The following is a 57,402-nucleotide window of genomic DNA, read 5'->3' on the forward strand; positions in this document are numbered from 1 at the left end:
GCGTAGGAGCTAGAGCTCTAGATGCATGGCATATGTGTGCATGCGTCCGGTCCGCCTCCCTTTGCATCTTATGCTTGGCATCCACTGCTCGTCCGTCCGATCTGAGACAGTAATGACCGATCAACGTTGGGAGCTCCCCTCTGAATCTCTCATCTACAGAAAACAGGGGCCATTGCTAGCTAGCTAGGGCCGCACGCACATGGGTTTGGATCCCAGAGAGATCAGGGATGACGAACAAACAGCTGGCCCATGATCCAAGAAGCAATGGGTGCAACACTCATGGCGAATTGGTGGCGATCAACAGCGCAAGATATCATGGAGGAGCTTGCCGTCAGAACCAAATTGCACTCGATCGCCGTAAACAAGTGGGCTGATCTTCAGTTCCGCGCACGAGCTTTGTGGTTTAGAGAGGATCGGAGATAAGATAAGTGACATCTACCTCATGGGAACCTAACATCTATAGTTGTGCGGGACGTGTTGTGTCGTTAACGCACTCAGTAAACAGAACTCTGCAAAATTGTCATCTACTGCAGATCGAGAGAGCCATACATGTGGTTTTAGAGGGTCAAATTACCGGTACTAATTGGCAGCCATCGCAGTATATATGCTCCGGAGTCCAGCTGGTTCCTAGTACGGTCCTTTTATGGCACTAAGAATCGCGTGCGTTTCTACGTGAACCGATCAATAGGCCTTAGTAGCGTGTATATTCATCATCAAGGACCTAAAAATACTGCTAGAGCTAGAGGAAGATGCATGACCGGCGAGGGACTGAGCACACTCGTACCAGTCGTACCGGGAGGACATAAAAGCACTTGTATGTTGCACAGTCAACTCGATCGATCACCGCTCGTTCAACTCTATGTGAGCACGTCGTCGTCGTCGAGATGGTGCCTCGGCATGAGCAACGGAGTCCCTCGTGCATGTGTTCTCTTCGATTGCCATTGGCGCGTCGCTTATTCCCACGCGTAAGACTGTCTCCAACAAGAAACTCATATGGGCACCCAAAACCTAAAATGGGTAGCAAGAGACATAAAATCAGCCTCCAACAGAATATCTATATGAGAGACCTATTTTGAGTTGCCTGAGATGCACAACTCAAATATGAGCATCCTCTCTCCTGGAACCCCATTTGTGTAAAAGATTCTTTTTTGATCTTGTTGTTGAAGAAGATGTCGAATATGTATCGAACCTTTTACATGTAGCGCTATCAAAATACGAATAGATCTTGTATTTTAGATGTTGTTGTTGAAGATAGCGTAAACGGTGCCTTATCTTCGCCGCACGCAGCCCCATCGAACGACGCCACGCACTTGCATTATTCCCGCGCTAATGAGACTTGGAATAAAGTAGCTTATGTGTTGACTAAACTCGTGCTCCGCCACATTTCGCTCGTCTTACGGGGGCCTTCCGGCCGGGCGTTCGTTTTCGATTGCTTCAACTCACTGTTCATCGCCGACAAGCTGGAGGCTAATTTCCCAAAATATATAAAAAAAGGCGTTCATGGGCCAGCTGGAAAACCAAGAAGGCTACTAGTGGGCTCTGGTTAGATTCTGTCGCTGGAACCAAATTCAAGCCCGCTTTGCGGATGAAGCGGGCTTAGTCCTCCACTTACGGCCGCAAGCCTGCAAACCCCGCTAGAGGTCAAAGAGGCAAGCGGGCCAAAACAGAACGGGATTTTATGTGTCCCGTTTTCTTTCGGTTTTGAATGGTCCCGTTCTTGTCGAGATTTGTGTTATTGGGCTGTTTTCTGATATCGTTTTGGCCCATTTATTTGGGCTGGCACGTCATGTTCTGTTTCAAATAAGCTTTTTTTTCAGAAATGTTTTTTTTCGGGCGCTTCGGACAGGCGATAGCTATTGCTCGGACAGTCGGACTGGAGGACGGGAGGAGACGGAGTTGTTCCTTGTGCAGTTGTGCCAGTGGAGAGAGACGACATATGTGTGCAGACTGTGTTGCCGGCTAACTGCAGTGCCTGAATCATTGAATAGATTAATATCTTGTGTTGCTCTGTCAGGTGTTTTGCTCTAGGTTATATGTTGCTTTGATTTCCACTATAATGTCCATAATAATCGCGTAGGTTACGTGAGGGGTTGGGGAATGGTGCTTTCATTCCGTTTCAGCTTTCAGTTTCAGAGATCTAGTTATTGTAGAGAGATTAAGGTTCAGAATACAGGTCCAGTCCTAAATTGCTGTTCATGTGTTAAAAATGTTTCAGTATTTTAGTTTTATGGCTCAGTATTCGGTTTTGAGATCCCTTCGGTATTCAGTGTAGTACAGAGACACCTGTGTTCTTAAGTGACCAGTGTTCATTGTCGATTTTCATGTTGAGAGGCAGCTGCTAGCTATTTCATGCCACTTCATATCTAGGGTTGCAAATGTAAGTTTTTTTTAATTGTGCATCTTCTCTCTCATCCTCTTTGTTGGGGCAGCACTAAATATTTTACTCCATCTCTCTTGCAGCTTAGCCGCCCCTCCCACTAACAAGTCACGACACAGACGCCCCCGGCCTTCCTCCCGTGCATCAAAGTGTTATAAAGGGAAAGGAAAACAAAACAAAAACAATCAGAGACTCTACGTTGAGATTGAGTGCAACAACCTCCTTCCATATTCGATTTTTTGAATCCTAATATTAAAATTTACCGGTGGATCTATTTCTTCTCTATCCTACATTTTTCGACATCCACATACTGTTGGATTACATGGGTTCGGCAATAATTAGTCTAGCAATTAATTAAAAAAAATCTAAAGGCACACAATAAGTGCTAAGTGAAACTAGTACAACATGAAACACTCATTAGGAAGGTGCTAAACTTCTTCTAAAAAACCTAGAAAGGTGCTCAACTTAAGTAGAGAGCTAGTTAGTGCTCCTATAGACAAGTTGATAAGGAGAGTAAGGGGACCACACATGCGCACCACCATGCCTGGCCTCAGCTAAAAGTGATGTGCTGGGCCACCTTTGGGAGCTTAGCACAACCATCACAAGGTGTAAAAGCAACGATCAGCGAGGGCACAACGGTTAAATGGGTGGACGTAAAAGGTAAAATTAGTAAAACGTGTGGGCCTAACACTGCCAGCAAGCCAGGCACGTATTTACACTTCTACCCCTCCTAGGACATGTCTAGGTTCATCCCAAAGGGTTGCGCCTCCTCTCCTTCCTGCAGAAGCCAACACTCCACCTTATTCCTCATCACTCTCTCCATTAAGTTCTTGATCTTGAGCTGCTCTCTACGATCTTCGGCCTGAGCTCCTTGCACGCACAAGGGCTTGGCTGAGCAGGCCTCCGAAGCTTCGTCCGTCTGTGTACCTGAATGGGTAGGCGTCCGATCCGGTAGATGCTTTCTTCCCTGAGCGAAAAGTGGGACTACATTGCATACCTATGCCTGCATCGAGTCTAGATCGACTACTTTGCATGCCATCATGACCAGGTCTCATGATGGTAACAATGTTCCCCTGCCTCCGGCTTGGGTTCCACTCATGGGTATAATTTGAACTCATCTCTAGTGCCTTCTGTTATGTGGATTATGGATGTGTTGGTAGGATATGCTATATCCTCGTGCAGTAGTAGATCTTATACGATGAATGGACTGCTCATGCTCATTTATGTCATGTTGTATGCTTGGTCTTGTTTCTGGATTAAAGTACGCTGTAAAACGACTAAATATTCAACAAATACAACCATCCTAGTTTGATGAGCTCTAGGCCATGTGTGATGCCCTTGTCCCGTTCTCTCGTCCCCCTCTTGAGCCCCTATTGATTCCTGCTTTCTAGTTAACCCATTGATTTGTGACATCTCCGGCTCTGCTATGCCTAACTAGACTCCACCTGGGCGATAGCGACCAATACAGCCTTGCCACCTTTGCTAGGTTAGCTTGTCACTAATGAACCTCTCTCTAAGATTGGCGTGTCCCTAAGAAAACCCTAACCTCAAACTTCAAAACCCTAATCCTTAATCCCAAACTTTAGCCTCACCGAAGTTGCAGAAGACGCCAGAGAAGAGGAAGAGATGGAATAGAAATGTTCATGTGTAGTACAAGGGCGGATCCAGTATAGGTGTCTAGGTATTTCTGGAAATACCCAACAAATTTGCCAAACCATTATGCATCTATATACAAAGTATACAAATATAAATGTTAGTTGAAATTTATTTTTTACCATTTTCTTGCTATTCGCATATGAAACAGTGTAGCTTATCGTCTTAATCTCAACACACTACACCAAAACTTCCTTTAAGCCAATATAATCTGTTATTCGCCAATCGGTCAACTAGGATCTTCCTCCGTCCCTCAATCACACATGGGTGCATGCATGGGCACCGTGTGCATCTATCACCCCTTATCTACATCTAATCCTCAAGTATCATTCAAATCTTAATCCACACTTGAACCTAAAGTTGACAACCACAATAACATGCATACGAACACAGACGCGATGGTATGACATGCAGCTAGCCCAACTTTAAATCCTAGATCCACCACTGGCAGGGGCGGATCTACATGGTATGCCAGGTATGCACCGGCATACCCTGCAGTCTGGCCCATCTACATCGACCTATTTGTGAAAATATCCTGACGCCTCACCGGCCTCCATCCGTGCCTCATGAGTCACGATGATCCCATGCGCCGCACTGCAGCAGACCCACACCGCTTCGCCTGCCCTGCCTCGCGATTTGCGAGTTGCGATCCCATCCAAGCCATCAAGTGCCGCACCCGTGCCTACTATCCTCGTCGTCTGGTCGTCAGCGTGGTAACAAAGCCAATAGCCTAGCACCCACCGACAACCTCAGATTTGGCCATGCCGGCAGCAGAGGCGGAGTTCGATCAAAGTCACACCAAGCTTTACAATACAAAGGCTAATTGGTGTTAATTGGGTTTAGATCGGGATTTGGGTAGAAGAACTACTTAATTGACAACTAGACCAAGAAGCTGAAATAATTCTACTCCTAGTACTCCGACAAGCATATGCTTGCAAATCTGATAGGTAACAGCTTTGCATTTTCTTGATTTGATCTTATTACTTTTCTAAGAAATTTTCCTAATTAATTACCTACATTATTTTGTGTATATCATGGAGACCAGCGAGATTACTTATCATTATTTGTGTATATCACCAAACATCAGTATCATATATTCATATCATGTATGTTTTATAATCGTAGCAGACTGCATCATGTGTATATGAACTATGATTCTTTCGTCCCGATCGCATAGGATTTACATTGCTTTTTTTTAGAATTGTTTACTTATATATGAAGAGAAGCGAAGACATTTCTTCTATTTTTTATAATGGAGAAACAATCATATTTGATATCTGTTAGAAAGCGTCGGCTTAAAAAATTAGACAAATAGTATGATTCTATGGATTTACATTGCTTTTTTTTAGAATTGTTTACTTACATATGAAGAGAAGCGAAGACATTGCTTCTATTTTTAATAATCGAGACAATCATATTTGATATCTCTTAGAAAGAGTCGGCTTAAAAAGTTAGACAAATAGCATTCTAAGTTTTTTATTCTCTTTCACGTCTCATTTTAAATCATCAGCATGGTGTTAAACTATTTAAATTGTAATATGTGGAAGCTTCCAACTTAACCTTTAAATTTAAGACTTATCATATTATTTAGTGAATGTATATTGAGTTATGCTGCAAATTTTGTGATCTTTTATCGAATTGGTAAATGAGTTTACCGAACTGTATATGAAAAATTTTGTGTGGCATACCCTTAAGTAAAATCTTAGATCTGTCTCTCCACCTGTGTGGTAGGCAATGGAAGAAATTTTCACCCGGTAGTTTAGGAAGAAATCATATGACTGAAAACCACGAACATAATTACGCCGTTAGCATAACATCAAACATCAACGCGTACCAGCACCGGCCATCGTGACAGTGACTCGCAGTGAGCACTCGGACCGGTCAGCACTCAGCACTTTGCAAGCTAAAACTCGCAAAGCCATCAGCACGGGCGAGTTCTTCACATGCTCGAACTCGGTGATGGTGAAAGCTACCCAGGTCAACGCCGCATGCGTCCCCACAGGAGCGTTGAAAAAGGCAAATTCCCTATGCAATTTCCCAAACGAGAATCAATACTACTGTGTACGAGTAAGAATAACATGACTAAAGGAGGAAGGAATAAAGCAAAAAAAAGGCGAAAAGTAAACGGTGATGTCGGCGTTCGACGAGCACTACGATCAACCGATGATCCACAGGGAAATATGGAATCCTTGTGTGTCCGCACCCCAAAAAAAGGTCAACTCGATAGAATAACAGTCGGCACCACCCCTCTTGCCCACCACAAAAATCTGGCTAAATAATGCAGGGCAGGAGGGAATAATCGATGGTTATTCTTGCTTTGCGATTCAAACAGTTGTTTATCGATCCTTGTGTACGAGTTTCCCGCGAGAACTTGCAGATTTAATAGTATATCGTTGACATCAGGTATGTTGTTTAGTTTATAGTGGATCTAAAGTGCACGAACGACTGGACGAGGTAAGTTGCATAGGTAACTTCCAACGATACCATGCTGATACGTGGTACATGCACATGACCCATCTTCCGTCCCAAAATAAGTGTTTATTTTGTACTTCGAGGAATCAACCAATAAAAAGTTTGATAAACTTTATAAAAAAAATAGTATCAACATTTATTTCTCTAAATAGATTTACTATAAAATTATATGTCATGATTAATCTAATAATATGTATTTTGTTCCATAAACATTATTACTTTTGTGTATATATTTAGTCAAATATAAATATGTTTGACTCCTCGAAATGCGTTATGAGCACTTATTTTGGGACGGAGCAGACAGCTAGCAGATCTCTCGGTTTCGTCTGATGATACAACTACACTAATCCACCCCTAGATTTGGAAAAAATAAAACTCAGAGGGTGCGGAGATAGATCCTAGTAGGCAGCTGTAGCCCATGGCCCCATTGATAGAGGGAAGCCTGAAGCCAACGAAAGATTCAGAAGGCAATGTCAAACAATGTGAGCAGTGACACGCATAAACAGATCAGATGTTCAGATCGGTCAGGTGAACAATTAAACAATGAACTGAAAATTTGCAGGGACACCAGACACCGCCAGCACGCCGGATACCCTCATCCAAACTGCGGGCTGCAGGGTGCGCACATCTCTAGGGCTGGAACATGGCAGTGTTTCAGAGATCTGAATAAACAAAAGCGTTAAGAGCAAGTATAATAGCAGGCTGTAAGCCGACTAAATGCTGAGGTGGAGGAGAGAGAGGAGGAGATAGAGGAGAAGTGGGCTGTAAGCTTACAGCCGGCTTGGGCACAAGAACCAAAAAAGTCTGTGAGAAAGACAAGTGGGCCATGTATTAACTGTAAAGAGCTAACCACTGTACGAGTGGGCTGAGAGAAGGCTAAAAAAAACCTTACAGCCAGCAAGCCGATCGTATTATTAGCCTTGCTCTAACAGAGGGGAGCTAGCGCGCCAATTGCTATGCCTGGCTTTCTTGGCTTTGTTAATCCCAACGTTGCCCAGGTCAACTTGTTGAGCCTCCCCACTCGTCCAATAATCCATCCCCATGAAGGCAACTTTGCGAATAGACGCCTGGACTTGTGCTTATTTATGGTAAACAGCCCCCTGATGGTTGACTTTCCAACAAGATTGGAACAAGGTTACCCGATCATTGGTTAACCGCCACAGATGGCACCGGCAAACAGTGTTAGCAGTACTTTGGACAGCGACTGCTGGACTATGATTCAAAGCAATGACTTGACTATATGCTTGCATTTACGTGAAATTGCAGTTTTAATGGGAAATACTAATAGCGAAAGGCATCAATTTCCTAACCTATTGTGTTAAAGATATACATGAACAATTAAAATTAAAAGCAATTCGTGAAGAAACCATTCCTACCTAGAAGTTGGAAGGTGTTCTTCGACTTTTAGCTGCAGGAACGGAGCTAGAACAAATTGGAGCGGGTGTCAAGGATTCATAAATTTGTATATTGGGAATGCATGTATGGTGAACTTTTAATTTGTGTTTTGGTGTGGGTGTGCTCACACCACCCAGACTTTACATAGATCCGCTTGAGTTTAGGTCTGACCCCTCTTGCAAAACAACTACAATGCCATATGTTTGATTTTCTTCGTAGACGTATTCATCGAACTATCTAGATTGCGATGCAAGTCAAACTTTTCATAAAGACAAGAAGTCAGGGTATGCATCCTTCACACATTTTCATTACCTCTGTTTTGCCGCTAAGTCAGCCTTTATAGGAGAACGAAGAACTAGTAGACCTTAATTCGCAGTGTCCTAAGGGTCTAAACCGGAAGAGCACCACAGCGATGTGACGCATGTGAACACCACCAAGACGAGAGCGAATCCAGCACTCCGCCTTTAAACTAATCCACGACAACCGCCCGCGCTACCGCAACGCGCGCTCACCGTCCTCCTCTCCTCCCCGCAGTATAAAAGCTTCCTTCCGCTTCACATCTTCTCGTCAAACCCGATCCGTGGACAATGGCGAGCGCGCCGGGCGAGGTGCCGTCCCACTTCCTCTGCCCCATCTCACTGCAGCTCATGCGGGAACCCGTCACGCTGCCCACCGGCATCTCCTACGACCGCGCCGCTATCACCCGCTGGCTGGCCGCGCCCGCGCCCGTCGGCGGCCGCACCTGCCCGGTCACGCGCGTGCCGCTCCCGCCGCAGCCCCAGCTGACGCCCAACCACACCCTCCGCCGCCTCATCCACGCCTGGCTCGCGTCCCTCTCACCCGAGGCGGAGGTCGACGACGACGTGGCCGCGCTGCGGGGGCCCGTGCCGGGCTCCGAGGTGGCCGCGCTGCTGTCCGACGCCGCCGCGGCGCAGGTTGAGGCGCTCAAGAGGCTGCGGGAGCTGGTGGCCGAGTGCGAGGACAACCGGGCGGTTCTCGAGTCCCAGGACAGGGTGTTCGACACCTTGTCTCGCGTCGTCAGCAGTGCCGATGCGTGCTCGACGGCGCGCGAGGAGGCCGTCGGGGTCCTCGCGTCGCTCCGGATTCCGGAGCCGGAGCTGGCCGGCGTCGTGGCCAGGCACAGCAACCTCGGGGAGGCACTCACGGCCGTCCTCCGCTCGTCGAACCTGAAGTCGCGCGCGAACGCCGCTCTGCTCGTTAGGTCCCTCTCGGAAGCGGCCTGGCCGACCTGGGTCATCGGGCTGAGCCAGGAGCTTCTCGCCGAGGTTGTCCGCGTGGTCCGCGACCGTGTCTCGACGCAGGCGACCAAGGCAGCGCTGCACGCCCTCGCGGCGCTCTGCCCCTACGGCCGGACCCGCGTCAAGATCGTGGGCGCGGGCGCGGTGCCGGCGATCGTGGACCTCCTGCTCGACGACCCCGAGAGGCGTGTCAACGAGATCGCGCTCGTGGCGCTGGACCGGCTGTGCACGTGCGCCGAGGGTCGCGCTGAGCTGGTCGCGCACGCGGCGGGGCTGGCCGTGGTGGGCAAGAAGGTGCTGCGGGTGTCGGAGGCCGCGAGCGAGCGGGCGGTGCGCGTACTGCGCTCCGTGGCGCGCCACGCAGCGACGCCAGCCGTGCTGCAGGAGATGGCGCAGTCCGGCGTCGTGGCCAAGCTCTGCGCGGCGCTGCGGTCAGAGCAGTGCGGGGTGAGGACCAAGGAGAGGGCGCATGAGGTGCTCAAGCTGCACTCCAGGACCTGGAGGAACTCGCCCTGCCTATCTCCAAAAATTTTGGAGCTCTACCCTTCGTGATGATGGGGCTTCTTTTTCCTGTTGAATCATTCTTTCAAATTAGGCATCAGATTGTGCCTGCGGAAGAGGGACACATCTGAGCTGAATTCTTTTTGCTTGGTTACCGAATTAGGCCCCCTTTGGCAGGGCTTTTGCCACGGCTCCTCGAGCGGCTTCGGGCGAAGCCCTGCCAAACGGTGACAGGCAAAACGGCCTGCGGCAAGAAGCCGGCAAAAGCCCCGCAAAACCCGGTGACTCAGTTCCTCCCCACGCGAGAAGCCAAAAATACTGGCTTATTCCGGCTCGAGCTCGTCACTTTCCATCCCTGTCCCCGGCTCCCCGACGCCGCGCGCCGACGGCCGCCTCCCAGCGCTGTGAGCTTACCGATCTCAATGGGGATGGCGCCGGATATCTGGTTGTTGTCGAGCTCGAGGTCGGTGAGGTTGGTGCAGCGCGTGAGCTCGGCCGGGATCGGGCCGGACACCTTGTTCATGCTGAGGTGAAGCTCCTGCAGCGACGTCAGGTTCCTGAGTGACGCCGGGATGTGGCCACCGGCACGGCGACGCGTCGGACTCCCTCCAGTCCCCCAGCGTCTCCGCGCCTCCCCGCAGCGTGCGCTTCCACGCCAGCAGCGCCGCGCCCTGCGCGTCCACGGCCAGCGCGCCGCCCACGCACGCCATGACAAGCGCGCACCGCAGCAGCAGCAGCAGCGGCGCCGCGCACGCGCCCCGCCACCTCCCCGCCGGCCTTGAGCTCCGCCCCGCCGGCCTCCTGCTACGCCCGAGAGAGAGAGAGAGAGAGAGAGAGAGAGAGATGGATGGAGGGAGTGGGTGCCGGTAAGGAGTGAGGCCGTTCGGATAAGGAGAAGAAAAGAAGGGAGAAGGAAAGAAAAAGAAAGAAAAATGAAGAGAAAAATGAAGAGAAAAAAGAAAAAAGAAAAAAAGAGGGTATTTTGGACATTTCACATCTTCTTTACACTAGGAGAAGCCGTTTTGCCAAACGTTTTCGTACAAAATAAGCCAGAGTCAGAAAAAGCTGCTTTTCCATACGAGCCAGAGCCAGAGCTGTTTTTTCACGAGCCGGAGCCATGCCAAACGGGCCTTTAGTGTAGGATGATGTAATATTCTTGATCATCTGTTCAGTTCAGCGCACCTGATTTGTGCCAAGATGTTGAGATGGAGAATACGTTTCGTATTCACTGAACGAAGAATCAAGTGCTGATAAAATCAAAGAAAGGAGTCGCAGGATGAAAATGGAAAAGCCAAATCATACTCGAGCATTTCATGCGCGATCCATGCTCCATTTTCCATGGACCTGATTTGCATCAAGACCTGCGTTGAGGTGGACTTCTCCACTTCCGACATAATCGCTTTGTTTAACTAGGATGCAAGTTCCATTTGTTTGGGTCATTTGGTTAACATACAACTTGATAAAATGAACTAAAATGGTGTAGGGAGAATTAAACTATATTAGCTAACTCAGAAAAAGCATTAGTAGATAAGCACGTAAGCTATTAATTGATGATTGCTATGACCGGGTGCTAAAGCTAATTAGGCTACACATGCTGTCATGTTCGGCTTACCTTATATCCGGCTTGTTCGGCTTCTTTTCTCAGCCGGAACAATGTTTTTCTCTCACAACATTTCAGCCAAAACAGTGTTTTCAGTCACTTTCGACCAAGTTTCAGCAAGCCGAACGGGTTGCAAATCCCATTAATATTCGTAAGCCAATGTACTGAATTTGAACTAAATGTTTTTCATTGGAGATAGAAATAGCTGGTCAAAGATGAAAACGAAATTGCTGCTACTACCAAAAATGATAAACACACACATACAAAAAGAAAAGAATCAGGTACTCATGTCGTACTAACGCTGAAATGATGAATTTATATGTATAATATGTTATTAAGATAGATTTAGCTATTAGATCTTTTTTATCACACAAAACATGTATTCGGATTTCTAGTATATAGGAGGTATGTGTTGTTTTCCTCAAGTTCGTTCAGGTATTGTTTCTGAAAATAATTACAAGGATCCAAGTATTGCAATCTCCAATTGATTTATCAGGTAACACTACTACATAAAACTTTACCAAGGTAGGCAAAAGCGCTTAACCAAGGCGGGCAAGCCAACGACCTCGGTCCAAAGGTCACGATTAATCATGGCCTTAACCAAGGCGGTTGGCCAACCGCCTCGGTTAACGCTATTAACGGAGGCGGTTGAATTAAGTAGCTCGCCTTGTTTAATAATTTAACGCTATTAACGGAGGCGGTTCAGTTCAAATTGCATGCCTTGCTATAATGTCCATAGCTCTAGTTTGTTTTCATTTGTGTTACCATTGGAGGAACCAAACAGCACATAAATATAATCTAGCCTCGTTCGCTGGTCTGAAACTTGGCTCAAACTGGCTGAAAACACTGTTCCGGCTGAATTGTTGTGAGAGAAAAACACTGTTCCGGCTGAAAAAAGAAGCCGAACAAGTCGAATATGGGGTAAGCCGAACAGGCCCTCTGTGTTATTGGATCATGGCACTTTACGAGGTTGTGTTCTCTTCTGTATCTTCTGTTTACTCATAGTATGTTGCAAAATGATGATTTAAATATACGATCAATAAAATACTAGGGGGGGTGTCAAATAAAATACTAATAACTCCAAATATGCAACAAGAGCTATATATTATATATTTAAAAAACATGGTACTGATTTCATAATTTTCTTATTTAAAATAAATTGGTTATAATTTTTTATAAAAATATTTTTATTATTTTTAAGAAAATACAAAACAACTAACTAGATGGCCAAATTTACCTTGTATTAACAGTTCAATGGTCAAAGTTTTATAGTTTACGGTTATGAGACAAAAATAAACTCGAACATTAGTTAGATGTTCAAAAATAGATTCTCTCTGAAGAGTAGCCAGAGTCCCTGTAAAAAAAGGAAATATATTTAGACACAGTGGGACTGTCATTTAGCAGAAGATTACAGAAGGAATACACACGGCAGATGGCGCACCGGGAACAAGGGAAAAACTGAACAGGGGATGAAACCAAAAGCCGGCATTTAGCGAGTCACTGTAATAAATATAATGGCAGAAGCTAACAGTCTCTCTGTGGAACTGACATTTAGCAGAAGATTACAGCAGGAATGGACACACACCCTGTTTGTTTCGACTGAATTAGCTTATAAGCCATGGCTGAAAGTACTGCTGGCTGGTTTAGTGTGAGAGAAAAATATTATTCGTTGGCTGATAAACCAAGGTTTATAAGCCAAATACAGGCTGACACTGGGACACCGGGAACAAGGGAAACAGAACAAGGGACGAAACCAGAAGCCGGCATTATGTGTGTCTGTATATTCCGATTCAGAAGTCATAACATCACTCTTTTCTTGTTCCGAATGCTTCGGATGTAGGATGTTATCTCATGGCTGAGCCAAACAAGACTTCAATAAGACTTTTTAGTTTGGTCATGAAGCAAGCTTGCAGAGAACGAAAGATTGTCACTTGAGTCTCGAATGGGGAAGCCAGCTTCCGTTGCTGTGCCCTTCTTCCTCCCCTGTGTCCCTCTGCTGTGTATCCGCTCCGCCGTCGTGTCGGCGATCACAGCCAGGACGGACGACGGCACGGAGCGGTGGGGCTACGTTGAGGTCCGACCGAGTACGTAACTGATACACCATGCTCTTCGCTAGCTGCTTCGTGAGTAAATTTTCGGTTCTCTCATCAGCATTTTATTGATGATGCTTTCTAGAGGCGCACCTGTTCTGGTGGTACTACAAGAGCCCCGAGAGGCAGAGGGCGAGCACCTCGCCGAAGAAAGCCATGGCCGACCGTCCTCTGGCTGCAGGGTGGCCCGGTACGTAGCTCGTGACTGGTCAGCTGCAGCCAGTCTCTCCGGCGAGAACTGTGTAGCGATAGCTTGAGAAATTCAGGATTCAGAGCCACGCTTCACTAGCTTGAGTGCGCGCGCGCGCGTGACGTGCGTCGTTTCAGGGTGTGTCAGGGATTGGTGCCGGGAACTTCGTGGAGATCGGGCCGCTGGACGCCGACATGAAACCCCGAAACTCGACGTGGCTCCAGAAGGCCGACCTCATCTTCGCGGTCAGAAGAAAGATTCCATCACTTGCCTCCTCCCTCTTCTCTGCTCCTTGGAGCATCTTCTTCCATGTCTCTGTTTCTCCCTTGCAAGAGTGCTGCCGCCGCCTTCAGGTACTTACTTGAGCCGATTTGCTATGCTTCTGGCACTAGCAGGACAACCCGGTGGGCGTGGGGGCGTGGGGTACAGCTCCGTCGAGCACGACGGCCTGCTCGTGACGACCGACTGGCTGGCGCGGCTTACATGATGACGGTGCTCAAGGCGCTGGTGGAGGAGGTGCCCACCTTGCAGAGCAGCCCGCTGTTCCTTAGTCGCCGAGTCCTCCGGCGGCAAATACGCCGCGACGCTGGGCGTGTCCGTCGCCCGAGGTATCAGCGCCTCCGAGATCAACCTCACGCTCGGAGGTAAAGATCTCGATCATTCTGTCAGTCAGCCAGTAACGAAGCAAGCATGAATTTTCTCGGGTAAGTCCAATTTACACCCTCTAACTCTCGCCAAAGTCTGGATTTCAACCTCGAACTTTAAAACCGGATAACTTTGGCTCTAAAACTCTCGAAACTGTTCAACTTTCAAGCTTCTGGGGCGGTTCCGTTGTATGAACAGTAACTTTTGATATTTTTGGGAGGCGTCGAAATTTTATATTATTTTTTAAGCATCTTAGCGTCTTCAAATAAAAAAACTCAAAACTACAAAGTTGTAGATCTCATTGAGAGCTACAACTTTGATATAAAAAGTATTTTCATTTAACTCTATACAAATAATATATTAGTGCTCTAATGCGGCAAGCGTTAGTAGACGATTATTATAGTGCTGAAATTTTATATTATTTTTTCGAGCATCTTAGTGTCCTCAAATGAAAAAAATTAAAACTATAAAGTTATTTTGTCGCATGATGAGACTCAAATTTCAAAAAATAGAAAACCCTTCAATACGATGTTGGATGAAGATAATTTTTATATGCAAATGGTAGACCTTCAAAAAATAGAAAACCCTTCGATACGATGTCAGATGAAGATAATTTTTATATATAAATTGTAGACCTCGATGAGATCTACAACTTTATAGTTTTATTTTTTTTTCATTTAAGGACAGTAAGATGCTCGAAAAAATAATATAAAATTTCAGCACCATAATAATCGCCTACTAGCGATTGCCGCATTAGAGCACTAATATATTATTTGTATGGAGTTAAATGAAAATACTTTTTATACCAAAGTTGTAGTAGTTTTGAGTTTTTTCATTTGAGAACGTTAAGATGCTTAAAAAATAATATAAAATTTCGGCGCCTCCAAAAAATATCAAAAGTTACTGTTCATACACCAAAACCGCCCAGAAGGTTGAAAGTTGAATGGTTTCAAGAGTTGGAGGGCCAAAGTTATCCGGTTTTGAAGTTCGAGGTTGAAATCCAGACTTTGACGAGAGTTGCAAGGTGTAAATTGGACTTTACCCAATTTTCTCTGGGGTACGCATCACCCCGACCCTTCACCTTGATCGCACGCGGGGCAGGATCCCTGTAGTCGTCGCGCTATCTGATGTGATGTCACCCTTTTGTTTGTGCTCCGCCTCGGCCCCACGTCGCGGCAGGACGTTACTCGCCTGCCGGATCTGTCCCTGTTGCCAGGTCGATTTTTCACTCGTAAGTAAATAACCCGTGTACTGTCGGCCTATTCGGCTGGGATTATTATCTCGTAAGCGATCGTAAATTTCTAGTCAGAACAATAATTTTCTCTCACATCAAATCAGCCAACGGTACTTCTTCACGATCCAGCGACGAACAGCCAAACGAACAGCCTCTTTGGCGACAAGCTCAGGCAAGAAGCATACCTGGGCTTGCGGCTCGCTGCAGTTCGTGAGCCTGTACGGCTGCGGCGTCGCCTATACCATCACCACCGCCACTAGCATAAGGTAGCCGCCGCTGGCCGGTAACAAAATTATTCCATTTGTGCGGTCGTTCGCGCGATGGAAATTGTGAGTGAACGGTCTTGACCACGTACTGTGCGTCTCGACTGCTGGGGCTGCTTTTGCACGTATGATGTCAGCGCTGATATAGGCGAAATAAAACGAAATATTTATTTTAAATTGCTATAACTTCTCAACGATATATTCGTTTTTAATTTCGTCTGCACCGGTGTATTCTGTGTGACGAGGCGAATAAAATTAGACCCACTTACATATATTTTAGAGAATTTGTTTCTAATAATAATTTATGTATATTTAATTATAAAACATATAACTTATAGTTTATGCACACAAGTTGTATTGAATAACTTATAACTTACAAATTATCCACACAAGTTGTATTGAAAATAACTTATGTATACAAGATGTATAGAATAACTTATGTATGCAAGTTGTGTTTGATAACTTTTGTACATAAGTTATGTTTTATAATTTTTGTGTTTATAAGTTTTGGTATAAGTTATTAGTTAATTCCTTCCTTTGTGTGTTAATAACTTTTGTGTTTGCAGTTTTGGCACAAGTTATAAGTTAATTCGTTTATTTGTGTTTAATAGCTTTCTATACATAAGTTGTGTTTCATAACTTTTGAGGTTTTAAGTTTTTCACATAAGTTATATGTTATAACTTTTATTGCATAAGTTATATGGTTTAAATTATATGGTGTAAGTTAATATACATAAATTGGTAGTAGAATTTTTTTTCTTTAAAATATATGCAAGTGTGGTCTAGTTTTGTTCGCCTCGTCGTATAGAACACATCGGTGCAGACGGAATTAAAAACGCATACACCGTTCAGAATTTATAGTATTTTAAAATAAGGTGGGGTTTAAATCCAGAGAGTAAAGTTTAGGGATGTCACATCGGGGTGTCACATGGGAGTGTTCGGATAGTAATAATAAAATAAATTACAGAAGTTCTCAGTAATCCACGAAATGAATTTATTAAGCCTAATTAATCCGTCATTAGCACATATTTACTGTAGCTTCACATGGTCAAACACATGGACTAATTAGGTTTTAAAAATTCGTCTCGCAAATTAGTCGTAATCTGTACAGTTAGTTATTTTTTTAGTCAATATTTAATACTCCATACATGTATGTAAACATCTGATGCGATAGGGAGTAAACTTTAGAGGGCAGAACTAAATAATGCCTAAATATTTTCTTTTTTGGATGACGTCAGCCGTCCTAAAAAAAGCGCGCATGGAGGTGGAGGCGCTGTGCGGGGGAGGCGCTGTGCGTGCGCGCAGTTGTCTGGCGTTAGGCTAAGTGGTTGTGGAAAGAGGTGAATTTTTTTTTAAATAAGGTTTGTCTGAAAATTGTTCGCTTCATATGTTATGAGTGGGCATTCGCCATCTAGTGAGGCTGGAATTTTCCCCCTACTGTTCCGTCGTCCACTCCTCTCAGCTCTTACTGTTATGCGACAGGCGTCGTCCTCGGCGACAGCTGGATCTCGCCGGAAGATTTCACTGTGAGGCGACTCTCCCAAGGAACAAAAAAAGGAGTTCCAAATCTGCATCACCGATCGATTTTGTGCATGTTTCATTCGTTCCCTTGTGTGTGTGTGTGTTTTTGGGTGATGCAGCTCTCGTACGGCCGGCTTCTCCGAGACATCTCGAGGCTGGACAGCGCCGGCGCCAACGAAGCAAACAGGTAATCCTATCCAGCATCTACTAGCTGATTACTATCCCTTGGGTCGGCGATGTTGTCACGGCGGTGCCGTACGTGGCAGGAGAGCGGAGGCGGTGAAGGAGCTGATCGCAGCAGTGAAGTGGGCCGCCGCCCACGCGGCGTTTAACGATCTGTACATCTGGCTCGACAACAGCAGCAGCCATGTGGTAATTAAATACTGTTGCTTCGTTCGAGTAAGTTTTCACAACTCAAATCAGTTGCCTGGCTTTCTCGCGCACTTGCAGTATCTGTACAATTTCTTGCTCGATACTTCAATGGACTCAACGGCTGCGGCTCCGTCGGCGGCGGCGAAGCCATCGCCAACGATTGGTGTCCAGCTGACGGGGTACTCGAAGCACCTCTCCACGTCGGGCTCCAACCGAAGGAAATATACCTCAGAAACGTAGATCAGGGGATAAACATCTTACTTAGATATATAAACTGATTCCTCTAGTTCGTCCTGGCGTAGCTACGCCGCAGCCACGTGGACGCCGGTGTCGTGGGAACTCAGTGCGGTGCAGTCCAGCGTGGTGGTGGCGATGTAGAGGCGACGGTGACGTGAGGTGCCACGGTCCGGTGGTGACGGCGAAGTCAGTGAGTCTTTCCGTCGCTGGCAACACTCTCTTTAGATCGGGTTAGGTTTCGTTGTTGGTGGGTCACGGCGGCTCCGATCAACCTCGTAGTTAGAGTCCTGATCCCCACCTCTCTTTATAGTGCTGTGCGACAGGGGCCCACCAACCATATTAGGGTTGGGCGCCCCTGATCAGGGCGCAGATCCAAGAGCCTAATAGGCCATGGTGGAGATCAACTAACATTCTCCCCCTTGATCTCACTACCATCTTTCAATTTCATATAATTTACTTTTGTTCATTCCATTACAGATTAGCGCATAGATCATGTTTCATCGTCACGGTCAATTGCCGATAGATTTAACAGCTACAACACACCACTCTGTTCTGAAATATATACTTAACTTTGGATATTCTTTTGTCCAGGAATTATAGTCTTTCCCTTAAACCCATGCCGGCTACATGTTCTTTGAACACGTTGGGTGGTAAGCGTTTTATAAGTGGATCCGCGAGCATCTTTTCGGTACTTATATACTCAAGACTTATGACATGATCCCGGACTTTATCTTTCGCAACATAATACTTTTATATAAATGTGTTTGTCAGCACCACTTGACTTATTGTTGTGAGCATACTGTACTGCCGGATTATTATTGCAGTATAACTTAAGTGGTCTATAGATGTCGTCAACCACCTTCAAACCGGGTATGAACTTCTTTAGCCAGTTCACCAGCCCCGTTGCCTCATAACACGCTAAAAACTCGACATACATTGTAGACGATGTAGTGACGGTTTGCTTTGAGTTTTTTCATGAAATAGCTCTCTCTGCGAGAGTGAATACATATCCAAACGTGGATTTTATATCATCTCCCGCATAATCAGAATCTAAATATTCCACTATATGGAGTGAATATGATTTTCTATCATCTCCCGCATAATCATGAGGCTTTTTGTTCCATACAAATAATGCAAGACTTTCTTTAATAATTTCCAGTGTTCTGTTTTAGGATTGCTCTGGAATCTGCCAAGTAACCCGGTAACAAATGCCAAGTCAGGGCGCGTACATACTTGAGCATATTGCAAGCTTCCGACAGCTGAAGCATATGGAACCGTTTTCATTTGATCGATCTCATACTAATTTCTGGGGCATTGAAAAACCCCATATCTGTCGCCCTTGACTATTGGAGCAGGTGAGATACTACATTTGTGCATACTGAATTTTTTTAAGATCTTTTTTCATCCATACTCTTTATAGAAAATGGACCACAGATGTCTGTGTGAATAATCTGTAAAATTCCTACGTTTCGTTTGACATCTTTCTTAATTTTCTTTATATATTTTCCTTTTATGCATTCTCTGCATTGTTCTAAAACTGAGAGCTCTAATGGAGGAAGAATATCATTCTTAACTAGTTTTTCTATTCTCTTCCTCGAAATATGGCCTAAATGACAGTGCCATAATTTCGACGACGCATCGTGGGCTCTCTTTTATTTTATGTTTACATCCGTAGACGAGGATACATTCTTATTGTCGCACGCAACGTTCCCATCATCGCATACAACATTCACATCATCACGTAGTGATAACAAATAGTATGTGCTCTCTTATGCCACCATTTCTAGAGTACCTCTCTGTCACCAGCTGCTTTATCAGCTGGGTAGCATATGTCTTTAAAGAGCCAGTGAACTGACTCTTTATTCTATCGAGGTACTCGATGACCGTATCATACTCTAAGATTGAGCCCACAATTGCAGGCTCAATCGTGTTCTTTATCACAGCCAAACATTTTTTGTTGGCATTGACCCACTTCCTATGCTCAAGGTCATAGGATATCTTTTGTGATTCAAAATCCCTCTCTCTAGTTGCCCAAGCGACATCAGCCTTGTTTGTCTCTATCACCGGTGCCACAGGTTCAGTGGAACACAGTGAGGTGACTACCCAGTCCACTTCAGCCAAGATGAAGGCCATGTCAATCTTTTTCTTTCACTCCGATCACCTTTGAGAGTGGGGATCTCTTTGAGACAACCTATCAAATTGTATCCGCCTTAAAACATAATTCATTTTGAGTAAGAACATAAACATAATAATAACAATTGCATGTTTTAGTTCTAACGTTGGTCAAAATTAAAACATACAATTATTCTCTACACTAATTCTACATTACCGTTAGGCAGAAATAGAATTAATGCACGAAATCATTAAAATTATGATATTGTTATTAATAACGTTGGTCAGAAAATAACAACATCATAATTATATCAAAATCTCTTTTTTTCCAATTAAATATCACGTTGGTTTAAAATAACTGGAGAATAAACAATTTCTTTAGCAGTGGAAACATGAAAGATTCATTATCTATTTTTCAGAAGCATTAAACTTTTCTCGAATATTCTCTGAAAAATTATCCCGTTGGTTCAAATTTTAACAGAGATATTAAACTAGACAAAATTCATCGAAATCTGCTTCTGAAAATTAAATAAAACAAAAACAAAAAACGTTACTGTGCAATTTAGACCGAAATTCTTATCGCGCTGTGCACTATCGCGGCCCAGCTGTGAAAATCGGCCCACTCCTGTTCGGCTCTCGCGCGCGCTGCTCCTTCCCAGGCCGCAACCTGGGCCTGGGCCGGCAAAGCCGCACGCCGCGCGCGCCCGTCTGGGCCGAATGTTGGCCCGTTCTCTGTGAGTCGTTCATCTGCATCGGACGGTCGAGCGCGCGCATCGGTCGAACAAAACCCCGGCGCGGCGGCCTCCCCGAAACCCTATCTCATTTCGACTCCCTCCATCTCTTCTCTCAGCGCAGCGACGGAAGAGAGAAGAAGCAGCGCAGCAGCCATGGCGGCCGGAGGAAGTGGCGGCGCCGCCACGCACCCCTTCGCCGGTGCATGCGTCGACCCGAGGGTGAGCGCACCGCCGTCGAAGGGCTGCGCTGCGGTGCCCTTGACACCCGAGCCCGAGGCGGAGCCACGCAGTGGCGTGACCTGCCCGGTCGGCGCCTCTGGTTCTTCCCGCGCGCCGACCATGGAGATGACCGACGGCGAAGACAGGACGGCCGTGCCCTAGGTAGGAAGGCCCTTCTCTACTGTCCCCTTTCTCTTTCTAGGGTTAGTGTTTCTTTTCCTGATTCGATTCGTTCGATTCGGTTCATCTCTTTCATTTGATTTCTTTTCTTTTCTATTTGTACCGAATCACTCTCTTCCCCTTCCTCGTCGCGAGTTAAGGTTAGGGTTTCGTTAGGGTTCGGATTAACCCGATTCGGTTTTTCTCTCGGTTTTGATTCGAGATCGACGAGATAAGCCCCTTCCCCTCTTCCCCTTCTTCTCTTTTGGATCTTCTTTCTTTTCTTTTCGGAATTGAACCGATTTGGGGTTAGGGTTAGGGTTAGGGTTAGAGTTACTGTTTTTCTTCCCCGACGGGTTAGGGTTCGGTTGAAGTCTCTGCATCTCGATTTCTTTTCCGATTAGGGTTAGAGTTTCAATCCGAAACGGATTGAACCCTCTGTTCCTCTTCTATTTCTTTTCAATTCTCTACCCCATACTAGATCTGCACACTGGCAACCTGGCTCTGGTACCATTGAAGGAAACAGAGTACCTGAGAAACGTAGATCAGGGGATAAACATCTTACTTAGATATAGAAACTGATTCCTCTAGTTCACCCTGGCATAGTTGACGCGAGGTGCCGTGGTCCGGTGGTGACGGCGAAGTCAGTGGATCTTTCCGTCGCTGGCAGCACTCTCTTTAGATCAGGTTAGGTTTCGCTGTTGGTGGGTCACGGCGGCTCCGGTCAACCTCGTAGTTAGAGTCCTGATCCCCACCTCTCTCTATAATGCTGTACGACAGAGACCCACCAACCATATTAGAGTTGGACGTCCTCGATTAAGACGTAGATCCTAGGGCCCAGTGGAGATCAACTTACACCAACAACACCGTCGAGGGCATCCTTAACGGCGTCGTCAAGGAGAGGCTCAAGATAATCCCCAAGGACCTCAAGTGAGCTGGCCACCATTTCGCTGAGCTCGCCTCGGAATCAGACGTCGCTGTGGCAGTGACGAATCTTCCGTTCCTGATCCTGACGAGAAACTCTTCCAACCGCAGGTGGCGGGCAGTCAACTACGCGGTCCATCTCGCACTCGTCAATGATTTCATGAAGCCCAGGATCGACGAGGCAAGCACACGTTGTCTCTGAAATCCGGTCCGGTCAGCATTCAGGTGACATGCTTGATGCTCCTGTCTGACTAAAATGTAATGTGCCTGCTGATGCTACAGATCGACGAGCTGCTGTCTCTTGGCGTGAATGTCACGGTGTACAACGGACAGGTGATGGCCGCTCAGCTTCTCTGCTTCTTTCTACTCCGCAGTGCTTGGTTCTATATAGTACAAATTCAGTGTTTCCTTCAAGCACTAAGTTCAGTAACATTTTCTTCATCCGAATCAGCTCGACGTGATCTGTTCGGTGATCGGCGCGGAAGCTTGGGTGGAGAAGCTCAAGTGAGAGAGTTTGTTTTCTCCCTTCCGGATGCCATCATTCAGAGTTTCAGACAGTGTCTCTGAATCCCTCGCTTATCATTTGTTTTCAGATGGGATGGGCTGAGGAGCTTCTTGAGCTTGCCAAGGCTGCCGCTGTATTTTGGCCCAACAAAAGCCACCAAGGCCTTTGTCAGATCCTACAGGAACTTGCACTTCTACTGGATTCTTGGAGCTGGGCATTTAGTAAGTAATACTAGCTATTTTGTTACAAAATCCACTAAATTTAGGATGTCAAAGATCTGTAATCAGGTGCCAAATTATTTTTTCTTGCGCCCCTGTGTCCTGCAGGTTCCCGTTGACCAACAATGCATTGCACTCGGTATGATTGGTAGCATAACTCAATCTCCAGCTTCATAAACGACCAGAAGGCGGAATTATATACTTCAAAAGTGTAAAAAGCAAACCTATGAATTATGCAATACCATCTGAGTAACTCCCCTGTGTTTTTAGTTTGAATGAGGCCTATGGCTGCATTCATCACGTGTTAGGGTTGATTGGGATGAAAAATTAGTTCCCAACAAATGTAAAATGTGGGGTGAATACAGGTGCAACCAAACAAGATCTGAAAAAGAATTATTTTCAGACATCATACATTCCCCTCCATCTTGTAATACAGTGCATTTCAAAAAATTTAATAAGACAACTTAAGTGCCGAATGGCCCAAGAAAAAGGTGAATTGGATTCAAAATTTAAAACAACATCCTTGGCCTATTCAAGATTATAACCCTCTTTGCACCTTGGCACCTAAGTTTTCTACAAAAGCACACTAGATAGTCCTTAGGGCCAAAAGTTGTCAAGACTCGGTTAAACTCCACTTCACTTATGAATACCCATTTCCGCTTTGGAATGGCAAGTTTCAAACCATAAATACCAAGCCTCCTCAACAGGAACTCCATCGAGGAAGGTCACCAAATCCTCCACTGGAACATCTAAATGATGGTAAACATCAAGAGTGGCCGGCGTTCAAACGTGGATGCAGAAACTGAGAGACTATGATCATGGTGGTCATCAAAAAGTTTGAGTGGAGCTTATGGAATCGAATTGAAGCTTAGTCCTATTTCTTTTCCAAACTTGTAGTCCTTTGTCTTAGAAGGGCTGAACTTTGTTGCTTTTCTTCCTCTCTCTTGGTTGTAAGAGCTTAAGCCTCATGGCCTTAGTTTGTACTCAACTCTCAGGCCTGTGTACCATCTCCGGATGGTAGAGGCTGAAACCTACTTCCATTATTAAAAAAAAAAGAGGTGGTTAGCTGTTGGAAAAAAGATGCATATGCAGGCATTCCTGGATGATCCGCTGGCCTCCACTGCCGAGGATCATGTCGCCGGGGGTTGTTGAATTGAAAGGGCCAGTTCTGTCCCCACTCCCAAGTAATGCGCGACATCGCTATTGGATCATATTGGCCGCCCTGATTGGCCGGGATCGTCAGCTGTGACAAAATGGATCCGTGTAATCCATGACCCAGCCTGACTGATTGATTGGTTCTATTTTTATTTTTATATATGCACTGCTTGAGTGCTTTGCTTGACTTATTTGTCTAGCAGCCTGCCAGCCTAGTTGGATAGGAGAATTTTACGTCCTCAAACTGAAAAGTCTTCATATCTGCACGCCTGCATACCAACAAAAACTTCACCTATCTCCTCATCAGTCTCCTACAAACAACTCTGCTTTCCATTGTTGAACTCAAAGCCTGAAGGATGGGGGACGCCAACGGCAGCAGTATGCACGTCGTGCTGCTGCCATGGCTGGCCTTCGGCCACATCCTCCCCTTCACGGAGCTCGCCAAGCGCATAGCTCGGCAGGGCCACCGGGTCACCCTCTTCTCCACGCCAAGAAACACCCGGCGGTTAATCCGCATCCCTCCAGAACTCGCGGGGCAAATCCGCGTCGTTGACATCGCCCTGCCCCGCGTGGAGCGCCTGCCGGAGGACGCCGAGGCGAGCATAGACCTCCCATCCGACGACCTCCGCCCGTACCTCCGCGTAGCATACGACGCCGCCTTCTCCGACAAGCTCTCGGCTATCCTGCAAGAGTCCGGACCGGAGCGGCCGGACTGGGTGGTCATCGACTACGCCGCGTACTGGGCGCCCGCGGCCGCGGCGAGGCACGGCGTGCCGTGCGCGTTCCTGAGCCTGTTCGGCGCCGCGGCGCTCAGTTTCTATGGCCCCCCGGAGGGGCTCATGGGACAAGGCAAGTACGCCAGGACGAAGCCGGAGGACCTCACCGTGGTGCCCGACTACGTGCCGTTCCCGACCACCGTCGCGCACCGCGGCTTCGAGGCGCGCGAGCTGTTCAAGCCAGGCTTGGTCCCGGACGATTCCGGCGTGTCGGAGGGCCACCGGTTCGGCGTGTCCATCGGAGAAAGCCAGGTCGTAGGCATCCGGAGCAGAACTGAGCTTGAGTCGGAGTGGCTGCAGGTGCTTGACAAGCTCTACCAGAAGCCGGTGATCCCGGTCGGCCTGTTCCCTCCGACGCCCACACAAGACATCGCTGGCCACGTGGCGTCTTTGCGGTGGCTGGACAGACAGGCTCGGGGCTCCGTCGTGTACGCGGCCTTCGGCAGCGAGGCGAAGCTGACGAGCGCACAGCTCCAAACAATCGCGCTAGGTCTGGAGGCTTCCGGCCTGCCGTTCATCTGGGCGTTCAAGCCGCCAGCCGACGGCGACGCCGAACCGGGACAAGGCACAGGCGGGTTGCCGGAAGGCTTCGAGGAGCGTGTCAATGGCCGGGGATTGGTCTGCCGCGGCTGGGTGCCTCAACCCAGGCTGTTGGCCCATGAATCGGTTGGTGGGTTTCTGACCCACGCCGGCTGGAACTCCATCTCCGAAGGCCTCTCGCGGGGCGTCAGGATGGTGCTGCTGCCGCTGATGTTCGATCAGGGCCTCAACGCCAGGCTTCTTGTGGAGAAGAAGATCGGCATTGAGGTGGAGAGGGACGAAGACGACGGCACGTTCGCGCCCAAAGACATCGCGGATGCTCTGAGGACGGCCATGGTGGAGAACCAAGGCGGGACTAGGGTCAAGGAACTGGCCGAGGTGTTTGGAAATGATGAGGCGAATGATCAGTGCCTGCGAGATTTCCTCCGGTATCTGTCCGAATACAGCAGGCAGCATCAAGGGTAGTTCCATTCCATTTCGAGGCTAGTAATGTTGGTGCAGAAAAGGGCAAAGAAATGGAAGCGAGTCATGCTATCAAAAAAGAGGGAATTGCTATTAAACAATATTCAACCTTAATAAAATATAAAATTTCCATTTACTTATTTACAATTTACTATATACTCATAAATATCAATATTATTTCTGTTATTTAAAACAAATTTTGTACTAGTGTCCCACGACGAGAAGACATATGAAGTCAACAAAAATAAAGAAAAATAAAGAAAACAAAAATTTCGAAAGAAATTGTGAACAAAAAAATGGCCCAGAAGAAGGCCCCTGCGGGTGCCTTCTTTTTTTACGCCGTCGCTGCATAACGTGCATTCCCATTCCGTCCGCTGCATCCCCCTGCTCGGCTACTCGTGCGTTCTGTCTGCCTCTCTCGCTCCCCGACGACTGGTGGGCGGCCGCTGCCTCCGCCCTAAGCCAGGTGCTGAGGCTTTAGTTGGTCTCTTCGCCGGCGACGAGCACCCACCAGGTACTCCCACCCCTTCAAGCTGAGCACCGAAACCCTAACCTGAAGCTATTTAGCTATTTGACAAGCCTCCTAACTTCGAAATTTTTGCAAAAATTATTGGGTGTACATGTGTACACCCATGCCCCTTTACTGGATCCGCCCCTGTTAGCTATCATGGTTTTATTTGAATATGGTATGGGGATTTTTCATTATGGGCTGTTCATGGTTCATGTTCTAACTTGTACCTTAATTTATCTGCAGCTTGAAGGGGCTGGCAAGATGATCAGTGTGGGGAAGGCGAAGCAGTATGCCAACGTCCTTGACAAGCCCCTCAGCCGTGGCAGGCAGGAGGTATGTGCTGTCTCTGCCTTGAACCATCGGATCTGTGCGCGCACTGCCTCCCTAGATTAGTCCTCGAGATGTCGATCTTTTTTTGCCATGTATCTCATCGCGCTGGGATGGCGATCCCTTCTAGTTCCTTGCTCCCACATAGGCTCCTCTAATAGGAAGGCAATAGGGGTGTAGCCTGTAATCTGTAGGCAAGTATTGCAGCCTGCGGGAGCAGTGGCGTGAGATGTAGTTGCATTTTCACGGACGTGTTTGATGGAATACTGTTGATCAGTTTTACTCAAGCAGTGGCAAGGTAGCTGACCCGCAGAGCCTGACTTATGTGAGAGACGCAAGAGATCTGTTAATTATGTGAATAGCATTAATTGTTGGGCCAGTCATAGATTTGTTACCTGAGAGATCTAGTTTAGAAATTGATCTGTATATCCCTCCTGCCATCCCAGCTTTTGAGTTTTTGACAATTGCCCAGAGAGTTCTTTCTTGCCGAAAGTCTGAAGCATTTGTTAGTTGCAGAAAAAAGGGGTCATGAAGCAGTTCTATCATCTCATTCTAGGTGCATAAACAATGCCAAGGTGTGACCTGTCAGGTGGAAGAATGTTAGCAACACCTTTTTTTTCATTTTTCTGATATAAAAGAAGTTTCCGCATCTATATAGCCAGGGTACGGGGTTGTTGTTATCATCGTACTCCAGAAACAATAATTTGTACAAGTTTTGATTGGCGCGTTGGATTTACACCGTGGCTCCTGGTCCTTGGCATCAAATTTATTATTCCTTCCCATCCATCTGAGGTTGTTTCACTTTCCACCAGAAGCTGATCTATCTTAATTGTCTCCTTTGGTGATGTTACTCCCCTTTTTGGCTGTGGAACATAGATTGGAGGTGTTGGTTGGTTCGTGTTTCATCTACTGCTCGATTTCTGCGGCATATGCCAGTAGAGGCTTCATGTGTTCTTTGATCTTCTTCCTCCAGTTTGCCATTCGTTGTATTACTTGTATAGATCAGAATTGGGCCCCATTGCAGTGGAAATATAGCTGGCTCGGCATACCAAATTGTCATGTGCTTAGTTTGGGGTTCGGCTAGGGCTGAGACGTAACCGTGTGGGTGAGATACATGCGAGGCGGCTGCTAGGTGCGGCCACTGGGAGAAGGGGGCGCGGGGACATGAGAAGGCTGAGGGGAATTACCCAAACTCAGCTTAACCTGATTATTCTCTCTGTATTTGTAGGGGCAACAAAATTGACTCCTTGATTCTTTATAGATAGAATCCATTCTAATTACAACTCAATCTGTCAAACCTAAACTTTATGATGCTGGGCCTGAGTAGTTCCACCCTTCTATTTCAACCAGCAACCTTAGATTTTTTCCTTTTTGTGGGAATATATTTTGCCGGCCATGACATTTTTTGTAGTATAAGGTTTACTGGTGATGGTCTTATTAACGGCCAGGCATTAAATGATTATTTCTTTATGGTGACGTTAATTAGTTCCTGGCAAATTTTGCAATGGAGAGGTCAAAGATATGATAAGCTTTTCTGATATGATTGGTGATCTCTAGGTTTTCTAGGAAGTTTGCTTTCTATCATGGTCTTTTTCTTTACCATACAGGCTTATTGAGTATTTTGCCTTTTGTAGGTCAGTTTGAGTGCATTTGCATTCTTGTTCTCTGAGTTGGTTCAGTACAACCAGACTCAAGTTGACAATATTACTGAGCTGGAACGGAGGTATCTCTATTGTGTATTTATACTTGTCTGATATTGTTTGATGAATTTGTATTTAAGTTGATTGATTATTTTCTATCATGTGCCTTTGTTTATCTTGCCTTGATTGATATGGGGATTGGGGACATGGGGTATAGCTCTTATTGAACATGCCAATGTTTTTGAGGCGCCGCGCCCCTTCACAGCGCCTAGGCGTTTGTGGCGGATGCCTAGGCGACGCCATACACACATTGTAAGGCGTTGTAAGCTAGAATTTTATATACTAGTGGAGCACATATATATTGGACTGTAAATCACCCTTCTAGTAGTTCAAAGCATCAGTTCAGTGCTATAGAAAATTGATGATAATTCTTCCAATAGTTCAAAGCATCAGTTCAGTGCTAAAGAGAACAATTGCATTAGTTCAATGCTAAAGAGAACAGCTGCATCAGTTCAGTGCTAAAGAAACAGCTATAACAATATCCAGGTTCAGAGCAGAGCAGAGGAGGCAGAGCAGAGAGTATATAATATTCAGACTTCAGAGCAGCAGTACAAGCAGAGCAGACAACAGAGCACGAGATTTGGAAAAGGGCCCGACGGAAGACAAGCAGAGCAGACAGCAGACAAGCAGAGAGCAGAGTGGAGGCGGGGGGCATACCAGGCGGAAGGGCCCGACGGAGGCGCAGTCAAGCGGAGCAGGGGCGGAAGGGCCCGATAGGCTCCACGGCAAGGGCGGACGGCCAAGCGGAAGGGCCCAACAGGCTCCATGGCTGGGGCGGACGACCAAGCGGAGATGCAGCGCCGGCTCCGCGGCAGGGGCGGCCGGCCGGTGGACACGAGCAGAGTCCGCGCCCAGTGGAGGTCGAGGTACGTCCGCCGCCTTCTCTCTTCCCCTCTCCTCGCCCGCACTCGCGGTGAATGACACTCGCGCTAGATTTCCCACGCGAAGAAGCTACCTGGGCGCCCTTCCCCAACGACCGGCATCCGGCATCCGTGGCGCGGTTGTAGGCGTCCGCCCGACGCCGTTTGCGCCTAGGCGACGCCTAACCCTATGAGGCGGACGCCATACACGCTGAGGTCGTGGCGACCCCGACGCCCAGGCCCTCGACCACGCCTTGTCGCCTAGGCGACGACTAGGCGACGCCTCAAAAACATTGGAACATGCTACTAACTTATACCCAGATCAGATAAACTCTTTCAGTAAATTGATTTATAAATTCATCTGGGCTACACCTGTTTGTTTTATTTCATGCACAGGCTGGAGGATGTTGGTTATGCGGTTGGTGTAAGGGTGCTTGAACTACTCTGTCACAGGGAGAAGGTTTGTTACCTGTTTGTTTGCTTGGTTATATAACGATCATTATAAAATACTGTAACAATTATGATGCTCCATTTTTTCAAATAATATTTTATAGTCATATTTCCTTTTACAAAAATAATTTTGCTTGGACAATTCTTTCTAGCTCAAAAATCCGATATATATCATATATGAGTATCCAAGCACTGGATTCAGCATAAAACATAGCTATGGATTTTCTTGGACTAATCAAATAATACCAAATGTAGGGTCACTGGCTCATTGCATCAGCTCTTTGTTTTTTATTGAACTTTATAGAATAAAAGGTTCATTTGGTATAATATGTGCAATGATTTCAAGTACTCTACATTTTTTTAAAAGAAAACGTGATCTCCATGTTATTATATATATTCTTCTCGTTTTGAGGTAGTCATGTCTGGAAGATAATTAGATTGTTACTTCAGGGAAATAGACGAGAGACACGACTTCTGGGTATTTTATCATTCATCCACAGTACTGTTTGGAAAGTGTTGTTTGGAAAGGTATTATGTTCTGCCTGTGACTGTCTTTTCTGATTCATATCCATTCTCGCAGTTGGGTGATTACAATTTGTATTCATAAACTACCAATGATTCCTAGATTGTAAAAGTACAATGTCATGAACTAGATGACTGATGGACCCCCAAACTCAAGTGGCACGTGCTGCCCTGATGGCAGCTACACCACATCAAGAAGTCTATTGACTAAGTAAACTTTTTTAGTTTGTGCTTCTTTTTTATGACAATATTGAACTTACGTAGAGGCAATAAGCCTAAAAGCTGGAACTGTTCAAGAACATACCTATTTGTTCTGAGCTGTCACGTGGGCAACACATGTTCATATACTACAAAACATGTCAAAATCTCCTTGTACGGTCGTAGATGACAGCTTATCCCTCGCTTTATAACTTGTCCTGAGCTGTAGTGATGGCAATGTCTGTAGCCAATTGTAGCCTCTGCTTGGTGCTTATACCACTTTGTGCAACCACTCATTGTGCCTCACTCCTTTGAAATATGCCCAATATCTGGTTCCCTTTCTAAATACCATGGTTTCAAAAGCGTTAGTAATATTCATTTAGTTACCTGCCCGGTGGTGGCTATATGGCTTAACCGGACTGATCCTGCTGTTTAACCAGTGATCATATATTGACAATTAATCTTTATTAGGGAGGCCATTTTGGAACACTGCCAGGCATGCTCATTAGTACAAGCATCTTTAGGATAAGACTGAATTATTATGTTTAATAGGATATCTTGAATAATGCTTATAGTGCAGTAGCATGCAATGAGTACTCTTGGACTCATGTTAGAAGTTAATATGGGTGGTTGCATGTTTTCTAAACACCTGCAGGATAATAGTTTTACAGGGTTGATATTTCTCTCATGTCAGTTTGCTTAGGTTTGGTCTCCACATGTAAACCAACTTCTTATGGCTGTGTTACATAAGAATTTATACCTCTTAATAAGTTAATATGGTTGACAGTAAATGTTAACCTGTGATATTCTTGTTATCACTGGACTTTGTTCACACGATTGTTTGTTAATTCTCGTAGTTGCTTTATGTGCCAGGTGGCTGACTCACTTGAGAAGGGAACAGAACATGAGGATGAATACATGATCAGTGAAAAGGAGCTTCTTGTTAACCGGTTTGTGAACTTTTCTGGAGTTCATAATGCATTTTCTTTTTCTACAAGTCTAAAGTTCGTTACTCTTTCTGTTTGAACAGTTTCATTTCCGTGCCAAAAGACATGGGAGCATTCAACTGTGGAGCTTTTGTTGCGGGAATTGTAAAGGTGGAAATCCAGTACTAGTGACCACTGACCTTATCATTTTATTGGAGCAATATATCAATATTACTTTGTAACTTTTTGCAGGGTGTATTAGATAATGCTGGCTTTCCTGCCATAGTTACTGCACATTTTGTGCCAATTGAAGGTCAGCAAAGGCCAAGGACGACAATCCTGATAAAGTTTGCTGAAGAGGTAGAAGATTTATGTTCTTTTACATCCTGGATCAGAAAAATGAATAGAAAATTATAGTATTGCTAATTTAGGAATTTAAATTATCTCTGTTGTTCTTATTGGTGACAATAATTATACAAATACCATGCATTATCATGAACTATGCTGTAAGTCAACCACTTGTCATGTCACTAACTTGAATTCAGGCCACAATCTAATATAGTAGAGTTAACAAAAAAAAATGCATAGAAACTTTTCATCCAATTAGACATAATTTAGAAGTCTAACATATTTTTTTCTTCTCTGTCAGGCATGTAGGCTTCTATATTAAACTTTGACTTAGTTAACTCAAAATTATCATCTGTCTACAATAAGCTAATCTGTGTTATACCTCCCTTGCTAAAGACGTTTGATTTCAACAGTAAAGAAGCATTCCATGCATACTTATTTGTCAATGGTCCAGAAATTTTATCACATGCATTTTGTAACTGCATCTGTTCGTTTGACTATACTATTGAATAAGCTGATTTAAATATATTATTTTCAGGTTTTACACAGAGAAGCAAGACTGGGCTGAGGTTTATGTATGTACACAGAACCTTTGACTAGCCTATTTGTAAGGTGAATCGTTACTGGATAGTTTGGTGATTCATTGTATTTGATTTATGTATTAGAAGCGTAGCGTTTGGAGGTGTAACTTACTTTTTTTTTCATGAGAATCAATTGCAAAAGCGATCTCAAACATGGCCAAAGTTAAGAGGCTAAGCTGATTATGGGTGCATCCCTGCATACGTTTGTTGTTTTCAAAATTGATTTTGAACCACAACTTTTATAAAGATAGCATGAGTCTATACTTAAATCCACTAGCATGTATTCAGGTCTGTGCAACGTAGTTTGTTTGTGTTTGGTTGTCCATAAAAATTCTTATGTAGGTTTGCATAATGCTCAAAGCAGACTTGACGTTGTTGTCAAAAAAAAAAAAGCAGACTTGACGTAACGTTAACTGTTACTTCCAATTTGGTAGACAATATATAAATTTGCACAAGCCGATAAGACAAAATAATATATTTTCACCGTTCTTACCCATATTAACAATTTGAGACCTCTACTAGTCTAGTATGGAGGTGATTGCATACAATATACTGTAAGTAATGAAACATAACTATGAAACATCAGTTGGACTGTGCAAGACAACCAAGCACCAGAACAATACGTTTATACTAACTTAAATTATGCTTAAACAACTTTGTCAAGCATATCTAAATGGCATGGTCATCATCAGCATTCTCCTTAAACAACTTCTCTTTGGTGTTCTTCTGCCTCGGTTTCCAAACGGCAATAAGACCAGGTTGTTTTGCGTAGTTTGGAACTAGTATATGGCGCCCATGATCAGATCAGCATGGGTCAATGATCATCCGATGACTGAGCATGTGTTGGCCTCTAGTGCTATTTACGGGTACATTAATCCGTCAGCATTTTACTTTTCAGTTCAGCAGCACTCGTGAATAGCACAGAAAGTAAAATACTTTCCACCCCACGTCTCAAGCAAGCGCAAAACAATGGGCTGAAAACAGGGTGCGGGTCCAAAAAGAAAACCATGTGCAGAAAGTGGGGTTCTCTGCTGAGCAGGGAACTACTCGTAGTTCAATTCGAACCTATTAGTACTAATTTTAAACTGTTGGCCCTGGTGAATTAAAACATGTATGAAGTCTGAAATCATGCCCTTGTTTAGTTCTCCAAAAATACACTATGTAAAAAAAAGATTCCTCGTCACATCAAACTTGTGGTACATGCATGGAGTATTAAATATAGATGAAATCAAAAACTAATTGCACAGTTTGCTTTAACTTTGCGATACGAATCTTTTAAGCCTAATTAGTCAATGTTTGGACAATAATTCACAAATACAAACGAAATGCTACAGTAGAAAATCGTGTAATGCAAACTTTGCCGAACTAAACGCGCCCCATGTAAAAGTGATGAACCTGGAGCGGTGCAGAGCTTTTTAGCTTTACGATGAACCGGAAGAAGCGTACGGCTTTTCTGGTCCAAAATCAGGAAGAATCGTACGGCCTCTGTCACCATCAAAGATTGTTAGAGGTTGTTTGGTTCTTTAGTCGTTCCTAAAATTCATGTCACATCGAATGTTTAGATACTAATAAGAAGCATTAAATATAGATTAATTATAAAACTAATTACATAAATGGAGGCTAATTTACGAAACGATTTTTAAGCCTAATTAATCTGTCATTAGCACATATTTATTGTAGCACCACGTTGTCAAATCATAGACTAATTAGGCTTAAAAGATTCGTCTCGCAAATTAGTCGCAAGTTGTATAATTAGTTTCGTAATTAGAACCCGTTTGGTTCCAAGTTCCTAAAACTTTTAGCTCCTAAAAGTTTTAAGAGCTTTTAGGAGGCTGCCAAAACCTCCTAAAAGATTGTTTGGTTTTATCTCCTAAAACTGACTAAAAGCAATAAATGCACTAGCAAAAAGACCATGCAGCTCTCCTCCATACCCCTGCTCCTTCTCTGCTCCCGTCATGGCCCTCGCTCTCCTCCTCCTCGCCGTCTCCGCGGAGGTGGCCATCTCGACGGACGGGAGCATGAGTAGCTCCACCACGCGCCACTGCCTCGTCTTGGTCGCGGCCTTCCCCTGCCCGTCGGGGAGCATGGGTTTGGGGCCGGCAGATCTGGCGAGGTGAGGCCGGAGGCGTGGGCGGGCGGGGCGCAGGAGACAGATCCGGCGGGCGCCACGCGAGAGAGGAGATCCTAGCGGGTGGCGGCGGCGGGGATCCGGTGGGGATCCATCGATGGAGGGTAGGGGCCACAAGAGGGAGGCACGGGTGGGAGGGAGGGTGGGAGAGAGAGAGGAAGGGGGCAGGACAGTAAAGGAGGGGTAGTGGGGGTCCAGGATGGACTTTAGGAGCTTTTAGGAGGGGGTGGAGCTCCTAAAGTTTTTGGCCCCTTCTAAAGTTTTTAGGAGCTTTTAAGATAAGGTGTTTGGTTCTTTAGGCAAATTCTATCTAGATTTTAGCTCCTAAAACTTTTAGAGACTTTTCCCTATAAGCCATTATAAAAGTTTCTAATTCCTTCTCTGCCACAGAAATTTTGGCTGCCCCTCCTCAGTCCCTCGCGCAAAGTTTTCTGGTCCCGTGTGCCACTTCCGTGAGGTTAGAGCATGACGGCCAGTAACGGAGGAATACGATGACCCTTTTGCCCCTGTGTCCACTTAAGTCCCACGAAAGACACCACAGTCTGCCATTCCTCATTTCTCGTCTCTCTCTCGAGCTCCTCTCTCAAAACCCTAGCCAAAGGAACCAAGGTGGCGACGAGAAGAGGCGGCGGTGACCAAGCAGATCTACACACATGAGGAGGGGGCCTCATGGGGTAGGGATCAAGAGGTTGACCCACTGGATCCAAGGCCACGTGCAGCAGGGGCCTTGGTTGAGGGTGACCGCGAGATCCAACCAAGGCGGCGACGAGAAGAGGCGGCGGTGACCAAGCAGATCTGCACGCGTGAGGAGGGGGTCTCATGGGGTAGGAATCAAGAGGTTGACCCATTGGATCCAAGGCCGCGTGCAGCAGGGGCCTTGGTTGAGGGTGACCGCGAGATCTAGGAAGTCGCCATGGTGGAGCCGAAGGTGCGCCCGGCGTAGCTTTCAGACGGATAAGCTATTGTCTTCTTCTATTGTTGTCCTCCATTATCATGCACTTAGCCTAATTGTATGTGCTTAGTTTGTTGTCGTAGATCTGCCTTAATCGATGGGTGTTCGTATGTAGGATGGACCCCAAAACGAGCTACAGATTAGCAATAAGGATCATTGCGACAAATTCTCGATGCCATTGGTTTAGCATAAGCACAGTTGTAGATGTTGACACAACAAATTTCAAAAATTTGGTCGAAGACATTGTGGATAAGTACCCTTGTGGTTATGGTGATATTGTTGACATGTTCTACTACTGTGGTGAAACCAAGTCCAACATCAAAGTTAGCAGTGACCATGATTTAGTTGCTATGTTTTCCAAAAATGCTAGTGCCAAGACCTGCTTGTTGACCTTTGCTTACCATCCTATGGGTACTGATACACTAGTGTAACACCCTGGTGTTATATTGTAACGTTTTGCTGAAACATTTCGTAAGCATCTGATTTATGTGCATTGGTGTATGATAGGTTTTATAATCCATGTTTGGCTTGGAAACATTTGTATGAAACGGGAAAGCATAAGGTTATGTTTCGTGTCACATAACGCGTTTATTACCTTAATTGAATTATTGTTAACGCTAAATGTTATAAAACGTGTCGTGAATGACGATAAAAAGGTTGCGGCCGATGACATGGATGGCTAGCGCGTACGTCCCGGGGGTCGGGTTTGGGGATTCGACGCGAAACATTTCAAATCGACGTCCTCCGCGTAAGTGTTTGAAGTGGTCGACGAAGCCATCTTCGGCATTAGTTGTAGAACAAGTGGTCTAAGAAGTAGCGCAATGTCGTGAATGAGAGTGATGGCTCGGTGTACTCCTTTTCGCATCGAGCGATTGGAATAGCGTTTGGAGCGCGGCGTACTCATTTTCTAGCTGCTTTAAAAGTCGTGCACGTCACCTGGCTCAGCTCTGGGCGCGGTCACCACCCGGTCGGCTTGCCAGCGTGCTATGCTGCGCGGGCTTGAGCCACTGCCGCGCTCGGCTGAGCTCGCGGCGCCGTTCACGCGCATGCCCCGCGTGTCCTGACCTTCTGCCTCGCTGCTACCACCTGCACGCTCTGCCTCGCTGCTGCTCGCCTCGCCAACCAACATGTCGCGCTCGGACCGCTGGCCGTGCTCTGCCTGCCTTGCCCTGCCCCCGCTGTGGCCATGGTCGGGCGGGGTCCCGCGTCCGCGTCGCTTGCGGGTGCGCTCGGCACCGCTCAGTTGATCCCTTGGCCGCTTGCGCGTTTAGAAAACTGCCGTTGCGCTGTCGCCTCGGCGTCGCGTCCGCCGTGTCCTTGCCTGGCACCGGCCGCAGACGTGCCAGGCCAGGGCTCGTCATTTGCTGCAGCGGCCGTGCGGACGGCTGTCAGGTGCACGCCCTGGGGTTCCCCATGGCCAAGCACGGCTGTACTTTGCGTTGACGCCCGCAGACGAGCCATGCCGAGCTGTGTGTTCCTCTGTCTCCGCTGTCCCCTTGCCGCCGTCACGTTTCTTTCCAATTCACCGCTGCGGTTGCACCACGTTCCAATTGGTCTCGCCCGCAGCTCCGTTGGGCAGCCGGTAACCCTTCCCGCCCCTCATAGCAGCCTGTAGCTCTGTCCTGTGCGCCAGTTTCGAAGGGCTGAGCTCTCGGGCCCTTAAGACCCAAAGTGCTACGCCGTCGGTTTTCTTCCCCACCAAAGCAGCTCGGTCAAATTCCTCGCACCACTAGCCTCCTCTTCCGTCGGTTGTCACCATGCTCACCCTATCCTAGACCCTACCGCCGTAGTGCATCCCGTGGCGCGGGCGTGCCATTGCCGTGCTCTGCTGCACTCCTCGCGCGCACGTGGCCGGCTTGGCCTGAGCCACTTCCGATCGCTTCTTCACGTCTTCCAGTTCCGTGGTGAGTCACTGGTACTCGTCCACTCCTTATTTTGTCCCGGCAGTGCTGTTGTTCACCGGAATGGCATCGCCACCCTTGCAGGTTGCCCACCATCGTGGTCCGTGATCACTGCGACGTCTCGGCGTCTGTGTCTCCGCCCGGTGGTTTGCGTTCGCACGTAGGTGAGTATCGGCCCTTTATTTTAGCATGGAGAGGGCCAGGGTGGCCGACGTAGGCGTCCAGTGCCGCGCCGTCGCGCCGATGCGTGCTCTGGATGGCTAGGGACCTCCTCGCGGTGAAGAAGAAGAAGGGGGAGGGTGCTGGTGTAAAACGGTAGACTAGCGAAACAGTACCGTAGAGCTCGTAGTAAATGCTGAGTTCGTCGGGGGTGTTTGTGCGTTTTTACCGACGCGCGCAGGCTTTTCCCTTCGCGGGCCGCTAGCCATCTAGGCCGCGCCTCCGCGTGGGCCGCGCGCCTGACTGCTGTCACGCGCGAGCGGGTTGACGTGTTGGATCGGGCCGCGCGTCGTGGGCAGGCCAAGGAAGTTTCGGTTTTCTCTATTTCTTTGTATTAAGAATTGTTTATCTATTTAGGTTATGAGCTGAACTTCAATAATTAGTAGTAAATTGCATGGTTGTCCAAAAATAGCGAAACAAAGTTTGTTAGGTTCGCAAAAATGTCGCCTACCTGTTAGTACAGTTGGTTCCCCATTAGTGGTTAGGATGGTAGGCTCATAAGCTTGAAGTAGAAAGCTTAGCGGTATATCGATCTTTAATTGCAAGATTTGTTGTGGTAAACCGACGATAGCTTTAGCTTTGAAATCGTTACCGTAGGTTCCTTAGGCATTTATATACTTGCTGTAAAAATGGTAATCATTGAACGAGTCGTTTAATGACGTAGTTAGTATCCTTGCTTTATCGTAAACTGGCATTAGGGGTATGAATATCCGTGGTCATCGTAAGAATGTAGGGCACGTTCATACTTGTTAGTAGTACTGGTATGTAGCTTAGACTTTAGTGGGTAGACCTCGCTTAGTAATGTAATAGAGGTATTTTTGCATTGAGAATTTCTGTTGCCATAGTGTAACCATTGCATCGTCATTTCATGTAGATCACGAACAGGTAGACTTCGTACCCGTCGGTGATCCGGAGTACGACGAGGTGATCGAGGAGTACGAGGAGGAGCTTTTCACACAGGAAGGAGACCAGGAGCCTGTTGGTACTGACTTTGCTGACTCGGCACCTGCCCAAGGCAAGCCCCGGTGCATAACCCCTATTTTTAAATGATCACTGAATATATTTATATGATATGCATTTACGTTACAGGCATTTTATAGAAACTACATGCATAGATATATCCACCATGAGTCCTACTAGTGCAGGTCGAGTAGCTGCTATGCTCAGGATGTCGGTAGCGTGAGTAACCTGCCGTTACTCGCAAATAGGGATTACACTATGATATCATGATGAAATAATGGAAAGGGAAAATGGTGACCGGACAGGGATGTGGATTTGGTACTGGCGGGTGTGAGGGGTTGTGTCCTGCGGCCAACAGGGCATAGCCTGGTTACACTTTTTCCCTGTCTATGTCGATTAAGGACCGGTCGTTGCATATGACTCTAGGCAAGTCACAGATTATTGTCCCGAGCACATACTTGGGTATGGGCGCAGGGAAAACTTGCTGCTCTCTTGTCGCGGATCCGGCTCTTTCCGGACCGACTGATGGGAAGAGGAGGTGGTGGAGGTCCTTGCGCCGCACTGAGTCCGAGATTCAGAGGCGGGGGCTTGGAGTCCAAGTTTGGACGGGGACCTGGACACCCAGGACAGGAGAGTGGTGGGTTAGTCCCGCTTGTGCCCAGGGTACAAGCGGGGCGTGTGTCTTCGGGGCACCCAGCTGGGCACATTGATTCGCGAATCGCCGGGTTATCCGGTACGGCTTGTCTGCGGTTTAGCACCGTAGTAAGAACTGGAAGTGGAAAAGGAGAAGGAACAGTAACGATTGCTCAACTCTTACTTGAAAGTAGCACATGTGCTTATATAGATTGACTAGATAAAAACTTAATCCGGCTGATGATAATAATGTATCAATAAGGACCCACTATTAGTTCTGCTTTTGGCTAAAGAGAACCAGCAACCATAAAGCCCAGTATATTCCTTGGAGTTGGGAAAGTATTCCCACTGATCGAATAAGTCTTGCGAGTATATTGTGTACTCAGGGTTTATTTACCCCTGTTGCAGGTGACGCTTGAGGAGTGTCTTGTGTGGAGGATCCATCTGGTGGGCTCAGACGGACTCCTCGTTATCTTATCGCTAGATGTTATCTTTTAATATTCCGCTGTTTATCATTCTGAACTCTGTATTTGGTATTGTAATAATATACTTTTAAGAAACTCTAATGTATGAGATGGACTTGTGTTGTAACTCGTTTTCATTATTGGATCCTTGGGAAAAATGTGGATCTTTCGGGTTCTCCCTCGGGGTGTGCCCGACGGATATCGCTCGTTGTAGTTGCTTTCGGGGTGCTTAGTGTCTGGTGGAAGACGAGCGCCTCCGTAAGTACACTATTTCGGGTGGTTCTGCCACAGTTGGTACCAGAGCCAATAATGATCACGAGTTCCTCACTCTTTTACAAAACTAAAAGTTTGACCAACAAAAGTTTTGCAAAAAATAGGATGCGATTAAGTTAAGTTATATAAGTATAAGCCCTAGCTATATGGTATATCTAGGATAGCGGCACTGGTTTTACCTAATCAGTTTTCTGCAGGTACACTGACTTACGTTGCGTAAGAAATCGCTTAGTATACGGAAAGCGAGTGTGCGATGTGCCAAAAATTTTATGAACGCCGCTATATTCCGGCTTGAGTGAACGTATAGGTCGAAGCATGCATCATATTATAGCATCTTATTGAACTAGGAGTCCCCCTTCATGTATAATGAAAGTAGTAAATTGGTAGGACTAACTTAATAAATGCCTTAATAAATGTGCTGCCATCTCTTTAATCCCTAAATTCTAATCTGGAGGGTGTCCTAATGGATGGTTCGTCTCTCTTACAGATGAATCTAAGGTCCGGACGTGGGAGCACTAGTTCGGGAGCGGCCAACGAGGGCCATGGTGACAGTGCACGGGCTTTTGAGCGTGACAACGAGGGAGCTCGGGAGGTTCCACCTTTGGTTCCTCATCCTTTCCCGCCGCCACCACCGCCTCCGCTGCAGAGGTCATGGTGGAGTTGTTGGCTGCTCGTCGGGAGTTAGCCGCTGCTCGATAGGAGACTGCTCGTGCCTTGGAGTTTATGGCATAGGCCGTCGCGGGTCTCACCCATGGAGGCCCTGGAGGCAACGGTGGGAATGGGGGTGGTGCTCGCCGTCCTGAGGGACAGTCCTCTTACCAGGACTTCCTCAAGACCCACCTGCCCACGTTCACACCATCGGACAATCTGTTGGAGGCAGAGCACTGGCTTCGCACGCTGGAGCAGAAGTTTCGGCTGCTCGGAGTGGCCAACGAGCAGAAGGTGCACTTTGCGTCCCAGCAGCTTTTGGGGTCCGCAGGTGCCTGGTGGGAGACTTTCCTAGCCGCGGAGCTGTCGGATCATCCGGTAATGTGGCAGGAGTTCTCCGCAGCCTTCCGCGAGTTCTTCATACCTGCTGGCGTTATCCACCAGAAGGTGACCGAGTTCATAGAGTTGCGTTAGGGGAGCAGGATGGTAATGGAGTATGTGAATCAGTTCAATCACTTGGCTCAGTATGCTGGTAGTTAGGTGGACACGGATGACAAGAAGAAGGATCGCTTCTTTCGTGGTCTCACTCCTGCTCTACAGGAGAAACTGTACCTGGGGAACTATCAGACCTTTGGGGCTCTGATGAACGCCACCATTGCTCTTGAGGGTTTTCAGCAGGCATCTCAGGCGGATTGGAAGCGGAGGAGGGTGGCAGCTGGATCCTCCAGCCACCCTCATACTCAGAAGGTGCAAATTGTGAGGCGGGGGTCCTATCAACCATCCGGCGGGCCTCCGTTCCGGTCACCCCAGCAGACCTCACAGACTTCCGCTACTCAGTACAAGGCACCTCAGCAGCAGGTGCAGCCCCAGCAGACTCAGGGGCAGCAGGTCCCACCTCATCAGGGATTTGGGAACAAGCCTAGTGCTTGTTTCAAGTGTGGCAAGGAGGGCCACTATGCCAGGGAATGTCCTCAGCAGCAGACAGCTCAGCCGTCTCAGCCATCTGCAAATTCCAGGCTGATTAAGAGGACTTTCATCAAGAGGAAGGTGCCTAGCAGATCTGGTCAGGTGCACTTCATGGATGCTCAGCAGGTTGTGCATCAGGAGACAGTTATGGCTGGTATGTTTACCATCGAATCCCATCCAGCTTTGGTGTTGTTTGATTCTGGTGCATCGCATTCCTTTATGAGCATGGGGTTTGTAGAGCGGCACAACTTATCACTTGTGGCTATACCGTATGCCTATAAGATCCGTACCACGGGTTCTCAGATGTTTATCAATACCCGTATGGATACTGTAAGTTTGGTATTAGCCACCCACACTTACCGTCTACAGTTCATGATAATGCCTGGGCAAGGCATTGATGTTATTCTTGGAATGAACTGGTTGCGGGTGTATGGGGTAGTATTAGATATGAAGAGAAGAAGTGTAGAGTTACGGCTTCCGTCTTCTGAGGATAGGATGTCTCTCATCATACCCTCAGAACTGGTCTTACCTGTTGCTGCCCATGCTGAAGCTATCCCTGATCTTACCTCCATTCCAGTAGTATGTGAGTTCCCAGATGTTTTCCCCGAGGATCTTCCTGGGTTGCCACCGGACCATGAGGTAGAATTCTCCATTGAGCTTGAGCCTGGTACTGCTCCTATCTCTAGACATCCATACCGTATGGCTCCAAGAGAGCTAGCAGAAATGAAGAAGCAACTGGAGGAGTTGATGGACAAGGGTTTCATCCGCCCAAGTTCTTCACCATGGGGTTGCCCAGCGATTTTTGTGAAGAAGAAGGATGGTACACTGCGGATGTGTGTGGATTATCGCCCCCTCAATGCGGTAACAGTTAAGAACAAGTATCCCTTGCCCCGCATTGATACTTTGTTTGATCAGTTAGCGGGTGCCATGGTGTTCTCGAAGATAGATCTCCGATCGGGCTATCATCAGATCAAGATCAGGCCACGGGATATACCAAGGACAACTTTCTCTACTAGGTATGGGCTGTATGAATACCTAGTGATGTCTTTCGGCCTCACCAATGCCCCGGCCTTCTTCATGTACCTGATGAACTCAGTTTTTATGCCGGAGCTAGATAAGTTTGTGGTAGTTTTCATTGATGACATCTTAATCTATTCCAAGAATGAGAAAGAGCATGCCCGTCACCTCCAGATAATACTGACTCGGCTAAGGGAGCACCAGCTGTATGCTAAATTCAGCAAGTGCGAGTTTTGGCTTGATCAAGTGCTGTTTTTGAGACATGTGTTGACACCTGAGGGCGTTTCTGTGGATCCCAGCAAGGTACAAGATGTATTAGATTGGAAGTCTCCAAGGTCTGTGCACCAGATCCGTCAGTTTCTTGGACTAGCTGGATACTATCGACGTTTCATCCCTGATTTCTCCAAGATAGCCCAGCCCATGACTAAGCTGCTCCAGAAAGAAGCTAAGTTTGTTTGGAGTCCAGCTTGTGAAGAAGCTTTTCAGTCCCTGAAGACTTTTCTGACCACTGCTCCTGTGTTGGCTCAACCTGATATTGAGAGGCCCTTTGATGTTTACTGTGATGCCTCGAAGATGGGATTGGGGTGTGTGCTTATGCAAGAAGGGCGTGTGATAGCTTATGCTTCGCGCCAACTGAAGAAGCACGAGGTGAACTACCCTACCCACGATTTAGAGCTGGCTGCTGTAGTTCACTCTCTGAAGATTTGGAGGCATTATTTGTTGGGCAACAAAGTGCATATCTTCACGGACCACAAGAGCCTTAAGTATATTTTCACTCAGTCTGAGTTGAACATGAGACAAAGGAGATGGTTAGAGTTGATCAAGGATTATGATTTGGAAGTCCACTATCATCCAGGAAAAGCCAATGTGGTGGCTGATGCTTTGAGTCGTAAGTCGCATCAGGTTGAGGAAATACCCTTGTCCCTCCACCACACTGAGGTGCTAGCTCAGATTGCATTAACCTTCGAATTGCTGGAGCAAATTATTCAGGAACAGAAGGGAGATCACGAAGAGATTCCTCACATCAAGAAGTTGCTAGCAGAAGGGCGTGGACCTCATTTTAGCATTGATAAGCAAGGAGTCGTAAGATACAAGGATAGACTGGTAGTCCCATCCAATGAAGAGCTAAAAAGAAAGATTTTGTAAGAAGCCCATCATTCCAAGCTATCTATCCACCCTGGTAGCAACAAGATGTATCATGATCTACGCAGGCTATACTAGTGGTCATACATGAAGCAAGATATCACCCAGTTCGTTGTAGAATGTGACACTTGTGGCAGAGTCAAGGCAGATCATATGCGTACTCCGGGATATCTGCAGCCCTTGCCCATTCCTGTTTGGAAATGGGAGGATATTTCCTTGGATTTCATTGTGGGTTTACCCCGCACCTCCTTTGGTTTTGATTCTATTTGGGTCATCGTGGACCGTCTCACCAAGTCTGCCCACTTCCTCCCGGTGGACACTAGATACAATGCCAAGAAGTATGCGGAGTTATACTTTGATCGGATTGTGACCCTACATGGAGTTCCTCTCACCATCATCTCTGATAGAGGGTCAGTTTTTGTCTCTCGTTTCTGGGAGAAACTCCAGGAGTGTTTGGGTACTCGTCTTCTCAGAAGTTCGGCATACCACCCACAGACGGATGGTCAAACTGAGAGAGTGAACCAGGTGCTCGAGGATATGCTGTGGGCTTGTACCATCTCTTTTCCTGAAAAGTGGGATCATTGTTTGAAGCTGGCAGAATTTTCATATAATAACAGCTATCAAGAGAGTATCCGCATGGCGCCATTTGAAGCTTTATATGGACAGAAGTGTAGGACACCGCTAAACTGGGTTGAAGTAGGAGACCGTGGGTATTTCAGGCCTAATTTCATAAAGGAGGCTCGAGAGAAAGTAAATATAATTCGTGAACACTTGAAGTCAGCTCAGAGTCGCTAGAAGGCTTACGTAGACAAACAAAGAAGGCCTTTAGAATTTGCAGTTGGAGATTTTGTGTATCTCAAGGTATCTCCTATGAGAGGAGTACATCGGTTTGGTGTCCATGGCAAGTTAGCCCCTCGGTATGTGGGTCCATACAAGGTGTTGCAACAGTGTGGCCCCGTTGCTTATCGTCTCCAACTCCCTGAAATTCTCTCGGCAGTTCACAATGTATTTCATGTCTCGCAACTGAAGAAGTGCCTACGAGTTCCTGAAGAATCTGTGGAGATAGAAGGACTTCTGCTACAACCTGATCTGTCCTATGTGGAACATCCTATAAAAATCTTGGATGAGAAGGAGAGAGTGACTAGGAACAGGGTGATAAAGTTTTACAAGGTACAATGGCAAAACCATTCAGAGGACGAAGCCACCTGGGAGCAAGAGAACTACTTAACAAAGCATTACCCCCATCTCCTCTCGGGGTCGGATAGTTAGTTTTGCACAAAAATGTACTCCATACCTCTTTCTCACACTAGGCACATGAAATCTCAGGTCGAGATTTTGTTTTAGGGAGGTAGATTTGTAACACCCTGGTGTTACATTGTAACATTTTGCTGAAACATTTCATAAGCATCTGATTTATGTGCATTGGTGTATGATAGGTTTTATAATCCATGTTTGGCTTGGAAACATTTGTACGAAACGGGAAAGCATAAGGTTATGTTTCATGTCACATAACGCGTTTATTACCTTAATTGAATTATTGTTAACGCTAAATGTTATAAAACGTGTCGTGAATGACGATAAAAAGGTTGCGGCCGATGACATGGATGGCTAGCGCGTATGTCCCGGGGGTCGGGTTTGGGGATTCGACGCGAAACATTTCAAATCGACGTCCTCCGCGTAAGTGTTTGAAGTGGTCGACGAAGCCATCTTCGGCATTAGTTGTAGAACAAGTGGTCTAAGAAGTAGCGCAATGTCGCGAATGAGAGTGATGGCTCGGTGTACTCCTTTTCGCATCGAGCGATTGGAATAGCGTTTGGAGCGTGGCGTACTCATTTTCTAGCCGCTTTAAAAGTCGTGCACGTCACCTGGCTCAGCTCTGGGCACGGTCACCACCCGGTCGGCTTGCCAGCGCGCTGTGCCGCGCGGGCTTGAGCCACTGCCGCGCTCGGCTGAGCTCGCAGCGCCATTCACGCGCACACCCCGCGTGTCCTGACCTTCTGCCTCGCTGCTGCCGCCTGCGCGCTCTGCCTCGCTGCTGCTCGCCTCGCCAACCAACACGTCGTGCTCGGACCACCGGCCGTGCTCTGCCTACCTTGCCCTGCCCCCGCTGTGGCCATGGTCGGGCGGGGTCCTACGTCCGCGTCGCTTGCGGCTACGCTCGGCACCGCTCAGTTGATCCCTTGGCCGCTTGTGCGTTTAGAAAACTGCCGTTGCGCTGTCGCCTCGGCGTCACGTCCGCCGTGTCCTTGCCTGGCGCCGGCCGCAGACGTGCCAGGCCAGGGCTCGTCGTTTGCTGCAGCGGCCGTGCAGATGGCTGTCAGGTGCACGCCCTGGGGTTCCCCATGGCCAAGCACGGCTGTACTTTGCGTTGACGCCCGCAGATGAGACATGCCGAGCCGTGTGTTCCTCTGTCTCCGCTGTCCCCTTGCCGCCGTCACGTTTCTTTCCAATTCACCACTGCGGTTGCACCATGTTCCAATTGGTCTTGCCCGCAACTCCGTTGGGCAGCCAGTAACCCTTCCCGCCCCTCATAGCAGCCTATAGCTCTGTCCTGTGCGCCAGTTTCGAAGGGCCGAGCTCTTGGGCCCTTAAGACCCGAAGTGCTGCGCCGTCGGTTTTCTTCCCCACCAAAGCAGCTCAGTCAAATTCCTCGCACCACTAGCCTCCTCTTCCGTCAGTTGTCACCATGCTCACCCTATCCTAGACCCTACCGCCGTAGTGCATCTCGTGGCGCGGGCGTGCCATTGCCGTGCTCTGCTGCACTCCTCGCGCGCACGTGGCCGGCTTGGCCTGAGCCACCTCCGATCGCTTCTTCACGTCTTCCAGTTCCATGGTGAGTCGCTGGTACTCGTCCACTCCTTATTTTGTCCCGGTAGTGCTGTTGTTCACCGGAACGGCATCACCGCCCTTACAGGTTGCCCACCGTCGTGGTCCGTGATCGCTGCGACGTCTCGGCGTCTGTGTCTCCGCCCGGTGGTTTGCATTCGCACGTAGGTGAGTATCGGCCCTTTATTTTAGCATGGAGAGGGTCGGGGTGGCCGACGTAGGCGTCCAGTGCTGCGCCGTCGCGCTGATGCGTGCTCTGGATGGCCAGGGACCTCCTCGCGGTGAAGAAGAAGAAGGGGGAGGGTGCTGGTGTAAAATGGTAGACTAGCGAAATAGTACCGTAGAGCTCGTAGTAAATGCTGAGTTCGTCGGGGGTGTTTGTGCGTTTTTACCGACACGCGTAGGCTTTTCCCTTCGTGGGCCGCTGGCCATCTGGGCCACGCCTCCGCGTGGGCCGCGCGCCTGACTGCTGTCACGCGCGGGCGGGTTGACGTGTTGGATCGGGCCGCGCGTCGTGGGCAGGCCAAGGAAGTTTTGGTTTTCTCTATTTCTTTGTATTAAGAATTGTTTATCTATTTAGGTTATGAGCTGAACTTCAATAATTAGTAGTAAATTGCATGGTTGTCCAAAAATAGCGAAACAAAGTTTGTTAGGTTCGTAAAAATATCGCCTACCTGTTAGTACAGTTGGTTCCCCATTAGTGGTTAGGATGGTAGGCTCATAAGCTTGAAGTAGAAAGCTTAGCGGTATATCGATCTTTAATTGCAAGATTTGTTGTGGTAAACCGACGATAGCTTTAGCTTTGAAATCGTTACTGTAGGTTCCTTAGGCATTTATATACTTGCTGTAAAAATGGTAATCATTGAACGAGTCGTTTAATGACGTAGTTAGTATCCTTGCTTTATCGTAAACTGGCATTAGGGGTATGAATATCCATGGTCATCGTAAGAATGTAGGGCACGTTCATACTTGTTAGTAGTACTGGTATGTAGCTTAGACTTTAGTGGGTAGACCTCGCTTAGTAATGTAATAGAGGTATTTTTGCATTGAGAATTTCTGTTGCCATAGTGTAACTATTGCATCGTCATTTCATGTAGATCACGAACAGGTAGACTTCGTACCCGTCGGTGATCCGGAGTACGACGAGGTGATCGAGGAGTACGAGGAGGAGCTTTTCACACAGGAAGGAGACCAGGAGCCTATTGGTACTGACTTTGCTGACTCGGCACCTGCCCAAGGCAAGCCCCGGTGCATAACCCCTATTTTTAAATAATCACTGAATATATTTATATGATATGCATTTACGTTACAGGCATTTTATGGAAACTACATGCATAGATATATCCACCATGAGTCCTACTAGTGCAGGTCGAGTAGCTGCTATGCTCAGGATGTCGGTAGCGTGAGTAACCTGCCGTTACTCGCAAATAGGGATTACACTATGATATCATGATGAAATAATGGAAAGGGAAAATGGTGACCGGACAGGGATGTGGATTTGGTACTGGCGGGTGTGAGGGGTTGTGTCCTGTGGCCAACAGGGCATAGCCCGGTTACACTTTTTCCCTGTCTGTGTCGATTAAGGACCGGTCGTTGCATATGACTCTAGGCAAGTCACAGATTATTGTCCCGAGCACATACTTGGGTATGGGCGCAGGGAAGGCTTGCTGCTCTCTTGTTGCGGATCCAGCTCTTTCTGGACCGACTGATGGGAAGAGGAGGTGGTGGAGGTCCTTGCGCCGCACTGAGTCCGGGATTCAGAGGCGGGGGCTTGGAGTCCAAGTTTGGACGGGGACCTGGACACCCGGGACAGGAGAGTGGTGGGTTAGTCCCGCTTGTGCCCAGGGTACAAGCGGGGCATGTGTCTTCGAGGCACCCAGCTGGGCACTTTGATTCGTGAATCGCTGGGTTATCCGGTACGGCTTGTCTGCGGTTTAGCACCGTAGTAAGAACTGGAAGTGGAAAAGGAGAAGGAACAGTAACGATTGCTCAACTCTTGCTTGAAAGTAGCACAGGTGCTTATATAGATTGACTAGATAAAAACTTAATCCGGCTGATGATAATAATGTATCAATAAGGACCCACTATTAGTTCTGCTTTTGGCTAAAGAGAACCAGCAACCATAAAGCCCAGCATATTCCTTGGAGCCGGGAAAGTATTCCCACTGATCGGATAAGTCTTGCGAGTACATTGTGTACTTAGGGTTTATTTACCCCTGTTGCAGGTGACGCTTGAGGAGTGTCTTGTGTGGAGGATCCATCTGGTGGGCTCAGACGGACTCCTCGTTATCTTATCGCTAGATGTTATCTTTTAATATTCCGCTGTTTATCATTCTGAACTCTGTATTTGGTATTGTAATAATGTACTTTTAAGAAACTCTAATGTATGAGATGGACTTGTGTTGTAACTCGTTTTCATTATTGGATCCTTGGGAAAAATATGGATCTTTTGGGTTCTCCCTTGGGGTGTGCCCAACGGATATCGCTCGTTGTAGTTGCTTTCGGGGTGCTTAGTGTCTGGTGGAAGACGAGCGCCTCCGTAAGTACACTATTTCGGGTGGTTCTGCCACAACTAGTCATTCCACTATGGCATGATTTAGCTGAATTGTCTAACTCCTCTATGCAAGCCTGTAACCTAGCTGAGCCTACACCAGCACCAACCCAAACACAAGCTTCCACTCAAACACAAGCCTCCTCTCAAACGGCAACAACCACTGATGATGACAACTACCTAAACAATCCTGAGCCACAGAATGAGCACGTGGGTGTGGATGAGGAGGACATGTACCTAGAATTAGAGCCACAGACCAAGGGTACTGATGCATTTGAGGAGGATGTACCTATTTCTGACTCTGAATGAGAATCTAATTCTGATGATGATGATGATGATGACTATGAGGAGGATGAGGCAGATGAAATGGTCAAAGATAAAGTTCCACTTAGTAATCCTAAAATAGTGTATGACAAAAATAACCCACCAATGATAGTAGGCAGTATCTATGAAAATATGTCTTATTTTAAGTTGGCTTTGGCTACACATGTAATCAGAAATGAGTTTGAGTTTAACATAGAGAAGAGTGATCCAGGGAGGTATAGGGTCTACTGCAGTGCTAAAATTGATGGATGTAGGTGGAGGATTCTTGCATCTATAGCTGCAGACAAGACAACAGTGAAGGTAACTCTTGCCATCTTTCTTTTTTTGTTGATTTACTTATAATTGGTATGACATATTTGCAGGTGAAGAAGAACCCATATCCTCATGAGTGTCAGAGCACAAGAAGAGGTGGTAAAGTGAAGTGTGCAACCAAGTTTTGGGTTTGTGAAAAGGTGAAGGACTAGATATTTAAGGATCCCAGGGTGTCAGCTATGGAGCTACAGAAGAGGATCAAGGATAAATTCAAGGTGGTTGTGCCTTACAAGAGAGTATATAATGGTAAGGAACTAGCTCACAGCCAATTATTTAGAGATTGGAGGTCTAGTTTTGACAATCTGTATAGGTTCAAGTTGCAAATTGAGGAATCTTGTTCAGGTAGCTTTATAGTTATTGATCATCATACTATTAATAACAAGATTAGGTTCAATAGACTGTTCTTTGCCATGAAGCCATGTATTGATGGGTTTCTTCAAGGCTGTAGGCCATACTTGTCAGTTGATAGTACATTTCTCATGGGCAAGTTTAGAGGTCAACTATGTGTAGCCTGTGCAGTAGATGGGCACAACTGGATGTATCCAGTTGTAGTTGGAGTCATAGATTTAGAAACAAATGAGAATTGGATATGGTTCATGGAGAGACTAAGAGATGCTATAAGGAGTCCACTAGGTCTGACTTTCTATACTGATTGTGGTCAAACAGTGATGGTCGGGTATTTCCTAATGCAGAGCACAGAGAGTGTATGTGGCATCTTGTTAAAAAATTTAAGAAAAGGTTCCATGGATAGGTGTTTGATGATCATTTGTGGGCATCATCTTACAGTTGGAACTCATACCTTTTTGAGAAACACTGGTCAGCAATGCAGCAGCTAAGCCAGCAGCTATGGTTTATCTATAGCAGAACCATAAGAAGCTATGGACCAGAAGTCAATTTGAAGTCACATGTAAGATAGACTATGTCACAAATAATTTAGCTAAGAGCTTCAACAACTAGATCAAAGGTGAAAAAGGCCAGCATTTGGATGACTTGCTTGATACAATCAGACAAAAGTTATTAATCAAATGGAACCACAGAAGGAAGATTACAAGGCAGATGCAGGGCAAGATACTTCCACACATTGTGGACAAGCTGAAGGAGCAAAATAGGAACCTAGATATTGATGTCATAATTAGCGATGATGGCATTGCAGAGTTATGTGCAAGAGGAGGATCAAGCTTCAGATTTGTTGTGAATTTGGACCAAAGGACTTGCACTTATAGGGCTTGGCAGGTTTCAGGCCTACCATGTAAGCATGCACTGGCCTACATCACTAGCATAAGAGGAGAGAAAATTGAAGACCATGTGGACAACTACTACTCAATGCATAAGTTCAGGTCAGCTTATGAGGGTATTATCCCTACCATTCCTGATAAGTCCATGTGGCCCAAATCTGATCATGGCTTCTTCATGCATCCACCTCTTCTCAAATCAACTGCTGGTAGAAGGAGGCAGACAAGGTTCAGAGGAGGTGCTGAAGGTGGCAACAACGGCAATAAAGGCAGGCACTAGTGCCCTATTTGCCATGAATATGGGCATCATTGATACACTTGTAAAGATGGAGATTCAGCAAACATTGCAGCAATGCTTGCTGATAGGTGAGATTCTTTGTTTCAGATTTTTGTGTTGGGTTGTATGTGACATACTTAGCAGCTATGACAATTTGTATTTATCTATTGCAGGGGACCACCTAAAGGAAGAAGAAAAAGGCAACCACATCCTCAACTAAAACAAGCATTGTTTCTGTTCCTACTAGAATGGTGTTCCCTGATTTGCCCCCTGGTACAACTGCCACAACTGAAGCAGCTGCTGGAAATAAGAGAAAAACAACAACAGTAGGTTCTAAGAAATCAAAGAGCTCATCCTCTACCTCAGCAGCTTCAATCAGGTAGGCTCATGTTCTTGACATTTTCCTTGTACTACAACTATCACATATACCAAACACCTGTAAATATACGACACTATAAATTTTGAAGGTGGTGTCATATCATATGATTGTACCTGATCAAGTTTTCAGTAAATCCTAAGCAATATATGTCAATGTGGTGTCATGTCATATGGTTGTACTTGATCAAGTTTTTAGTAAATCCTAAGCAATATATGTCAATGTGGTGTCATGTCATATGATTGTACCTGATCAAGGCTACCATTAGCCACCTGCTGCGGCCGCGAGTCGTCATCAGAGCCCGTCCTCCCGTCGGCGTGCTTCGTCTGAACTACCTGTTGCAGCAGCTGCTGCTGCGCCCTCCGGGTCTTCTCCTCCTCCTTGGCCTGTAGCGCCTTGGTGACCTCGGCGACGGTGATGAGGCGGTACGCCTGGCCGAGCACCAGCGTGTCACAGGGATTGAGCAGCTTCACCCGCATGACGCGCGCGGCGCCATGATGCCTATGCTGCTGTCCCCCTGCCGCTGCTGCTGAGAGTTGGACCGAAGCTTCTCGCTGTCATCATGGCGCCGCGTGGGTGAGGCTACTCAAGCCTCGCGACACGCCGGTGCTAGGGCAGGCATACCGCCTCATCACCGTTGTCGAGGTCACCAAGGCGCTGCAGGCCAAGGAGGAGGAGAAGACCCGGAGGGCGCAGCAGCAGCAGCTGCTACACGCAGTTCAGACGAAGCACGCCGGCGGGAGGACGGGCTCCAGTGACGACTCGTAGTCGCAACAGGTTGCTGATGGCAGCCTTGATCAGGTACTGCTTTTACTCCTAAGCAAACCAAGGCACTAACTAATTTATGATGCCATATAGTTAGACACTACATTAAGCTTTCCATGTCACTAAAGAAAACCAATACGGAGGCTCATGTTCTTGACATTTTCCTTGTACTATAGGTTTATAAGTCAACTAACCCAATACTTTTTTTGCTTTAGAAGATCTGAAACAGGCTCCAACCAGCCAGAAACTGGAAGCCTGCAGCCTGTGCCTTTGAGCATTGTGTTCCCTGCAAGCCTAGAGCCAGAACCTGAGCATGTCAACACTGTCGACGATATCAACACAACTGAGAACAAAGAGAGACCCAAGACAGCAGTGAATAAGAAAATGAAGCTTGACAGTCCTGCTATGAATACAAGAGCCAAGGTATGTACAACTCCAGATAGTCCTGCTATGGGTACCAGAAGCAAAAGGAAGCTTGACATTTAGTTGTTGTCTGTGGGATGACTCAAAACTCCAGATATTTTGTAACTCATGTGGTATGTCTATTGACCATAACCTGTATTTTGTAAGACCAAAACAGTGGTCTGTGCATGACCAAAACAATGGTCTGGTCTATGTCATGACTGGTTTGTGAAATATTGTTATGGTTTGTGAAATTTTCGTAACTGGTTTGTCAAATTTGTGGCGTCAAGGACAAGTGCAAAATTCTACTCCTGACGCCTGGACACAGGGGCAAAAAGGTCTTTCTATCTCTCCATTACTGGCCGTTATGCTCTAACCTCACAAAAGTGGCACACGGGATAAGAAAACTTTACGCGAGGGACTAAAGAGGGGCAGCTAAAATTTTGTGGCAGAGAAGGAATTAGAAACTTTTATAATGGCTTGTAAGAAAAAATCTCAAACTTTTAGGGATTTTTATCTATATTTAATACTTTATACATGTGTCTAAATATTTGATGCGACACAAATTTTAAGAGCTTTAAAAAACCAAACAGGATGAATATGACCCGAGTAGGTATCGTTTGTCTCTTGATCCCACCATTCACCACCACACGTTACAGCTCGCATGTCATCCTCGTCCACTCGACTCTCCTCCACCGCCCGTAACTCCATTGATCGCGCCGCCTCCCGTACCAGCGCGACCGGTCCGAGTCTCCTGCGCTCTCGCTGCCTGTGCGCCGTGCCAGGGCCAGCCGCGCGCCTCCCTTCTGCTGCAGCCAGGTCCCACATCCGTCTACAAAAGGCTAATCCCTCTCGGCAGAAGCGCAACGCAAATCCAGACCCAGCGATCGCATCGCACTCGCACCACACTCGGATCACAGGTCAGATCCCCGCGGCGGCTATGGCCGAGAACTTCCTGCTCCAGAGCCGGCACGGCAAGTCCCGCGTCCGCGTCTCCCGCGTCTGGCGCCGCCCGGCCGCGGCGGGGGGCCACGTCATCGTTGAGTGGAACGTCGCCGTCAGCATCGTCTCCGACTGCCGCCCCTCCTACATCTCCAGCGACAACTCCGCCATCGTCGCCACAGATTCCATCAAGAACACCGTACGTTCCAGTGTTCCACCAGTCTCTCTTTGCTTTCCTCCTTCCTCCGCCGCCCCAAAGCGGTTCTGGCGGCTTTTTGGCTGCTGATTTGGTACGCCTTCGCTTGTGCAGGTGTATGTCAAGGCGAAAGAGTGCACGGAAGTGGTGTCCATGGAGGAATTCGCCGTGATTCTTGGAAGGCATTTCACGTCGTTGTACCCTCAGGTATAGCGACTCGAGACTTGTTGTATCCGGGTTGGTTGCTTGCTTCTGAGGGGTCAAGATGGGATTCTTATGGATCTCTTCGTGCTGCCGTTTCGGGGCAGGTTTCAGAGGCCACGGTGACTATCGTGGAGCTCCCATGGGAGCGTGTGGCTGTCGACGGAAAGCCTCATTCGCACGGTGAGAAAGATTATCGGCTATCTTAGTCCTTGATTGTTTGAAGTAAAATGAGGAAGAGTCGTGAACGTTTCCTTGGCGAATCTTTTCCTTGATCCCTGCGGATAGTAGGATAGGATATACAGTATCCGCCAAACTTGGAGCTTTGCCTGCCTTCAAGGAAACTTTTCCTTGGCCCCCCATCCTCGTGTCTCTTGTCGAAATCTGCAATTGCCATTTGGCATCTTTCAATGTGAGACTGTTTATTACTCACTTCTGTAATTACTCCATACTCCTGTTCCAAGGAACAGCCTAGTATGGGCGGCCTCATGTGTGAGTGTCTGAGTGACATGAGGTATAGCATTGATATCACAACTGACAAGTCACTAGCATGCACTTTATGCTCAACGCAATTTTTTTTTCTTTTCCATAACTTACATGGAAATACCTAACTCTAACTATCAACAACTTTTGTGGTTTAAACATTGTGACAGTGACGCCCTGTCCAGTTATGCATAATACTCTCACACATCATTCAGTGCTCAAGATTCATTTAGCAGAGATTTGAAAGAACCCATGCTGAAGGCAACAGTTGCACACATATATTAGAAAACTTTGTTCCATCTCCAAATTTTCTGAACATTTGTTTGGTTAGTAATTGTGCCCCTTAATACTAAATATGAGAATATTCTGCTTTCAAGTAATATATTCACTTCCCAAATGTGTTACAGATTAGTAAAAAACTGACCCATTAGCCAGGAATCCAGGATCCCACAAATACCTGGATTCTTTCCAATTTGTACGCACTAGTATTTGTATATTTGTACATGGGGTGAAGAGTAAGCTGTTCATCTACTTCAAGAATCAATTTTATTTTACTACCTCCCCCTACCCCCCCCCCCCCCCCCCCCCCCCCCCCCCCCCCCAAAAAAAAAAGGGAGAAAAAAACTGAAACTATCTTAATTTTGACCAAGTTTATATAAAAGATTGTCAACATTTATGACACCGAAATAGGCATAGTATGAAAATATGTTCCATGATAAATCTAATGATGCTTATTTGGTAATATAAATGTTGGTATATATTTATTTTAAATTTGGTCAAATTTAAAATAGTTTGACTTAGGAGAAAACTAGAGTGACGTTTTTCGGACGGAGGTAGTACTATATAGCTGAATGACATTTATCCTAGTGACCTCCCATGTTTATTTACTTTTCAAATGCTGAATTTCACACAATGTCTGAGAGAACACTGCATATTGTACCACTGTTTATAGGGTTCAAAGTTGGTGCTGAGAAGCACAGCACAGAGGTCATTGTCAAAAAATCTGGAAGCCTGCTTATAAATTCTGGAATCCAAGGGTACTCGCTGCTAAAGACAACTCAGGTATTTCTTCAACTTTTTCTTTCGTGATAGTTGGGCCATCACTCACATAGTTGGGCCATCACTCTCCATGTTTATCACTTTATCTTAACTCTTCTGTTCTGGTTGAGATTGATTAGTTCTGTATAAACCAGTATGTTGGTGCATCCTAGCCTGCATAAGTTATGAACTATGTTGTGATAAGTCAGTAGATCTATAATAGCCGGTGTTCTCTTAGGCGCTAGGCACTAGTCAGGTGGAGGCCGGCGCCTGGGCTGTCAGTGTTCTGGCTGAGCTTGTTCCTTCTTTTTACCTCTTGGTTTGGTAGGTTGAGTAGTGAAAAGGTCCTTCAGAAGATGGGGGTTAAACCATGTCATGTTTCGAGTGATTTAATACATTTCCTCAGGTTGCCACTTTGTTACCTGAAGCTTACTTGATAAAATTCTTAAATGAACTAGAGTTGTTTTTCTCCAGTATCACAGAAGTAAATTCTAAAATTTGACTGCTACTTCTCAGTCTGGGTTTGAAGGGTTTGTGACGGATCGCTATAGACTTCTTCCTGATACAACGGAAAGGATAGTAGCAACAGAAGTAACTGCTTGGTGGAGGTAACTCTTCTCTTCTGAGTTCTTAGACCATCTTTCAATTTAAATTGTTCTATCTACATACAGTTGAGAAACAATGCTATTACAATGTTCTGGACAAGCCACTACTGTAGTTCAGATGTTGCGATTATCTTTTATTTTTGGGAATTCAAGCTGTTACAATGAATTCCTATCAGCTGTAGTTCAGATGTTCTGGACAAGTCATGTATTCAGATGTCATAACTTTCTAATTTGCAAAATAGCAAGAAATGAGACAGGGATATCCAGTTATTTATGGGTCATGCTGTTTTGCGTGCACTTCCTTTTTCTGTATCCAGGTATCCTTTTGAACATGTTTCGCAGCTACCATCAAAGCCATTCTGCTTTACGCAAAGATATCAGGATGTAAAGAAAGTTCTTGCAGAGACATTCTTTGGTCCTGCTGATGTTGGTGTGTATAGTCCATCTGTACAGAATACGCTATACCTCATGGCCAAGGAAGTTCTTACAAGGTTTGTAACTCTGATTTGGTTGTCTCTTGTTTTCACACCCCTTAAAATATGTACACAATTTTCTTTGATGAGTTGCACTGAATGCACATGTTCATTTTAAAGGTTCCCAGATATATCGTCAATTCAGCTTAGAATGCCGAACCTTCACTTTCTGCCTGTCAACTTGGGGAGCAAAGAAACTCCGTTGGTGAAGGTAAAACTTCCTCTACTGTATAAAATGTATGAGTTTTGTTGTTTCCTCTCTGCCTATTGGATTACTCTCCAGGATAGAATTGCACAGTGTCAAATGTAGTTTATATATACATTCTTGTGCTCTATTCCATGTTAAGCTTATTCGGAGTTTCTATATCTTATCCATGTAAACTGAGATATATTTTGTGTTTATCAGTTTGCTGATGATGTGTACCTGCCGACGGATGAACCACACGGAACCATTGAAGCAACTTTGAGCCGTCCCATGTCAAAGTTGTAAGAATGTAGTCATCAGGCTGGTAGCCTGGTATGAGAGACTCCTGTTTTGTCTCCCCAGCATTCCCAGGCCAAAATGAAAAATAAGCTGTAAGGAAAAGATAAACCATCATAAGTCATAACCCCTATTCTATATATGGGGGTAATAAGTGGACAGTCTTGTGTTGAAGTTGAATGTTGTCCGCTGTAGGCGTCCAGCTTGTGACGTTTCGCCGCTGTAAATGTGTACATTGCTTGTCTTGTATGGAAACCTGTTAACACCTTTGAAAGCTTGCTCAGTTTTACTTAGTCGTTTGTAGTCTCAACTCTTTAGTTACCAAGTTCAGTAAATATGATTACTTCTCCATATTTGTATTGTACTCTTCTCGAGAATGCCTTCATTCATTTTTACTCCAGCAGTATACCGTTGTTTTTCTTTAGAGGAAGGCTGAGTGTTTTTTTCCCCCAACGGAATATGAAATTCCATTAAACCAAGGTCACAGCGAGATCACTGGACACCAAGTCCTGGAGCACGTCCGGGGTGCCATCCCACACCAGACTAGTGTTCACAGGACAATTACAACCTTTTGCCGCC

At 46.4% G+C, this 57,402-nt stretch overlaps 5 protein-coding genes and 1 pseudogene across 9 annotated transcripts; all 6 read left to right on the plus strand.

The window, feature by feature from the left end:
• The first annotated feature begins 8,472 nt into the window (after positions 1-8,472).
• LOC136453588 (E3 ubiquitin-protein ligase PUB23-like) lies at positions 8,473-10,146 on the plus strand. Its single transcript, XM_066454148.1, has one exon. The coding sequence runs from the start codon at positions 8,485-8,487 to the stop codon at positions 9,706-9,708; it is 1,224 nt and encodes a 407-aa protein (XP_066310245.1). The 5' UTR covers positions 8,473-8,484; the 3' UTR covers positions 9,709-10,146.
• A 3,053-nt stretch (positions 10,147-13,199) lies between these two features.
• On the plus strand, positions 13,200-23,051 carry LOC136455346 (serine carboxypeptidase-like 51; annotated as a pseudogene).
• A 1,058-nt stretch (positions 23,052-24,109) lies between these two features.
• Positions 24,110-25,905, plus strand: LOC136450778 (putative UDP-rhamnose:rhamnosyltransferase 1). Its single transcript, XM_066451389.1, has one exon. It carries the CDS (start codon positions 24,192-24,194, stop codon positions 25,614-25,616), a length of 1,425 nt encoding a protein of 474 aa, XP_066307486.1. The 5' UTR covers positions 24,110-24,191; the 3' UTR covers positions 25,617-25,905.
• A 4-nt stretch (positions 25,906-25,909) lies between these two features.
• LOC136450779 (uncharacterized) lies at positions 25,910-32,251 on the plus strand. 5 transcript variants are annotated; one of them, XM_066451394.1, is made up of 9 exons: positions 25,938-26,127; positions 26,368-26,457; positions 28,091-28,174; positions 29,408-29,471; positions 29,912-29,989; positions 31,055-31,131; positions 31,212-31,278; positions 31,360-31,467; positions 31,994-32,251. In XM_066451394.1, exons 2-9 carry the CDS (start codon positions 26,414-26,416, stop codon positions 32,021-32,023), a joined length of 552 nt encoding a protein of 183 aa, XP_066307491.1. In that variant the 5' UTR covers positions 25,938-26,127; positions 26,368-26,413; the 3' UTR covers positions 32,024-32,251. The 5 variants fall into 5 exon arrangements, with proteins under 5 accessions (XP_066307487.1, XP_066307488.1, XP_066307491.1 ...); XM_066451393.1 differs by having other exon boundaries at positions 25,940-26,127; positions 28,086-28,174; XM_066451395.1 differs by lacking the exon at positions 25,938-26,127 and adding an exon at positions 28,638-29,017 and having other exon boundaries at positions 26,409-26,457; positions 28,086-28,174.
• An 18,157-nt stretch (positions 32,252-50,408) lies between these two features.
• Positions 50,409-50,864, plus strand: LOC136455348 (uncharacterized). Its single transcript, XM_066455413.1, has one exon. The coding sequence runs from the start codon at positions 50,409-50,411 to the stop codon at positions 50,862-50,864; it is 456 nt and encodes a 151-aa protein (XP_066311510.1).
• Positions 50,865-53,036: 2,172 nt separating this feature from the next.
• Positions 53,037-57,176, plus strand: LOC136453590 (uricase-2-like). Its single transcript, XM_066454149.1, has 8 exons — positions 53,037-53,545; positions 53,657-53,749; positions 53,851-53,926; positions 55,179-55,288; positions 55,781-55,872; positions 56,187-56,360; positions 56,463-56,553; positions 56,749-57,176. Exons 1-8 carry the CDS (start codon positions 53,069-53,071, stop codon positions 56,830-56,832), a joined length of 1,197 nt encoding a protein of 398 aa, XP_066310246.1. The 5' UTR covers positions 53,037-53,068; the 3' UTR covers positions 56,833-57,176.
• Positions 57,177-57,402: the final 226 nt, after the last annotated feature.

The sequence above is a fragment of the Miscanthus floridulus genome, chromosome 5, assembly GCF_019320115.1.
Source record: "Miscanthus floridulus cultivar M001 chromosome 5, ASM1932011v1, whole genome shotgun sequence".
Taxonomy (NCBI): Eukaryota; Viridiplantae; Streptophyta; class Magnoliopsida; order Poales; family Poaceae; genus Miscanthus; species Miscanthus floridulus.

What these genes read in the sequence shown, in the direction of transcription:
- LOC136453588 (XM_066454148.1), top strand. Translation starts at nt 8,485, where the DNA reads ATGGCGAGCGCGCCGGGCGAGGTGCCGTCCCACTTCCTCTGCCCCATC.
- LOC136450778 (XM_066451389.1), top strand. Translation starts at nt 24,192, where the DNA reads ATGGGGGACGCCAACGGCAGCAGTATGCACGTCGTGCTGCTGCCATGG.
- LOC136450779 (XM_066451390.1), top strand. Translation starts at nt 26,386, where the DNA reads ATGATCAGTGTGGGGAAGGCGAAGCAGTATGCCAACGTCCTTGACAAG. An exon ending in ATTACTGAGCTGGAACGGAG is followed by an intron (nt 28,175 to 28,637) that starts GTATCTCTATTG and finishes AACAATATCCAG; the next exon opens with GTTCAGAGCAGAGCAGAGGA. An exon ending in CGCGCCCAGTGGAGGTCGAG is followed by an intron (nt 29,018 to 29,084) that starts GTACGTCCGCCG and finishes CACTCGCGCTAG; the next exon opens with ATTTCCCACGCGAAGAAGCT.
- LOC136455348 (XM_066455413.1), top strand. Translation starts at nt 50,409, where the DNA reads ATGCAGGGCAAGATACTTCCACACATTGTGGACAAGCTGAAGGAGCAA.
- LOC136453590 (XM_066454149.1), top strand. Translation starts at nt 53,069, where the DNA reads ATGTCATCCTCGTCCACTCGACTCTCCTCCACCGCCCGTAACTCCATT. An exon ending in GAAGTAACTGCTTGGTGGAG is followed by an intron (nt 55,873 to 56,186) that starts GTAACTCTTCTC and finishes TTCTGTATCCAG; the next exon opens with GTATCCTTTTGAACATGTTT. An exon ending in AAGAAACTCCGTTGGTGAAG is followed by an intron (nt 56,554 to 56,748) that starts GTAAAACTTCCT and finishes TGTGTTTATCAG; the next exon opens with TTTGCTGATGATGTGTACCT.